The 53296-nt window shown below is 36.3% G+C and overlaps 3 protein-coding genes and 1 pseudogene across 3 annotated transcripts in view; 1 reads left to right on the top strand and 3 right to left on the bottom strand.

Annotated features, from left to right (window-relative positions):
- Nucleotides 1–20765: 20765 nt before the first annotated feature.
- Nucleotides 20766–22882, bottom strand: LOC146912944 (glucan endo-1,3-beta-D-glucosidase-like; annotated as a pseudogene).
- A 5236-nt stretch (nucleotides 22883–28118) lies between these two features.
- LOC146912943 (two-component response regulator ARR11-like) lies at nucleotides 28119–29198 on the bottom strand. The gene is made up of 3 exons (XM_085720811.1): nucleotides 29084–29198; nucleotides 28855–29004; nucleotides 28119–28363 (listed from the first exon to the last, which is right to left on the bottom strand). Exons 1-3 carry the CDS (start codon nucleotides 29196–29198, stop codon nucleotides 28119–28121), a joined length of 510 nt encoding a protein of 169 aa, XP_085576937.1.
- Nucleotides 29199–37341: 8143 nt separating this feature from the next.
- On the top strand, nucleotides 37342–38164 carry LOC146912942 (glucan endo-1,3-beta-D-glucosidase-like). Its single transcript, XM_085720810.1, has 3 exons — nucleotides 37342–37574; nucleotides 37646–37715; nucleotides 37874–38164. The coding sequence occupies exons 1-3, from the start codon at nucleotides 37342–37344 to the stop codon at nucleotides 38162–38164; spliced, it is 594 nt and encodes a 197-aa protein (XP_085576936.1).
- A 13472-nt stretch (nucleotides 38165–51636) lies between these two features.
- The window catches only part of LOC146912941 (uncharacterized), a 3655-nt gene continuing 1995 nt past the window's right edge, over nucleotides 51637–53296 (bottom strand). Inside the window, exons 2-3 of the mRNA XM_085716249.1 lie at nucleotides 52540–52844; nucleotides 51637–52446 (exon numbers count right to left, since the gene is read on the bottom strand). Of these exons, the coding sequence (XP_085572375.1) occupies nucleotides 52060–52446; nucleotides 52540–52839 (687 nt within the window). The 5' untranslated portion in view covers nucleotides 52840–52844 and the 3' untranslated portion in view covers nucleotides 51637–52059. The remainder of the gene's footprint in view (nucleotides 52447–52539; nucleotides 52845–53296) is intronic.

Below are 53296 nucleotides of genomic sequence, written 5' to 3'. Positions count from 1 at the left end.
TGCAAGGAATGGTCTTCCTAGGATGAGTGGCATATCTTCATCTTCAGCCATATCTAAGATCACAAAATCTGCTGGAAATACCAAGTCATTAACCTTGACTAGCACATCTTCAAGTATACCGAAAGGATAAGAGATTGACCGATCAGCTAAAGTAATGGTCATTCTTGTTGGTTTTGGTTCCCCACACTTAAGCTTCTTCATCATTGAAAGAGGCATCAGATTGATACTTGCTCCCAAGTCACATAAAGCTCTTCCAATGTCTACCGGTCCAATTGAACAAGGGATAGTAAAAGCACCAGGATCCTTCAGCTTAGGTGGCAGCTTCTTTTGAAGAATAGCACTACAATTTTCAGAAAGTGCTATGTTCTCATCATCCTTAGGCTTCCTTCGTTTAGTCAACAAGTCTTTCATGAACTTAGCATATAACGGCATTTGATCTAGAGCTTCACCGAAAGGAATATTCACCTGAAGTTGTGAGAAAAGTTGCATGAACTTCTTGAATTGGCCTTCATCCTTTTCTTTCTTCTTCGAAAGGTGAGGGTATGGAAGCTTCACATATGATGGAATAACCTGTGGTTTGTCTCCATCTTTCAAAATCTGACTCTTCGACTTCCTCAAGATTGAATCTTCATCAATTAACTTCTCACTTTTTTCTCCCTCTATTTTTTTCTTCCTTTCGTTTTCAACTACTCCATGATCATTTTCTTTTTCAACTACACCCTCATCATTTTTTTCAACTACATCATTCTCCTCCACCTCAACTACTTCATCAACCTTCTTTGGAGCTTTTGGAACTAAAGGTGTCAAAACCTTTTTGCTCCTCAATTCAATAGCATTACAAGACTCATTCTTAGGGTTATCTTTAGTGTTACCTGAGAATCCGCCTTTGTTTTGTTCAGCCAACTGCTTAGCCAATTGCCCCAGTTGAGTTTCAAGCATCTTCCTAGAAGCTTCATTGTTTTTTCTTTCAGCTTCTTGACTCTTCTTCATCTCTTCAAAGTTGCCTTGAGTCATCTTCATGAAGTTTATCATAGTTTCCTCAAGAGCTGATGGCTTCCTTTGTTGTTGTTGAGGTGGAGTGAGCATCTGAGAGTTCAAAGCATTGTTATTTGAGTAGCTTAGATTTGGATGCTTATTAATGCCTGAATTGTAGTATTGATTCTGCCTTTGATAACCTCCCATGAAGTTAGCTTCTTCACTTGATCCTTCCGGAACACATTCACCGTTGGGATGTTCTTCACCACATAAGTCACATTTGATTGCAGCCACTTGTTGTTGCTTATGAGCCAAAGTGAAGCCTTGAAACTCCTTAGTTAGAGCTTCGATTTGTTTGTTCATAGCTGCTTGGTTAGCAAGGATAGCAGTTTGTTCACTCACCCCAAACACTCCTCTTTCTTTCTTTTTAGCTTGATCACGATACTCATTGCCAGCCATGTTTTCAATTAGAGCTTGAACTTCATGATCAGTTTTACTTTTGAGACTACCTCCCGCGGAAGCATCTAAGAACATTCTAGTGTTTGGTGTTACCCCCTCGGTGAAGATTTGGAGGTATTGTTTCTCAGTGAACTCATGATTAGGGCACCTCTTAAGAAGCAAATTGAATCGCTCCCAAGCATCATACAATGATTCGCCTTCTCCTTGCTTGAAGTTAGAGATCTCCATCTTCTTTTCCCAATATTTAGACATAGGGAAGTATTTCTCCAAGAACTTCAGCTCTAACTCTTCCCATGTTTGGACAGTCCCGTTTGGAATTGTTAGCAACCAATCTTTTGCTCTTCCCGTTAAGGTGAAAGGAAATAGCCTTAGCTTCTTTTGTGCTTCAGTCACGGTTGCTGGTTGCACACAAAACTCGCAGGTTTCAGCAAAGCGGCTCAAGTGTTCATGAGGACTCATAGCTTCAGTCCCATCGAATTGCTTGTCCCTCAAACCGTTGAGGACAGTTGTCTTGATGTCGAACGCTACGGGGTTAGCTGGTTGAAAAGTGTGGGTCAGTTGACCGCGATGAGTGGCTAACCCGTAGTCTCCAAGCTTAGGTCTTGGTGGTACAACTCCTTCTCCTTCCATAGTTGCAGATTTAGGAGAAGAGATTGCTTCAGATTCACTTGAGAGTTGCTCCGGTACTTGTTCTCGAACACCCGGTGGAACGGACTGAGCTAACCTTTGCGATCGGACAGCTTTCCGAAGTGCTCTAGCAGTCCTTTCAATTTCCGGATCGTACTCTAAGTCGTCAGAGCTCTGTTTACCTCGCATAAACAGCAAAATACCTTAGTAGCACTGCACAACGCAAGGTAATCAAGTGAATATGAAAACAGAAAAATAAAAATTAAAAACAGAAAATTAAATTGCAAAAACCCTAAATTATAACGTAATTGCCTTGTTGAAATAATTCAACAGTCCCCGGCAACGGCGCCAAAAACTTGATAGACGTTTAGCAAGTGCACCAAATACTATCGAAGTAGTAAAAATATCGTTCCCACGAGGACTGTTTTTAACTTCAATAATTCAATTTGCGTTATATAATTAGGATGTATAAAAGTTATTTTTGGTTTGCCACTAGGCAGTAGATTTGGTTTGATTTTAAGAAATCAAATAAAAAGTAAAGATTTGATTAAGAAAATAGGAGAGAAAGATGAGATCAGATCCGTCGAATCCTCTAAGTTCCCCTGATTGGTCTACTGCACCTATTTGTTATGAATCCTTTTCTAATTTACGATGATTAACAAAATAGCCCTAATCAATCCCTTGAGTTAGGACCCTCTTCTTAAACTACAGCCCCTAATTCCTTAGGTGGTCTAATAATTCTTGAAGGTTTTACCGAACGTTAACCTATTATCACTAACAAACGATTATCTATTCCTAGACTAACCCTGTTTATTAGAACAATTCAATTAGGTCTAAGTTGAAAGCCATGGTCAGTGGTCATTCATTCTCACGAAATCAAGTTATATGTGATCAAGATATAAAAAGCATTAAGAACAATTGAATTGAATAAACTAGAATTGAATTCATAAACAAAATAGAGTTTCACAGCAACATGTGTCAATTAGGGTTACAAAGATTCATCTCGGATCCAATCTCTAAGAGATTTAGCTACTCATAATTGAGTTTACAAATAGCATAATCAATGAAAGAATTAAAACATACATAAACTGGGTTAGAGATGATGAAATCCTCTCCGCTGCAGCCTTCTGGGTGTTAAAATCGCACTTTCGTTCTCCAAAATCGTAACCCTTGTTCTTCAGATTGAGTGCAGTATTTATAGAAGTCATGGGCCTGACCCATCAAAATCGCGCCGCGCCTTGTTAATTGGCGTGCCGCGATTTCCCTCAAACAGGGAGGATGTAATTTTGCTTCAAAAATCGCAGCACGGCTTGAAATTGGCGTGGCGCGATTTCCTTCGAACAGACTTCAATATTTTAAGCTTTTTGCACTCCAGAACAGTATAAATTGCATGAGAACTCTATCAAAATGTCACAATAAGTCCCTAATATTACGTAATGACAGAATGTCATCAAAGTCGTTAGCATAAATAGGACTAAGGTGCCTCCAAATATTCATTGCCATAGGACAATCACGAAGAGTATGCATATCACTTTCAACAGATGCACCACATCTATGACAAGAAGTATCAGAGGTAAGATGCCTCGAACCACGAAAGGCATGAAGGTGAGAAAAACACAAGAAGGAGGGTTGAATTGTGTTTTAGAAAAATTCTTCGTTTCTCCTAAAAACTGAACACACTGATCAGAAGCTAAGCGAGACAGCTTCTGAAGTGATAATCAGAATCTAAATGCAGCGGAATAAAACAGAGAGAGAGAAGAAGAACGACACAAAGCAATTATACTGGTTCCTTCCACAATCCGGAAGTAGACCAGTCCCCCTTGCACTTCCAAGGAGATTTCACTAAGAGTAATATCTGATTGCAATTGCTCAAGCACACAAGCAAGAGACTTCCTTTGCTCAAGCACACAAGCAAGAGACTTCCTTTGCTCAAGAACACAATCAAGAGACTTCCTGCTCAAGCACAATTGCAAGAGACTTCCTAACTAAACAAAATTACACAGAAAATTGTTTAAGGTTGAACACTTGATATACAATCAGAGGTGCTCACAATACAAATCAGATACAGACTCAATGGACTTAAGAATTTCTAAGATATGACTTTAAGACACAGAAATTCTAAGTGAATGCAGAACAATTTCAGCAGAGGTTTGGCACTTGTAAAATGTTGTGAGTCTTTCGTTCAGCGTTCTTGCATTACCAAATCTCTAGGTCTTCACTCCTTTATGTAGAGGTGTGAAAGAGACGTTGTGAAATTGCCAGCACACCAAAGAGTCGTTGTTGAAGCTTGATCTTTCACCAATGATCTTTTGCCTGATTTGGTTGTTGTCCTATGAAGAACCAATTTGAAATCCATTCCTTATCCAAAGGAACATCTATGCAGGCGAAGCGGTATTCTGGAGCTGTTTTCTTGTCTTGTAGCGTGGACACAAAACAGAGTAGTGGAGAAGGTGGTTGTACAGTTCGTACAATAGTACAATGTCAACGCTTTCGTCCAAATTGTAAGCACATGCCTTCAAACGCCTTTGAAATGACCGTTGCAATGTTCCACTAATTTTCTGCTATGTTTTCGAATCCAATAGACAGCTTTTGCAATGTAGATTCTTCAATCTTTGAATCTTTTGCAAATCCAGTTGATCTTCAGCTTCTGGTGAAATGACTTCTGATGAGGCAGCTTCTGATGATGCAGCTTCTGATGAAGCAACTACTGCAGCTTCTGATGGTGCAGCTTCTTCAGCTTCTGATGATGTAGCTTCTGATAATGTGGCTTCTGGACCTCTTGTCTTCAGGAACACTATTCTTCAGAAGCGCTATTTCTTCAGGATCAGCTTGACTTCAGGAGCGAATTGCCTTCAGAATCACCTAAGCTTCATTTTCTTTTGCTCTTTATTTGCTCATTCAGAACCAATTAATGATGTAACTTTTTAACTGTGGTCCTGTACACTCGAACAAATATTAGCTAGTCCAATTTACAATTTTTAATACCTTGTTATCATCAAAACTCTTTAAGGTTCATTGTTAAACATATTTTGTTCCAACAATCTCCCCCTTTTTGATGATGACAAACAATAGTATTTAAAAATTGATCAATTGTTGTTAATCTAATTAACAAGTTGACCTTGGGGTTCTGAGGTTTGTAAGCTCAGAGTCTGAGGTTTGTAAGCTCTAACTCCCCCTGAGTCTGATAGTCTTTAAGGTGAGGTTTGTAAGCTCCCCCTAAGTTCTATCCAGGTTAATTAAATTCATTTTTCGCACAATAATATCAGAGCTTAAAAAAATAATTGAAAGAATTGACTTATAGATAAGAAGAATGGTTCAATTAATTGTTATTTGAAATTTGATACTCCCCCTTTTTGATACACCGATAAAAAGAGATAGAAGTTTTCAAAATTTTCAACTATTAATTAATGGGGCTCAGAGCCTTTAAATACTATCACATATACTCCCCCTTTTGTCATTAGCAAAAGGACATAAACAAAAAGAAGAGATGAGAAAAACATAAGATTAAAGGTTCAGAGCATTTTAAATCATTTTAAAGCATATCAACCATCTTCAAAGATTAACTGAACAAGCATAGCAAGCATTATTATCAAGGCAAATAATAACACACAAGGTATAAACAGTTAATGATAATCAGAAGCAGGAAGAACGGAAATATCAGAAGCTTATAATATCAGAAGCAAAAAGAATTAAATCAGAAGCAGAATTGAACAAAAAATGTTAAAAACCGAAAAAGACAGAAAAATAAGCTAAAAGGGTGCAACTAAGGGTTTGGCTTATTTCTCTAAAATCTTTTTCAGAAGCTCTTGAACATCAGCATACTTCTTGTCCATATCTCTTCTGTAGTTGTCTTCTCTGATCTTGGCTTCTTGCATGTCAGCTTCCAACTTTGATATCTTCAGCTTCTGCTCTAATAGCTCTGTTTCCAGCCTCTTTTTTTCTTCTTTCAGCACTTTGTTCTCCTGAGCTAGAGCCAGGTTAGGTGCATTAGTTTTCTCTAGGATCTCAGAAGGAATACTCAGATGCAGTTCATTAGGCAGGAATTCATCAGGTGCTTTGCCTCTGATACTGAGTGGAGTCTTCACCCAAGTACCAAGAACTTCAACATCTCCAGTATTCTCTTCTATGCCATTCAACCAATCTTCCAGCTTCTGCTTGCCTTGCTCTTGAGCCTCAATACAGGAGTCATGCAGCGCTGAAATTAGGTTGACGACCCTTTCCTTGATCCTTCTCCATTGCTTCTGATAGCTTATTGTATGACCCATATCATTTCTGCTTGCTATCAGTCTGAGAACTTCAGAAGCAATATCTTCCCACACATCCTTTAGAACTTGAGAATCCAGGTATATGGTGGGAGGTGAAGGTTGTTTAGAGGGTTTTGGAGGGGCTAGATGAATAATTGGTAGGTTTAGTGATGATTGGTCATTTGTAGTTACGGATTGGCTGGTTGATGGTTGGTCAGGAGTGGGGTCAACTACCATATCAGAGGCATGATCATTTTGATCATCCTCAGAGGTTAGCTCAGGAACAATGTGTTCAGGAGCGGCAGTTTCAGGTTCAGGTTCAGGAGTGGGTTTAGTAACTGGTTGTTCAGGAACAGAATGTTCAGGAACGGTCTTTTGAGGAGTGACTTGTTCAGGAACAGATAGTTCAGGAACAATTGGTTGTTGTTGTGGGGTTGATGAAGTTGTAGGGGGTGAGGATTGAGGGGGTGAAAAGGCTTTTACTGGTGAAGGTTTTTGTTGAGGGGGGTTTTCTGAAACAACGTTATCAGAAGCAGCTGCTTCTGGAGTTGTCTCAGAGGCTTTCTCTGAGGTTGTGTTAAAGCCAGATTGGGGTAGTTCACCTAGATAATGACTTTCTAGGTGATCTAGAAGTGAAGTATCTTCAGAAGGAATAGAGGATGTGTGAGAATCTTGAGGTACCTTAGATATCAAGGCTGAGTTACCTACTGCTTCTGAAGTTCCATCTTCTGGAGCATCTTCAAAAATGATCATCATATCTTCTTCCTCGTTGTCTTCATCAGTCTTACCAGCAATTTTTCTTACTTCGACCAATTTCTCTTTGTAGAACCTATCACAATCTTCCATACCTAAAGCCTTGAGCTTGTCATCCCTTTGTTGAATGTATTGTGCTTTTTGTTCCTTTTTGCTTGATAAAATATCAGAAGCACGTTCATCTGCCATCCTTTTCATTCTTGGAGTCATCTCAACCATAGGACTCACAAGTTGAAGGGGAGCCTTCTTCTTCTTTAGCTTGGGATCAGCCTCTTCTTTCTCTATTTCTTTAAGAGCTTCCTCCAGCTGCTCTTCGGTGATTACCAAATCTGCCTTACCTTTTCTTCTTTTCTGAGGAATAGAAGCAGCACCAACCTTCTGCATCTTTCCTTTATCCTTGATAGAAACAGGTTTAGCTTCAGACTTAGCAACTTTTTGCTTTTCAGTTTTAGCAATAGCAGCTTCTGACTCAGTACTAGTTCTGGCCCTCTTTCCTTTAGTAGGAGCAACATCAGATTCTGAACTAGTTCTGGTTCTCTTCCCTTTAGGTGCATCAGAAACAGCAGCTTCTGACACAGCAACTGCCTTGGCCTTCTTGCCTTTCCCTTTAGCAAGAGCAGCTTCCTTCTGAGAACTCGCATCTTCCTCCAAGACATACTCAGCTACTAATCTAGCTAAGTGTTCAGGATTACTTTCCTTAACTATGGAAGGAAAGTCCCTGATAATCTCAGATTCTTCTGTGGTCATCTCCAACCACTTCTCATCTTTAGGAGCTGTCTTGAATATGTGCATAGAATGCAATGTCTTGCTACTGATAGTCTTCTCTGCAGTAGAAACTTCGAAGCATTTATCAGAAGCATCCCTTGTTCTTCTCAATAAATCCAGCACTTTCCCTTGATAAAAGATCTCAGAGAGCAATCTTCCATAGGGCACTTGTTTCCTTCCTTTGACTGTGCCTTCATTAATAGCCCAGCAGAGATGATCCAATACATATCTTGGGAAGTTTATCTTTTCCAGATTGGTCATGAAATAAATTGCTAGCTTCTGTTGGTTGTTGGGTTGATCAGACCCACCTGCTCTTTGAAAGAAGCAATCGTTACTGAATTTCACCAACATTCTGTTGTGAATCTCCATTTCAGAAGGCTTAGCATCTTTGTTACCACCCAGAAGAGTGTTGTAGTAGTTTTGCAGCAGGACATCATCCTTCTTAACTATTTCTTGAAACCTTCCTTCTGCATTCATTCTACAAGCTTTAGCAATTATCTCCTCTGTGATGATTACGGGAATACCCATCACTTCAGACCTTATCTCAAGGCTACTGAAGGAAGTGGGATTCAACTCAATCTCCTTCTTTCCTTTCTTTGACCCAGCTTGTTTACCTGCTACCTTCACAGGCTTTCCATTGACGATTTCAGCCCTTAACCAGAAATCTTTGACCAAGTTCGCATATGTTGGCCCATTTAGCATCTTGAAGTATCCGGACAGTTTCTGAGTTTCTACATAACCTTCCATGTCCACTTCGTACTTCTTGAGTGAAGTGAAGTCCACTGGCGATTCTATTTGGACGATTAAGGATTTCCATGGAATATCTATAGTCTTTTCTTTGTAGACTAACCCAGATTCTGTTGCGCCTTGCTTGCTTGAAGTAGATTCTGAAACTTTAGAGCTTGATGATGCCATTTGATGATGATTGAAGAAGATTTAGAGAATTTAGGGTTCTAAGGTTTTTGCGCTTACTTCGCAAGAGGTTTGAGAGCAAAATGTGTTTGTTGTGAGTGAGTAGTGTGTGAATTGACAAAGTGTTAAAAGAAAAACGATTGCAATTCAAAAGAGACAAACAAACACAACATTAATGACAAAATTGGGGGCGCGTGAAAAGTACTTTCAAAGCTATTAAATCATCATTGCCCTTTTAGTTATACACCAACACATACAGGCCACGTAAGAAGTTCACAGAGTAACTACCAAGTTAGTGGGCCAGAAGTTACTTTTAAAAAGTAACTCCCAACGTTTCCACTAATTCAACTATTTGAAAGCAATAAATCCAGCTTCTGGGCTTCAGATTCTGACGTCATCATCAGAAGCGAGTTTTCCTCAGAACCTCAATAAAGAGCTTCTGATGGACTACTGCTTCTGAACTAACTTCAGAACCTAAAATCCTATTCAGGAGCAAGCAAACATCTAATCAGACACGTAGTGCATGTTCAAATTTTTCTTTATAAAATCAAATCTTTCAACAGTTAAAGGCTTAGTAAATATATCAGCCCATTGATTTTCAGTATCAATGAATTGTATATCTAAAATTCCTTTTTGAACATAATCTCTGATAAAATGGTGTTTGATTTCAATGTGCTTAGCTCTTGAATGCAAAATTGGATTTTTAGACAAACAAATAGCAGCAGTATTATCACAATAAATGGGAATACTGTTAGCAGTTATCTGATAATCTTCCAACTGATGTTTCATCCAAAGAAGTTGTGTACAACAACTTGCAGCTGAAATGTATTCTGCTTCTGCTGTAGACATAGCAATAGTTGTTTGTCTTTTGCTAGCCCAGGATATAAGATTATCACCCAGAAATTGACAATTGCCACTGGTTGACTTTCTTTCAATCCTATCACCAGCATAATCAGCATCACAGAATCCAATTAGCTTATAATCTAAGGATTTCCTATAAAGGAGTCCAAGATTAGTTGTTCCTTTCAAATACCTGAAGATTCTCTTGACAGCAGTCATATGAGATTCTCTAGGATCTGATTGGAATCTTGCACACAAGCATACACTGAATAAAATATCTGGCCTAGATGCAGTGAGGTATAACAAAGAACCAATCATACCTCTATACAGCTTCTGATCTACTTTAGCTCCTTCATCTTCTTTGCTTAAGGTGCATGTAGGGTGCATTGGAGTGTTCATCACTTTACAATCTTCAAGTTTGAACTTCTTCAGAAGCTCCTTTGTGTACTTTGATTGATGAACATAGACTCCATCTTTGCATTGATTGATTTGAATGCCAAGGAAGAACTTCAGCTCTCCCATCATGCTCATTTCAAATTCATCCTGCATTAACTCAGAAAATTCCTTGCAAAGAGATGATTTAGTAGAACCAAATATTATATCATCAACATATATTTGCACAACAAGAATATCTTTCCCAAGAGTCCTTCTGAAGAGTGTTGTGTCAACCTGTCCTCTCTTAAAATCGTTCTTGATTAAGAAATTACTTAGTCTATCATACCAAGCTCTGGGAGCTTGTTTCAAGCCATACAGTGATTTCTTCAGTTTAAAAACATGGTCAGGATATTTAATATCCTCAAATCCAGGAGGTTGCTTGACATACACTTCTTCTTCTATGACACCATTGAGAAATGCACTCTTGACATCCATCTGATATAATATTATGACATGATTAACTGCATAGGAAAGAAGTAACCTGATTGCTTCCAACCTTGCAACTGGAGCAAACGTTTCAGTGTAATCAATGCCTTCTTGTTGACTATACCCTTGTGCAACAAGCCTGGCTTTGTTTCTTGTTACTTCACCTTGCTCATTCAGCTTGTTTCTGAATACCCATTTTGTTCCAATAATGTTCTTGTGCTGAGGTTTGGGTACCAGATCCCACACATCATTTCTTTGAAATTGATTCAATTCTTCTTGCATAGCTAGGATCCATCCATCATCTGACAGTGCTTCATCAACTGTTGTAGGTTCAATCATTGAGATTAGTCCAATCATTGACTCTTCTTGTCTGAAATGTGATCTTGTTCTTCTTGGACTATCTTTGTTTCCAATGATTAGCTCCTCAGGATGTGAAGACTTGTGTTTGAATGTGTTTCTGGGAGGATCTTCTTGATGTGAGCCATCTTGTGCTTCATCAGAAGCAGCTTCATCTTGCGCTTCTGATGTGGGTTCAGCTTCTGGACTCTCTTCAGACTCAGCTATCTGATCAGGTTCTGGAGTAGCTTCAGGAACCTGTATCTCTGCAAAACTTTCACCTTGCTTTGAAGTTTTATCTTCAAGCTCCTTGTCATCAAATTTAACGTGCATAGATTCTTCAACACAGAGTGTTTCTGAATTATACACTCTGTATGCCTTTGACCTTTCAGAGTAACCTAAAAAGATTCCTCGTTGGGCCTTGGCATCAAATTTCTTTAGGTAGAGCTTGTTGTTCAGAATGTAACATGTACATCCAAATTGATGAAAGTAAGAGATATTGGATTTTCTTCCTTTAAAGAGTTCATATGCTGTTTTCTCCAAAATAGGTCTAATATAGATCCTGTTTTGAACATAGCATGCTGTATTCACTGCTTCTGCCCAAAAATGTTTTGGTAAATTGTTTCCATGAATCATGGTCCTGGCCATTTCTTGTAAAGTTCTATTCTTTCTCTCTACAACCCCATTTTGTTGTGGTGTTCTAGGAGAAGAGAATTCATGGAAAATTCCATGTTTTTCACAAAAGGCTTCAAATGGCTCATTTTCAAATTCTCCACCATGATCACTTCTGACTTTCAAAATATTTGATTCTTTTTCAGATTGAATTTGAGTGCAGAAGCTACTGAATACATCACACGCAACATCTTTACTCTTTATGAATTTCACCCAAGTCCATCTGCTGTAATCATCAACAATGACTAATCCATATTTACTTCCATATAAGGATGCAGTACTCACTGGTCCAAATAAATCAATATGGAGTAATTCTAAAGGTCTTGAGGTTGAAACAATGTCTTTGGTTTTAAAAGATGATTTCACAATTTTCCCTCTCTGACATGCACCACAGAGTGCATCTGAATGATAGTCAATGTCTGGTAGCCCTTTCACAAGTTGTAACTTACTAAGCTTAGAGATTAACCTCCAGTTAGCATGTCCCAACCTTCTGTGCCACATCCATTTCTTATCATTCACTGATAGTAGGCAAATCACCTTCTGATCAGCCAGTTCAGAAAAATTGATTTTATAGACATTGTCAACTCTCTTTCCTTTGAACACAATGGATTTGTCTTCCTTGTTGATTACTGTACAGTTGGGCTTTTCAAAAAGCACATCATAACCATTATCACAAAATTGACTAATGCTCAAAAGGTTATGTTCAAGACCATCTACCAACCATACATTATTAATTGAGGTAGAGGAATTACCAATAGTTCTTGTACCTATGATCTTGCCTGACTGGTTGCCTCCAAATTTCACATTTCCTCCCTCTTTCATTGTTAGGCTGAGGAACATGGACTTGTCTCCTGTCATGTGTCTTGAGCAACCGCTGTCTAGGTACCATGATCTTTGCTTTGGCACTGCTCTTAGACATACCTCGTTTTCATCTTCTGAGTCTGAATCTGATCCAGCTTCTAAAGTTGCTGTTGCTACCAACCCAACAACTACCTTTGCATCTTCATCAGCTTCCTCTTTATCAGATCCAGATTCACTACCCAAATCATCCCAGGTTGCCATTAAACTCTGCTTAATCTGCTTCTTGAATTTGCTTGGTTTGAATGTAGACCTCTTTGACTTGTCCTTTGACTTTTCTCTTTGAAGATCAGGGCATTCAGCAATGAAGTGTCCCGGCTTCTTACAGTTGAAGCATCCCTTCTGATCTTCTTTCCTGGAGCTTCTGGAGTTACCCCTTTTGGCGAGAAACTTTCTGTTCTTCTTGGCCAGATATTGAAGTCTGTTTGAGAGCATGGCCATTTCAGCAGCATCTGGTTCAGAATCTGAACTTGACTGTTTTTCCTCTTCAGATTCAACCACTTTGAGAGCTTTTGATGACTTGCCTTTGGATGGAAGAGCTATTGATTTACTCTTCTTAGTAGACTCATGTTCATTAAGACTTAACTCATGAACTTTGAGAGAACTAACAAGATCTTCGACACTTAAAGTGTTTAAATCTTTAGCTTCCTCAATGGCAGTCACCTTCGGTCTCCATCTGGCAGGTAAGCTTCTGAGAATCTTGCTTACATGATCAGAAGCAACATAGCTCTTCTTTAGAATCTGTAGCCCAGAAACTAAGGTTTGAAACCTTGAGTACATCTCCTCAATAGTTTCATCATCCTTCATCTTGAATAACTCATACTGATGTACAAGCAGAAGAGCCTTTGCTTCTTTGACCTTCTTGCTCCCTTCATAATTTGAACAGAGAGAAGCAAACATAGCTTTAGCAGTGGATTTGTCACTCATCTTCATGTACTCTGCTTTGGGTATGGCAGTGACAAGAGCTCCTCTGATAATATGATGCTTCTTGTAGAGTTTCCTCAGTTCTGGAGTATGTTTCTTTCTATCCACAGCAGCTCCTTCTTCATCAAGGACTAAATCACCAACACCATCTTCCAGAATATCCCATAATTCTTCATCTAGGCTCATGATGTAACTGTAAAAATTGGTCTTCCACCAAGAGAACTCTTCAGCATCTCCATTGAACTTTGGAACTTTTCCAACACTGGTTTTCTTACTATCACTATAATCATGTGAGACATTTTTATAGCTAGTATCACCAGAACCATTAGGAGGAGGAGTAGACATGTTTTTCTCAGATCTTTGACTGTTGCACGGTTAAGTGTTACACAACAGACCAAGGCTCTAGATACCAATTGAAGGTGAGAAAAACACAAGAAGGAGGGTTGAATTGTGTTTTAGAAAAATTCTTCGTTTCTCCTAAAAACTGAACACACTGATCAGAAGCTAAGCGAGACAGCTTCTGAAGTGATAATCAGAATCTAAATGCAGCGGAATAAAACAGAGAGAGAGAAGAAGAACGACACAAAGCAATTATACTGGTTCCTTCCACAATCCGGAAGTAGTCCAGTCCCCCTTGCACTTCCAAGGAGATTTCACTAAGAGTAATATCTGATTACAATTGCTCAAGCACACAAGCAAGAGACTTCCTTTGCTCAAGCACACAAGCAAGAGACTTCCTTTGCTCAAGAACACAATCAAGAGACTTCCTGCTCAAGCACAATTGCAAGAGACTTCCTAACTAAACAAAATTACACAGAAAATTGTTTAAGGTTGAACACTTGATATACAATCAGAGGTGCTCACAATACAAATCAGATACAGACTCAATGGACTTAAGAATTTCTAAGATATGACTTTAAGACACAGAAATTCTAAGTGAATGCAGAACAATTTCAGCAGAGGTTTGGCACTTGTAAAATGTTGTGAGTCTTTCGTTCAGCGTTCTTGCATTACCAAATCTCTAGGTCTTCACTCCTTTATATAGAGGTGTGAAAGAGACGTTGTGAAATTGCCAGCACACCAAAGAGTCGTTGTTGAAGCTTGATCTTTCACCAATGATCTTTTGCCTGATTTGGTTGTTGTCCTATGAAGAACCAATTTGAAATCCATTCCTTATCCAAAGGAACATCTATGCAGGCAAAGCTGTATTCTGGAGCTGTTTTCTTGTCTTGTAGCGTGGACACAAAATAGAGTAGTGGAGAAGGTGGTTGTACAGTTCGTACAATAGTACAATGTCAACGCTTTCGTCCAAATTGTAAGCACATGCCTTCAAACGCCTTTGAAATGACCGTTGCAATGTTCCACTAATTTTCTGCTATGTTTTCGAATCCAATAGACAGCTTTTGCAATGTAGATTCTTCAATCTTTGAATCTTTTGCAAATCCAGTTGATCTTCAGCTTCTGGTGAAATGACTTCTGATGAGGCAGCTTCTGATGATGCAGCTTCTGATGAAGCAACTACTGCAGCTTCTGATGGTGCAGCTTCTTCAGCTTCTGATGATGTAGCTTCTGATAATGTGGCTTCTGGACCTCTTGTCTTCAGGAGCACTATTCTTCAGAAGCGCTATTTCTTCAGGATCAGCTTGACTTCAGGAGCGAATTGCCTTCAGAATCACCTAAGCTTCATTTTCTTTTGCTCTTTATTTGCTCATTCAGAACCAATTAATGATGTAACTTTTTAACTGTGGTCCTGTACACTCGAACAAATATTAGCTAGTCCAATTTACAATTTTTAATACCTTGTTATCATCAAAACTCTTTAAGGTTCATTGTTAAACATATTTTGTTCCAACAAGGCATTGGTAGGGAGGCTAGCATGCATCACTAGCCAGCAAAAATGTCTTAGATTTTAAGAAACTGGAAGCCTCCAGATCCAACTCCAACAAATAACTGGCTCTACTTGTTGAGTTAGGTTACGATCTAACCACCTATATCCATAGCTAGCTGAGTATTGACCATTTCGAGAAGCACTCCAAATGAGTCTATCCTCGGTGTCATTATCAATGGTAATGCTACGAATGCAATCTTGGTAAAAAATGAGACCTGATGTTTATGTAACTCATAAACTTTTCTATTCATTTCTTAACCTTCAACTAAAATGAGTAACCAATTCTATTTTCAACTACCAAGTACCGATGGTTTTTTTGCCTTGTAATATCCAAATCCATTTTGTTGAATATTGATGCCTTCTTGAATGACAAAGAAGAAGATACTTTAAAAGTGAAATATTGAAATTCTGACGCACCAAAAGATCTCTATATGAATTTGAAAGGAAATATTACTAAAAACGATTCTTCTCAAATTCACAAAGATATTACAATGCTTTAGGTCAGTCATGATTTTAGGGGATTTTGATTCACCAACAATGATAACTTCATCGTTATTCACTTCAATACTCAATAAAATGGAGTTGGGCATTACAACACGAAAAAACCATAAGCAAACAAAAGTTGGAAATAGTTGGCTCCTAATTTCAATTAAAAGTAAAAACATGAATAGAAAATAAAAACTACATAAATCTACACGTATAGGACCCCAATTAATTGTGTTTCATACAAAGTGTCATACTATTTAGTTTTTTTTTTTTTTACTCTTAAATATAGAGGAGACAAATAAATACAAAATTTTAAACGTATAGTCAAACTATCCATAAACTTTCTATGAAAAATATGTTAACGAAATATAATCAAATGAGAAATAGAACAATAATCAAAATTAGAGTAACACCATGCAAATAAGTAATAACACAAATGTTTTATATAAAAAAAAACAGAGAATTGCTTTTCCGACATTCAGAAGTTCTGTATAACACAAGTAAATTACTAAAATACCCCCAGCTCAAACTATCCATAAACTTTCTATGAAAAATATGTTAACGAAATATAATCAAATGAGAAATAGAACAATAATCAAAATTAGAGTAACACCATGCAAATAAGTAATAACACAAATGTTTTATATAAAAAAAACAGAGAATTGCTTTTCCGACATTCAGAAGTTCTGTATAACACAAGTAAATTACTAAAATACCCCCAGCAGTAGTTAACTACCGTTGGGTTATAACTAGAAAACCAGCGACAGTTAACTGCCGCTGGGTTTTTTGATCATTTACTTGTGTTCCTAGGACATTTTGAATGTCAAAAAAGCAACTGTCAAAAAAAAAAAATATAGGTAACCGAAAAGATGAAAAGTGAGTACCCCGAATGGGAACAACTTGGTCTCTACTCTCGTGTGGTGAGGCAAAAGACAAAAATTAAGGACCCAAACAATATGACAAGAATTATTGAGAAAATGCAAACCATCAAAGGATTTGAAAGTCAAGATAAATAGCAACCTTCAAATATTTAAATTTTTAACAAAAACAAAAAATGGGTAGATAAGATTGAAAAGTGTTTGAAAAAAGAATGGATGGTTTTTGATATTTAACAAAGTGTGGTGGTGAAAAGAAAAAGAGATGAGGTGCTAACTATGAAAGCTTCTAACTCATTTTCCAAGTCCACAAACTATTCAATGAACTTGTTATTGTTGTTGTTCTATCACTCAAAGCAATGTTTTTATAAATAGGGCACAAATAAACACTAAAAAATATTTTTTTCTTTTTCTTTTCACATTGTGCAAAAGGAGAGAAGCAAGAAAAGGAGGGTAGTAGCTAGCTTAGAAAACAAAAAAGGAAAGAAGAGTGAATCTCTCTATGTTTGTATGTTTGAACTTAATTTGTAGGCGAAATTAATATGACTGTTATATTGTGATGTTAAACCAAATGGTACAAGCATGTGATGATCGGCCAAAATGTGTAAAACTTAAAAGTCACTCAAAAGTAAATTTGACTTGTATCAAAAAAATGGTAAAGTGGAATATATAAAATTAACAATTGTTATCTTATTTATTTTCTCGTATGTAGAGGTCTTGTGTATGAGAGAAAGGACAAGGAATTGAAGTTGGAGACCATGTGAGAAGTTTGTTAACAAAGGTACAATGCAAATTAACTGTGTAGAACTTATGATCACAACCTGCTTAAAAACATTGAACTTTATGCATTATTAGACAGGGCTTTGGTTAGCAGCATTATGGGATCACCATGAACTAATGAGTTTTTAGCTGTAGATATATAATTAAAAATTTAATAATTAAGGTTTAAAACAGAAAACTTGTTGGAGTTTAAGTGTGAATAGTCGGTCTCACATTTACCTAGAAATGGAGGAAATGTCTATAAGTGATTTATATATCTAATGTCTAAAGATTTTGAGTAAATATGTTTGTAAAAGTCTTTTAGAGTCGGGGTATTGAACATTCAACCAATGACTACTCGCGGCTCTCTCCAAACTCTCCAACACAACTTTTTGATTATAAAATTAAAAGGTGTTATACATTTAATTAAATATTTTTGTTATCATGTTATTGGTATGAAGTGTTCACAGTTGTTTAGCAGTGACTAATTTCTATTGAAGAATCTTTGAGATCGAACCTCTAACCTCTTGCTTAAGGGGTCCTAGTCCCATACCACTTGAATCAACATAGTAGCTGCAAGAACATGTTGCCCTGGGAGAACGGTTCTCCAACCTGTCGGCCAAGTCATTCTCCTCCAATGGCCTAGAACAAAATTCTATGTTCTTGTGTTTTAAGAACAATATGAAGAACCAGTGTTGTTGATGCTCTTACGGATCAAAATCCTTTCCATTTACGGATCAAAATCACTTATGCTTTGTTGCATTCCATACAAATTAACCTACCAACATTTTCAATCATAGGAAAGGAAGTGAAGAATTTAAGGTCTGTTTGGTAAGCGAGAAATAGGGACGAGAGAGAAACTGAAGAGAGAAGTATGAGAGAAAGTAGCAATTTCTTTCGTTTGGAGGAGCAGAGAAACAGGCGAGAGAGACAAAATTTTGATGGGGCCCACGCTCTTGTGGTTCTCCTCAGATTTGCGAAGAAAGAAGAGAGAAAGCATCAACATTTCTTTTTTTTTCTTCCTATTATGCCCTTCTCTCATAATCCCATCACGTTGAGAAAGGGATAATGTGATATCCCCCGTACAATATCATTGTGATCGTGTGAGTGCTGAAACTTTTTTTTTTTTTATAAAGAACTTAAGCTTATCTATAACTTTTATTATGTTGGTTTTGAATGAGTACTTGGAAATATTACTAGTTCAATAAAATAGTAAATTATAATTAAATTTATTATATTATAATATCAAAATTAATAATTAATTAGTTGATCTAATTAATATAACTAATTGAAAATTAAAGTATATAATAAAATTCATTGATTTCCCTTAAAACAAAATAGAATTAATTAATTTAATTTTGCTAGAATGTGTTTTTAATTCAAGGGTATTTTTGTACTTTCAAAAATAATCAATACTTTTTTCTCTTCTATTTCTTTCTTCTTTCTCTTGTACCTAACAACCCATCAAATATTTCTTTCTTCTTTCTCTTGTACCAAACAACTCATCAAATCTACTCTATTTTTCACATCTTTCTCTCTTCTCTCATTCTCTCTCACCTCTTTCTCTCTTCTCAATTTCTTCTCACAACCAAACATAGCGTTACTAAAAACGCGACTTAAGTCCCAAAATCCTGGTTTTTGCGACTTTGCATAGCTTCAACGACTCAAATCCATAGCAAAGTCCCAAAAACAGGCAAAATCTTATCAAAATCGCACAAAATAGTGAAATCCATTCAAAATCGCAGGATTTTGATGGATTTTGTTCATTTTTTGATAAGGGTCAATTTTCTGACCCGGTTCGTAAATTAACCCGATTTGAATCTATGACCCGTTCTATAAATACCCAAGAGCCCAAAAATTTTCATTCTTTCACTTCCCCCACATTTATGTATATCTATTTTGTGGACTTTGAACTTTAGTCATTTATGACTGTATACAATTTATAACATATATTTAACATTATTTTTGTTTTGGTAGAATCCTCGATTTTGATTGCGATTTTACGAGTCCCGACTTTGTTATCCTGCAACGATTCTACAAAAGTCCTTGAGTAAAATTCTTCGATTTTGATTGCGATTTTACGAGTCCCGATTTTGCTACTTCCTTTCGACTTGAAGTAAAGTTCTGATTTTGATAACCTTGAGCGTTAGAGTAAAAAGGCTTTATGCAGTCATAATAAAATGGGTAAATTACACTCACCTCCCCTGAGGTCTTCTTAAATTACACTAACCACCCCTCTAGTTTTCAACCAAACACTAACCTCCCCTCCATGTAACACCGTTAGCTCTCAGTTAAATAACCCTTTCAAAAACCTCACCCTCACTTACTCAACAATATTATCATGTTTTTGTCATCTTTACATTTCTTTAAAAGCATCACCTTGTAAATTTTCTACCGCTGTTTCGTCTTCACCGCTGACAAAACCGTCATTGAAATCATAATGTTAGTGCTATTTAACAATACCTCAAGGGAGGTGAATGTAATTTACCCTAATAAAATTATCACAATTCAAAATATTAACATCATTGATATGTTGATCTTGGTCAGCCTTATTAAGAGCAATAAACATATTTTGTAGTATGAATGTGATTTTTTTCCCCCTTAATTTATTTTCTATACAGGTGGAGATCCATGTATCATTTGGTTCTAATTTGTAGGATAGGGGACACACTAGATTTGGTACCTGTTGGTGCATAGGATGGTTCTGGAAAAACTACAGGTGATCGTGAAACATATTCTTCAATATGGTGATTGACAGTGACTTCTAATGTTGGGCCCTTGGAGGTTGAGATCCTCTTCGGTGACTGGAAAATTTCGGTAACCGGAGAGGATCCCAACTCGGCCCTTGAAGTATTTTCTGTTAATTGCCATTATAAACCTAAAGTTCAACCAAATTCAATGATGCTTATGGCAGAGTTTTTTTACATTAGCTATATGTTTTTTTTTGTTTTTTTGAAAGAAGCTATATGTTTTGTTATCATACAGGTGCGGGAGGTGAAAGCTTCTGTCCTGAGCTTTAGTTCTGAATACCAACCTGCTATAGGCTTAGTATATTCGGATAAGGTATAAGAAACAATGAATATGCTTTACTCGCTTATTCTCAGGACTCTGAAATGTATAAAGCACATGAACAAAAACAAGAATCACACTAACAATGATTTCTCAGTTGATATCTGATTCTAATGCTCCTATGGACCTTACTCAGAAGATAAGATTAAATATTAGACTCTTGGTGAAGAAAAAGGGACCGGCTTCGAGGATTATTGTGAAGAAGACAGTTAGGTATGATGTGTTAGAAAATGGTCATCTGCCATGGGTTCGAACTAATTTTCATTTTTATTTTTCTATGATTCATTTGCATTTGTTAATATAATAAATATATGTAGTAATTGAAATGAAACCTATATTAACAGGCACATATTTGAATCAAAAGGCATAATATTACCATAAATGAGTGCAAGAACTACTAGTGAACTAATAACACAGAAATGTAATTCACATTGCATGAAATCATCAGATAGCAAACAAAAATCCTGCTACACAAAAACACTAGTAGTTAAATACAAAGCTCATCGAACCATTGTTCTCGATCACTTTCAAAACATCATAAACCTTTCAATGTCTCAACACTTCAACCTCTACTATAAATCCACCACAGAAGATTAGTCATTGAATTTCCATCTTCAAACCCCTTTAGGCTTTTTATATTCTTCAATGCACCTTTATTGTCATAAATTCCCTGCAACGCAAACACAAATCCCTTCATTTCCTGACCAATACCTTCACTTTTCAAAGCAGGCAATGTCCATTCCACAAGTTCTTTCACATACTTAACATCTGAAAACAAAACTTCAGAAATAGGCGACAAGGGTAACACTTGAGCACCAAGCCTAGCTTCTCTCCATTCTGCTGGTGCAAACCATAATCCACTGTCTCTCTTGTTAGACCACAAAACTCCCATGATCCTATTCTCTTTTGTAAAATCTTTCATAGAGTTTCCCGTCCTTTTTAACATGCCACCACATTTTAGCAGCACAAATTTCCAATGATGCAAGTGTTGATCCAATGGACACAATTTGAGCATCCCCATATGCCATTCCCATCAACGCTGCAGCATAGTATGCATTTACAGCCTCACTACTTGCCATTTGATTACTTCCATCTGCAAACTCGGTTAGCCCTCCGGCCCATGAGTGCAACTTGAAAAGATCAAAACACCTCAAACGCACATAATTGGAGTTCAAACTCGTGCTCAAGTTCATAAAATCTTCCAATAGTGCATATGCTTGAGCTTTATACTTCTTGCCCCATGTTGGATCAATCTTGGCAAGCACAGCAATTGCATAAACAAAATATCCCAAAGTAATATGATGATTATTATAAATTCCAAAACCATACTCAGCATTTGAATCAGTAGAGCCTTGTTTTGTAATAATCCCTCCCCATTTTTTATCAAACACAAATCCATTACCTTTGAAAGTTCCATCAAGCCAAGGCTCAATAGTTTCCTTCAAAAACTGTTTAACCTTAACCTTCGGTATTGCATCATAGAAAAAAACCTCTTCAGCTATCAAAGCAAGCCTTGCAGCTCTTGCAATCAATTTTCCAAAAGCATGACATGAAGTGGTTTTTATTGACGAAGAATTCAAGCCTTCAACATCCTTAAAAAGTGATGAAACAATTTCTTCATGGTGTTTTTCATTCACACCCTTTGTAGAATACCAAGTAATAGAAACATGATCAGTTTTCAAAATCCATGAATCAGCAACAACGCCAACAAGATCACCATCAATACTTTTATACTTGAAATTATTCAAAACAGTAACATTCTTAGATAAAAGCTGAAGATGAAGAGGGTGTGCTAACATCAACAAATCACCCCACCCTTTCTTCTCCCATTTATACTCAACACAAAATGGTTCTCTAAGTATAGCATCACCTGACACAGGATAACATAAACAATACCTGTCAAGAACAGCCTCATGTTTTGAATCGGAATCCAGCAAAAAAGCTATCCGAACTGTGCCAGAAAAGGCCTCCGAAGTTAACTCGCAACGGCCTTGAGTCAACTTTATTTTTATTGAAGAATACAGTATCCATGCTTGATTGTTGTTCAACCGAATAGTAAACTTTGTAGAGGAATCATTTGAGTGGAAGTAAATGATATCGTCGAAGGTTGAAATGGAAAGAGGAGTTGGTTTTGTTACAGAGAGAGTCAAATAAGGACTTCCTCTAACAAGAAAGAAACTCATGTTGGTAGAAGGAATGTCTAACGTGACACTGAGATCACTATAGGAAGATATTACATGTTTTCCGTTAGAACCTTTTTCTTTTTTTGAGGAAGTGATAGTAAGATCAGGTTTGAATACTTGGTGTATGGCTTTAGAATTGGAAGAACGATTTGGATAACAAATAGAAAGTGATGAGTTTGAAGATTTGATAAGGTAAGGGTGAATGTATTCAGGTTGGTCACCATTGTTTAGGACAAAGTTTTGGAAGAAAGAGTTTGTAGGGAGGGGTTTGGATAGCAGATTTGGAGAGAAGAATTTAGAGGGGTCAGGGAGGACAGTGGAGTTAGCTTGTGAGAATAGAATAGGTGTGTTCTTATTGTTGCTTGCCATTGCAACTTGCAACTGATAAGAGTGATAGTTTGGTTTCTGTGATAATGATTTTGAATAGCTAAAATGTTATGTTTAAGGTGGTAATGGTAATGGTTATGGTGATAGAGTGTTTTTTATAATGTTTGGAGGGTTTTTATCCGTTATGGTTTGGAATTTGCAGGGTTTGGCTTTTGTGTGATTTATTGGTTGGATGTTTATATTTGATGATGATTGGTGGGAGAGTAATTGAATTGATTTGAGTGGAAGATAGAAAGGTTGGCAGTAAAGTGTATTGGTTCAATGATAAACATGGTCTGCGTATCTGTCCCTGTGGACTACTAGTATGCTTCAAGAGTAATTTACTTAGGATTGAGTTGGTCTATTTAAAATATTATTCCCTCCGGTTCTATTTACAAGAGACAATTTACTTTTTTGATACATTAAATAATTTATGTATTTGGTTTAGGTTCTTGACTAGATACATACATTATTCAATGTATCTAAAAAGTCAACGTTCTCTTGTAAATAGGATCGGAGGGAGTACATTCATGCTTCATATATTTCAATTCACAAGTCTTTTACTCCCTCCGTTTCAAAATGAGTGTCGCTTTAGCCAGAAAAATTTGTTTTAAAATGAATGTCACTTTCAGTTTCCAATGCAATAATAACTTTTTCTTTTCAATTGTACCCTTCAATTAATACTCTGCACACTACTTCCAAAGTATTACTTTTAAAACTAACCAATAGTTAATAAGGATAATTTGGTAAAATAACCATTATCTTTCTTTTAATCATTGCATTTCTTAATATGTGTGTAAACACCTAAAACGACACTCATTTTGAAACGGAGGGAGTAATAGCTAAGAACTTACTATTCCTTTAGACTTTTACTCAAATGAAATGAAACCGATGTGAACTATATATGTGATTTTAGTAAAATTTGTTTGTCCAGTACTAGAAAAATTTGTTTATAATATCAATTATTCATTAATATTTATGGAAAACCATGATGAAGACTTTGAGCAGCACTATCCAAGTCTATATTAGAGCAATAAGACAGAGAGAAAGAAGCATAAACAGGTGAATAAAGTGAAGCTTTCTAACTTTAACTCAGTTAGAATGAGGACCCGTGCCCAAAAGGGTTCCTTCAAAGCTGTCTTGACAAATATAAAATAGCTGGTTCAAAGGCAAAAGTATAATTTCGTATATCAACACTTTTGTCCCAATTTTCATAGAGTGTAGTTTTTGCAGCAGTTGTTAGTTTTTATGTACAATGGTGGTCTTTGACACCTCTCTCCTTAAGACTTTTACTTTTTTGGGAAAGATCTGGTTTTTCTTTTTATACGTTTTACACATTGTGACTCTGCATATTAGATCAGACCTCTTTTGTCTTTTATATTTTAGTGCTTTGTTCAAAATAATTATGCCGTTTCTTTTAATTTATCTTTTTCATATCATTAATGAATGATATTTTGGTAGTAATTCATAATTACTAATCTCTCCGTACCAAATTTTATTTTGTCCTAAATTATAAGTCGTTTTACAATATTACTGAAACATTAATGTCACTTTTCATATTATGCATTAACTATTTATTACAATATCTTCTATAAATTCTTGATTTATCTTTCTCATACTACCATTTATCTAGGACAATTCTTTAAAACAACTCATAATTTCTCCTTCGCATACAAAATCAACTACATTTCCTAATAAGCGTTAAATGACCAAAACGATTTATAATTTGGGATAGAGAGAGTATTTTCTATACAACTTTAATTAATTTATTAATTTATTTGCTAGTGATATATAATTTTGGATGGAGAGTACCTTTTTTAACTTTTACTCAAATGAAACCGAAATGAATTACCATCGTTCACATTTTATCCCTTCAGCAATTGCAATTTTTCTTTAAAAAACTGTCGAAAATTAAAGTGAAAAATGACAAAACTTATAAAATAAAATAAATGATTTTTTTAAAGAAAAAAATTTAAAATACCTTTAAAAAATTCTAAAAATCAAATAAAGTTAATGCAAAGTTTTTGTGGATTTTTCTCAAAATATGAAAAAAAAATAAAAAAAATTGGGTCTAAACAATAAAATTTTGGATATCGGAGGGGCGGAGTCATGTAAGAAAAATGATTTTTATTTTTTTTTTTTCAACTCAAAATGTACACTTTCAAGATCTGAAACACACTAGAGTAGTGAGTTAGGATGATTATTATGATTCTTAAATTGATTATCACCGTCATAAACATGTTTAGTCTTTGTGATGATACAATTTAAATTATATAATCCGAACTTATTTTTTCCACAATTTTTTGGTACTAGGAGGGTGTATAGGGGTGTTCAGGTTATAAAATTCAAAATGTTTATTTTTTTTTTCGGATTTTAGAATTCAAATTGGTGAAAAAAATATTTTTCCACAAAAATGTAGGAAAAAAATTCGTAAATGATTAAAAAATCCGAAGATAAACTTCATGTTGAGTTAGTTCGAAGCAATGGGTTGAACGGGTCGCTAAGACCTGACACAACCTTTGATTCATTGTGGTCAATAAATTAACGTAGTTACACATTTATTCAATCATAACCGTCAATCAAGTTCGGTTGGTCAACACTTTAAGCTCACTATTTTTAATTGTAAAATAAAAAGTAAACTTGCCTCTTCTATAACCATCTAAACAAGATCGGACCATCACTGATATTCCAACTGCGTCACCTCGAAAATCGGTGACCACATTAAATCACATTTCCATAAACACCCCTACTCAGTCCTATAATAAGAGATGGAGGGAGTAAATTAATTATTATTTTTACAACTACTTTCAACTGTGTAAAAACCTTAGCGCACAAGTTTTATGTGAAAATGGCGAAACCTTCAAATCCGTTGGGTCACTGGTTCGTATTATCATTGCATTGCTTTATTCCTCTCGTCTTCTTCAAATCCGTTGGGTCACTGGTTCGTATTATCATTGCGTTGCTTCTCTAAGCTACACCTGTTGCTCTTCACCCATAGAGGATATTCTTCATTGTTTACGTGATTGCCCGCACTCTAGAGAGTTTTGGCTTCGCTTGAATATGGGGCGTTATAATAATTTTTTCTCTAAATTTGATGTCAAGGTTTGGCTTCATGAGATGACAAAGGGTACTTCTTCTATTTTGTTTGTTACAGGAGTATGGTATGCTTGGTGTTGGAGAAACAATACTATTTTTGAGGATCAACATTGGCGTATCCAAGATGTGGTGCAAAAAACCTTTTTGTTACATGATGAATGCATTTCTTACTATCCCAATCTTGGTTTGGACCCACACTCATCACGACTCTTAGCTCATTGGATACCCCCTCCGGAAGGTACACTCAAACTCAATATTGATAGTAGCTTTCAAGAAGATTTTGGTTGTTTAGGTGCTGGTGGTGTTGTTCGCAACCACGACAAAGATTGGATAGCTGGTTTTTCTCACTATGAAGCTGGAGGCAATGCGTTATTAGCTGAGTTACGTGCTATCCAGATAGGTCTTGATTTTTGTAGTAAAAAAGGTTATGTCAACATTATTTGTGAGAGTGATTGTTTGGAAGCAGTTGACCTAATTATTGCTGGTAGTGATCATACTTTGCACAAGTATGCTACTGACATCCTTCATATTAAAGATGCTCTACATGGAAATGGAAATACAACATTGATGCATGTTCTTAGGCAACAAAATATGTGTGCAGATTTTATGGCTAAGGAAGCATCACATGCAAGGTGCTCTGCTCACTGAAACTGCCCTCCGCCTGACATGGAATCTCTCATACTGAGAGATAAGCTTGGAATCTCTCACTGGATTTGAAGTAATTTGTCTTTACTTCAGGTTATCTTCTTTCCCTGTCCTTGTCCTTCTCATTCAATCATTTGTCAATCATATTCTTTTCTTGATCACAAATTTCAACAAACCAATTAACAAAATTGAACTCTGATAACAACCCTTTTTCTTCTTCTTAGTGATTTACGTGTTTGTTAATATATAGTTTATTTTAGTCACAAAACTTTAACCCTATAAACACTATCACCTGCGATCTTTGTTAAACCCTAAACCCTAAAACCTTAAAAATCAACTTGAGTCCGACACCTTTGATCAAAGACGTGTCCGGTGTTGGACAGTGTATATGTCGGGCAGATCTAGACATTTGATACATGTGGGGCTAAAATAGTCCATCAATGTATCAAAATTTTAAATTGTCTTTGATTATACACTTCGTTGGTCAAAATAGTCCTAACATTAAAATACTTCATTAATATTGTCATATTACAGCTGACAGCTGACCCATGAGAAAGCTCTGAAAGCGAACAGCCTTTAGGAATTCCCTATTTATGAAAAGCTAGACTGCGTGCGCTCCTGCTTTAAGAAAAACAGCCATTGAGAAAGCAGTGGTAGTACAGATGCCGAAGACAGCCAATAGAAGGAAGAATGGTAGCTACTCTTGCTTCTCGTCCGAACAAAGGGATTAGGAGGCTCAACCGTGGGCTTAATTCAATCTACAATATGTTGCTTTCCTATCTAGCCATGAGGATGGGATTCTACCTTATGTGAAGGCACATATCCCTCTTGGTCATAGCTAACCTACTTGGTAAATAGCGAATAGTGGTTCGATCGCAGATGTGCTAGAATCCTACATAGAGCTCTCGTGCTCCACAAAACTAAGAAAAATAGGATGAAAGAAGCAACCCAGCGAGTTTACATTCTCTACTAGCTAGAGCGCCAATCCCCTTCCTGCTAGCCCATAATAGAGTCTGATAGCTACTCTTCCTACCTGGAAAAGAACTTGCTTACTATGTGATGAGTGCATTGCTTGAAGGAGATGGAAACACTTCTATAGAAAATAAAGATGCTACAGGTTAGAAACTTCGGCCATAACTGATTGATAGTCAGCTGCTAGCTCTGAAATTCCGTTCTTAACTGGAAAAGAGGCCGAAGAAAAAACATTTGCTATTTGGCTGCAACTCGATCCAAGACAGAAGCACTTAGAGTGCGAAGAGATTCTATCTAAAATTAGGATCAGAGACTGATGGAAAGGTGGTAGCCAGACACACTGAAGAAAGAGCGAAAGAAAAGACTTCCAATGGCTAAGCTCGCATGCCTCATCCAACAGGAGAACTCTCAACAAGAAGTACCCTTCAATATATTTACTTATTCTCACTTTATGCTAACAAAGTACAAAATCAGGGACTATTTTAGAATTTTAATACATTGAGAGAATGATTATAATAATGTTACTCTTTTTTTCTTTGTCAGAAAAAAAATGTTACTCTTTTTCTTCGTCACCTTTTTCCGATGTTGCATCGTTTAAGCGTAAATTTGAATCATCTCTTGCCCTTATTTGGCTACCTTCAACCCCCAATTGCTCATTGATTTTTGGTTTTTTATTTCCTTTCATCATTTTCCTAACAGCATGATGCCACATATACTTCACTTGATTTTCAGTGAATGGCTTGACAAAACAGTCACAAGCTCCATTTTCAATGGCCTTCATTATTCCATTTGTTGCTCCTTCAGAACACATCGTCACCGCACATAAATAAATTATGGGAAATGCTAACCATTGCCCTTGGGGCATTGGTTAAAGTACTAAAATAAGTAAGTTTGCATCGAAAAGTGGTGTAATCATTGCTAAGAAAAAAGTAAAAACTTGTATTTCCAAGACAAAGTTTCCATTAATGGAATCCTTAACCATTGCCCTTAGGGCACTCGTTAGCAAGATCCATAAATTATAATGTCTCTTCTCATGCAAGTATAAATTAATCATGTGATATGATATGATAATATAATTAAGGGAAATGTTAACTTGTGCCATTGAGGCATAAGTTAAGAAACTAAATTTAGAAGTTTTTGCTTGGAAATTGTGCATTCAATGTCTCAAAAGTCTCAAAAGTTATATTTTAAATATTAAACTTATTTTTTATTTCCATTTTAAGCTCCTTAACTTGTGCCCTTAGGGCACAAGTTAACATGACCCATTAATTAATTATATCTTTACTTACTCATGACAGGAATATTGATTTGTTGTGTCAATTGTTGCAAGAAATCAAATGAATCCATGTCCGGCATTTGAGTTTCAAGAAGTACCAAATCAAAATGCACCTTTTGTGCTATCAAATTCAAGGCTGAAGAAACTGTCGAGCATGTTGTAACTGAAACAAAGAAACAATAATTGTAACAAAAAGATTGAGACTTTCATAGGTTAATATAATTCAATTAAGGATTACAAACCTTGGTAATTGAATTGAGACCATGTTTTCTCAATAGCATTGAGAAGATCAATATCATGATCAATCACAAGAACTTTAACATTGGCTCGAAACTCATTTCCAAAGGAAAAAGCCATTGCAAAAGAAAAGAATAGTTGTTTGTGAAGTAAAGAGTGAACAAGAAACCAAACACTATTACTCCAGTTGATGATTCAAGTAAGGTGGTTTTAGGGCATATATATAGTTGAAATCCAAAGACTGTAGCTGGATCCAATCGACTAGGCCAGCTGTATAGAGCCTGTATATTGTAAATTTGTAACACCCATACCAGACATATCTAGAAAGTCTAGCACGTGCGTTAAATTTAGTACTGGATACATTAAAAATTTACAACATAAAAACTTCGAATGAATTTATATACAACAAAACGCGTTCGTACAATATCAATATATCATATCTTATCTTATTTAAACATAAATACATCCTTGAGATCCATATTCTTCATGCTTACGAACGAGCTCTTGCTGAAAAATCCATCCGGCTACTACCTTGACGTCCAACCTGATATCTGAAACAAATAAGGATTGGGATGAGACATAATGTCTCAGTGAGTTCCCCTAAATACTAAGCTATAGGTAACCTCAGGGGAAACCTACGGTCACCACGTGTCTACATTACAACCTACCGGTTGATTATACGTGTGTGGGGACTTGCATAACTTGCACTTGTCTTAGCATCTAATGCTCTTGCTCTTAACTTGGTCATACATATAATCATTCTTGCATAAACATAACATAATCATAATCATATCATGCATAAACGTATCTAAGTTCATTCATTAGGTTAGTGTTGAACAAACAATTATTATCTTGATTCATTTTACGGATAGTCCCGGGTGGAGTAACCCCGAGAACAATCCCATACATGACCGATGTACGTACATCGGACTCCCTCGGTGTCCTGCGGGTCCCTTGCGGCTTGAACCGTTCCCCTTAGGTCGAGAACCTCCCGTATCCCCCTGACGTGGATAACAAGAGACACGAACACCTACGTCTTGTTTACTCAGTGACATGCGGGTCCCTTACCGCTTGAATCGTTCTCATCATGAGAACCCCTTGTATCCCTCTGATGTGGATAGCAAGAGACATGCCACCTACACTTATTAATCATGGTCTTGTCGTGCATATATGTTAAACTTAATCATACTTACATGTTTACCTCGGAACCTTGATCGATCCGATTAGCGGTAAATATCATTCTAGGTCATGCTTGCACTATCTTAATCATGGTGGAGAGATTAACTATCCTATCCATAACTTAACATACTTGTTCTATCATTCTTGATCATGTGCGAATATAATATACTTCGCGTCTTCAAATCCTAGGAATTCTTGCTAAACTACTATATCGAGGCTCTAGTTTTTCCCCTTTCTTAGTGCTTACTACCCGAATAAGTCGGCTTAAACTCTCTTGTGCCTATCTTGATGTACATGTTAAGATTACCATGATTCTTGATTCGATAATTGCTTGATGTTATGTGCATTGATTAGATGTTGTTTTGGGGTTACAAAGTTATAAAACATTGAAAGAAAAGCTTCGGAAGGCACCACGGACCCTAGAATGGACCAACAGGCCAAAAGCATGTTGGCCAAACCAGAGAGCTGCGCTAATAGCGCCCCTGGAGCGTGGTTCTTCGGGTCTGTGGTACAAATTTTGCAATTTTTGACCCAAAACTCATCCTAATGGTTCCTGCAATGCACCAAAACATCCAGCAACATATATATACATTATAAAACATCTTTCATAGCAATATTAACATGTACAAGACAAGATCAAGGCAAGGGTATAAAATTCTCATTCTTCCTAATCTTAACATAATTCATATATTGCTTGCAAATTAAACACATAATCCCAATGGTGGGTTCTATCTAAGAACTCACCTAACATAATTCTTGTGATTCCTCAAGTTCCAAGCTTTTCCAAGTTCAAACCCTAAGCCAAGAATCCAACTAACACCATTCTCTTTGTTGTTTCTTGTCCAAGAAGCTTCTACAATCCATACTTGATCACCAAATACATGTTTTTGTGAAGCTTTGATGCTCTAGAAGGAGGAAGGATGGGGCGGCCTAGAGAGAAGGAGGAGAGAAAATCTTCTCACAAACCTAGAGAGAGAAAGAGAAGTGGAAAATGAATAATTTTGGCCCCAAAAACACTTATATACTCCCTTGCGTGCAAATACCCAAAATACCCTTCGCCTTAGTCGCGTTTACCTGACACTGATACATAAGTCCATGCTTGACTGATATCACATAATATTAGCTTCCCTCATACTTAACATTTTCGTCATACTCGCTTTCCATGAATCTTAGTCCTCTGATACATTTAACAGATAAAATTTCCATTAGCTGACGAGCGGGATATTACATTCTACCCCCCTTAAAAAAAATTTCGTCCTCGAAATTTAGAGATCGACTGCCAATCATCATGACAAAATCTTAACATCTATGGTCTAATCCATACATATTCCATTCAAACATTTCCAAGAAGTTCATCATTGCTTGTGATCCGTCTTGTTCCTTGATTCATATACGTAAGCATATAGCTTTCTTGATCTTAATATCACTTAAACTTTGAAGTTATCTTAGTACATCATGATTTGGGACATTCCATGCTAACATAGACTCATTGTTTTAAATTGTATCTTACCCGCTTAACATAAAACATTCTTGTAATTAACTTGTCATAAACATGTACATACTTTCAAGTGCCGCCTCTTGTTAAATGATAACAATACGTGTTCTAAAATCTTTGTTTGAAGAAATTTTTCTTAAACTCTGGTATTCAGGTTCTTGGGAACGTATAGTTTCATGATTAAAAAGATTTTATCATTTCCAGAACTGATTGTGTAATGGCACCACAGAACCACCAGACGAGTGTCGATATTTTTGGAAAAAGATTTAACAACTCGCCCTAAACTTGTCCACGACAAGTTGGTCCTGAATTTTGTATGTCTTAAGTGAGTCCACTTACGACGTATCTCATCAGTTTCAAAAATGTATAATTGCATGAGTTTAAATAAAAACATCGTTCCCAAGTTCCATAATACCAATCTTAGCTTTAGAAGTTATAAAATCATGACTTGGCATGTCTTAACAAGTATCGTTTTCACCCAACAAGTATTGCACACTTGAGTATGAATCTCTTTACACATCACTCAAAAGTTGCTTCTCTCTCTCTCTCTCTCATGATAACATGCTTAACTTCGAAGATAAATTCTTCCCTTGTTCAACCGATATACATACTTGTCATACCGCTTACATATCCATAGGAAATCCTTGGACCTCTTAACATTAACTTGTTCCTCTTCTTTGAAACACTAAATTTGAATCATCAATTAATCTGTTCAAGTATTACTTAAACATCGCTACCTTTTTGAATACCGGTAATCATACTCTATGCTTCAATCATTACTTGAATCACAAGAGGAAACCTTCTAAACCTAACATGTTTTCCAATATCATCATTCATGCCGTCTTGACCAATTCATATATAGCAACTTTTGTACTTTTTCATCTTTCTTAGGTGACGACACATACTTAAAACTTTTAGCTTTGTCAACAATGATTGAATAAGAATTCATCCTTACTTATCACATCGAAAACTCCTTGCATGTCTTATGATGCATTCTTGTTAAACTTGTATTACCAACCGAAAATTCTTTCATACTAAAATTCCATGTTTCATAATTAACAATTAGCTTCCATGGCACTACTCTGATTCCCACCTGTTGGTTTAAACAATCACTCTAATCCGTTTGAGTGATTAAGACTTCACATTTTTCTTACCTCTTGAATACTAACTTCTTGAACTGCTCTCAAGATTTTCCATGTTGCAACCACCGTCACAACCTTACACTTGTCTTCTAAATTCAAAACTCATGATAATTTATCTTATGCTCATAATACTTAACTTGGGGGTAAACCTTATGTTCTTGCTGGTTGCATTTTCCTACTGAGGTATACATATCATACTTGAACTTGTTTCCGAGGAAACTCGAATTCCTTTAACAACTCCTCTAACACTTGAACATATCTTTCTTGAACCTCTAGCCTGGTACCTTCGTATCTTCGCATACTATATTTTGCTTAATCATACCAATGCTTGCTCATTGATTTTTCTTTTAAAGAAAACTTCGTAAACTAACGCACGGGTCATTGACGTTGGTGATTTTCTACTATATACAAAAACTGAGTTTAGGCCTCGGTTGTTACTCTAAAATCATAGGACTAGTTGATAACACATACGTGTCATCAAATCTAGATTCTAATGAGTCTAGCTCGCTCTACAAGTGTCGTAGCAAACCGGTTCCTAGAAAATATCGGGAATTTTCAAAATGTCAACTTCAATCACCCAGACGCATAAATCTGTCTAAAATTATTTAAACTTTAGGATTCAACATCATATCGAGCCTTAGCAAGTTTATTAAGCAAAACATAGGTTCGAGAGATACGTCATAACTCCACATAATCCAAGAACCTTGTGATTTCTTATAACTTTGCACTGTTTCAACTTCTTACTTCATACCTCATGCATAAACTTCGGTGACTTTCCTTCTAAATTCTGGTACTTCCATACTCTTGATCTTGGCTTGTTCTTGACTCTTGACACATTAACTTTCAAAGCTACCTTAAACCGGATTGATTCCATTAATACTTGTCCATGCATTTTCTTCCTTATAAATCATAGGATGTGATGTGCATTTGATACTTGATTTTATAGAGAGTATTTGTTATATAAAAGATTGTGAAAACAACCCCCAATAGCTACTACTAACCCTAGAGACGAAATGACAGTTTTTTTTGGAAAAACTAAAAATTTCGCTCCAGGTTCGCTATTAGCGAAATCCTCTGGAGTAATTTCGCTATTAGCAAAATTTTCGCTATTGGCGTGTTTTCTTCAGCTCAGTTTTCCAAAAATCGTATTTTACATAAAAATCTTATTTCCTCAAGTATCCCAATGCATATCATTCCTTCCAAACATCTTAAACAATTCTATAACCTTTGCATGGCAAGCATTAACATCATTTGGTTCAATTCAAGGCACATTAAAGGCTAATGTCTTGTTCATCATGTCTCTTAACATAAAACTTCCACATAAACCTTAACTGCTTCCGCTAAGAACATCTTAACTTATTACGTTGCCACTTACGCAACCTTCCGAACGTACATGTCCTTAACTTCATTCACATATTGCTATTCCTGAGAGCCTTCTGACTCCGTCAACATATGTCGACTTCTCACCATCTTGTAGCCTTGTTCTGACATTCCAAAATATCCTAAACCTGTTCAAACAACAACTCTTACTGAATCTTTCGGTCATGATTAGTTATATATATCCAACTTCTTCACTTACGAGTACACAAAGTATCTCTAGCATCTTACCCGACATTGTTGGAACGTCCCTTCTTAACATACCTTACATTCCCGGAGGATTCACACTTCTACTTGATTAGTTCACCGGCCACCTTTTGGCACGATCAAACTTCTTCATCACATACTTCGCTCCTCCCGGGTCCTATTCAGCTCTCAGGCATCCATTCTAATCGTTGAATGCTAAATTGAGTTGATCGGGCTCAACTAACAACAACAACTAGAACATTTACCCGGAACCCAATGGTCCCACTACTTTCGTTGTAACTTAATGACCCAAGGCACGGTCTGAATCGACCTGCTCTGATACCAATTGTAACACCCATACCAGACGTATCTAGAAAGTCTAGCACGTGCGTTAAATTTAGTACTGGATACATTAAAAATTTACAACATAAAAACTTCGAATGAATTTATATACAACAAAACGCATTCGTACAATATCAATATATCATATCTTATCTTATTTAAACATAAATACATCCTTGAGATCCATATTCTTCATGCTTACGAACGAGCTCTTGCTGAAAAATCGATCCGGCTACTACCTTGACGTCCAACCTGATATCTAAAACAAATAAGGATTGGGATGAGACATAATGTCTCAGTGAGTTCCCCTAAATCCTAAGCTATAGGTAACCTCAGGGGAAACCTACGGTCACCACGTGTCTACATTACAACCCGCCGGTTGATTATACGTGTGTGGGGACTTGCATAACTTGCACTTGTCTTAACATCTAATGCTCTTGCTCTTAACTTGGTCATACATATAATCATTCTTGCATAAACATAACATAATCATAATCATATCATGCATAAACGTATCTAAGTTCATTCATTAGGTTAGTGTTGAACAAACAATTATTATCTTGATTCATTTTACGGATAGTACCGGGTGGAGTAACCCCGAGAACAATCCCATACATGACCGATGTACGTACATCGGACTCCCTCGGTGTCCTGCGGGTCCCTTGCGGCTTGAACCGTTCCCCTTAGGTCGAGAACCTCCCGTATCCCCCTGACGTGGATAACAAGAGACACGAACACCTACGTCTTGTTTACTCAGTGACATGCGGGTCCCTTACGGCTTGAATCGTTCTCATCATGAGAACCCCTTGTATCCCTCTGATGTGGATAGCAAGAGACATGCCACCTACACTTATTAATCATGGTCTTGTCGTGCATATATGTTAAACATAATCATACTTACATGTTTACCTCAGAACCTTGATCGATCCGATTAGCGGTAAATATCATTCTAGGTCATGCTTGCACTATCTTAATCATGGTGGAGAGATTAAGTATCCTATCCACAACTTAACATACTTGTTCTATCATTCTTGATCATGTGCGAATATAATATACTTCGCGTCTTAACATCCTAGGAATTCTTGCTAAACTTGCTAGTTCTCGACTACTATATCGAGGCTCTAGTTTTTCCCCTTTCTTAGTGCTTACTACCCGAATAAGTTGGCTTAAACTCTCTTGTGCCTATCTTGATGTACATCTTAAGATTACCATGATTCTTTATTCGATAATTGCTTGATGTTATGTGCATTGATTAGATGTTGTTTTGGGGTTACAAAGTTATAAAACGTTGAAAGAAAAGCTTCGGAAGGCACCACGGACCCTAGAATGGACCAACAGGCCAAAAGCATGTTGGCTAAACCAGAGGGCTGCGCTAATAGCGCCCCTGGAGCGTGGTTCATTCTGAAGAATTTCGCTATTAGCGTAGATTTCGCTAATAGCGTGGTTCTTCGGGTCTGTGGTACAAATTTTGCAATTTTTGACCCAAAACTCATCCTAGTGGTTCCTGCAATGCACCAAAACATCCAGCAACATATATATACATTATAAAACATCTTTCATAACAATATTAACATGTACAAGACAAGATCAAGGCAAGGGTATAAAATTCTCATTCTTCCTAATCTTAACATAATTCATGTATTGCTTGCAAATTAAACACATAATCCCAATGGTGGGTTCTATCTAAGAACTCACCTAACATAATTCTTGTGATTCGTCAAGTTCCAAGCTTTTCCAAGTTCAAACCCTAAGCCATGAATCCAACTAACACCATTCTCTTTGTTGTTTCTTGTCCAAGAAGCTTCTACAATCCATACTTGATCACCAAATCCATGTTTTTGTGAAGCTTTGATGCTCTAGAAGGAGGAAGGATGGGGCGGCCTAGAGAGAAGGAGGAGAGAAAATCTTCTCACAAACCTAGAGAGAGAAAGAGAAGTGGAAAATGAATAATTTTGGCCCCAAAAACACTTATATACTCCCTTGCGTGCAAATACCCAAAATACCCTTCGCCTTAGTCGCGTATACCTGACACTGATACATAAGTCCATGCTTGACTGATATCACATAATATTAGCTTCCCTCATACTCAACATTTTCGTCATACTCGCTTTCCATGAATCTTAGTCCTCTGATACATTTAACAGATAAAATTTTCATTAGCTGACGAGCGGGATATTACAAAATTCAACGACAAAAACTAGAATTTAGTCATAGAGTTGAATGTTAATTTTTTTTTTATGGTAGAGATTTAATGTTTAAAATCTTATAAAATTAATTATTATTGTATTTTTCTAAATAAATAACGATTATAATAAGAAATAAGAAATACCAATTTTACTTAATTGGTCAAAGCGAATTTTCACAAATGACATTCAAATAATTCATTTAATAAAGCTATTAAGGGTGTTGATGTGTCAGTGTCGTGTAAGATGTTTGTGTTAGTGCTTCATAGATTTGGATAGTTTTGTTCACAAATTCTGATTCAAGAAAAATGAGATTGTGCTTGACATGTTCTATGTTCAGTTTTTGTTTGTTCTTGAGGATGGAGAAGAGCGGTTTTGGTGGTTTGTTATTGTTAGAAGTAGCACACCCTCTTCATCTACAGCTTTTATCTGAGAATGATTATAATAATTTTACTGTTTTGAATGATTTCAAGTATAATAGCATTGATGGAGAGCTTGTTGGTGATTCATGGCCTTTGAAAACTGACCCTGTTTCTGTAACTTTGGACTCTACAAATGGTCTGAAAGAAGAAACACATTATGGAATTTTTCGGTTCTTTTGAATGATGTTAAGGGGATAAATTCATCTGTCATAACAACAATTTCATCTTATTTTTATGGTAGATTGGTTGCGAGGGCTGCGAGATTGGGTTTGATAGCTAAAGAGGTTTGTTTCCTTGATGCGATTTCAAAAGTTAGAAAGTACTAGAAAGAGATCATTGAGCCTTGGCTTGATGGAATTTTCAAAGAAAATGGATTTTAGAAATTGGGAGGAATTGTTAGCAAACACGAATCTAGGGATATTTACTTTATGGTATTGCTGTTCTTGTAAAACTTGATCTGGGATGAGAGTGCAAGCCTCAAGTTTATTCGCTCATGGAAGATTTTATGAACTTACGCACATGTTCAAACCCTAATTATACACGCTTAAGGTGTTTTGATCTATATAAGATTCACTCTTGGGCTGGAGAGTTAAAAGAATTCGAAGATGGAAGATACCAGAAGGGAACTAGTGAAGCTATTAATGCATATTATTCTGCTACCTTGATTGGTTTAGCATATGGTGATGCAAATGTTGTTGCTAATGGATCAACCTTAACAGTTTTGGAAATTAAAGCAGCTCAAATGTGTGTTGGCATGTAAGAGAAGGAAGGAATATGTATGAAGAAGACTTTTAGATCAGGGTAGTTACCTTGGTACTAGAAAAGCTTATAATTCAAGCGAGAGCTTTTTTTTTTTTGGTACCATAGGAATTCTCCCATTCGTGATAAGTTCGGGATGAACTTTGTCGTGACATATATAGCAGTCCCTAAATCATTTTACTCACACAGTCAGAGTTTCAGTCTTTCAGATGACTGATGAGATAAATTCGCAAGTGCACGGTTTACCGATGTAGTAATAAAAGACTATCGTTCCGACATGGAGTTATGAAATCAATTAACTTTCAGCAATGATTAGAAAAGAGTTTTGGGTTACAAAGTTTGGATTTTTAATTAAAAAAAATAATAAAAATAAAAGCGCTTTGGGATTATTGGTTCATCTAGATGACAAATCCTTCACAAAACAAACCTTAAACCATAACTTTTTGGACCCACTTTCTAAAGACAAGTTTCTCTTAAGCGTATCAAAGCTTCTCTTGAAGTCATTGAGTGTGCTCCTCTAGCAACCACGCCTATTCTCATGGTTGATTGCTATTAGAATCCTTGAAGAACGAAACTTTATGTGTCTCAAGGTTTGCTAGACTATTCTCATGTTTCGCAATCTTTGTCTAATTTCACTTGTTCCAATATCAAAGCTCCGTGTTTGCTTTATGAATTGATATTTGTGATGATGAATTAACAAATATTAACCCTCCGCGTTCGCTTTATGAGTTTGGTATTTGTTAATTCATTATAAAAACGGTGAAATTAGATTAGAAAGTAGGTTTATATAAAATTAGGGTTTATGGTTTGGTTTGATTAGGATTACGTCATTAGACTTATCCAACAATCCCAAAACAAGAAGAGTTTACTCACTCACGCTCATTGCGCTCGGGGCTAAAAAATACTTTGATTTTTATAATTTTTTTTTTATCCATTGCGGGGATGGGGATGTGGCGGGGATACCCAAACCCGTTGGGGATGGGGATGAGATTCGATTTCTCATCTCTGCTGGGTATGGATAGAGTAATAGGTAAGTATATGAGAGTAGGGTATGGGGACAAGGAAGGTAAAACCTGTCCCCACCCTGCCTCAATGTCATGCTTAGTTAGATATGAGCATTGGGTTGAACAGATCACTAAGCCCATTCTACATACCTTGATTCACTACAGTCAATAAACTGACGTAATCACACAATCATTCAATAAAGATCAAACAATCAACACTTAAACTCACTATTTTTAATTGTAAAATAAAAAGTAAATAATGTCTCTTTTATAGTCATCAAAGCGAGATTAAACATCATCCATATTCTTTTTTTTTTTTTTGGTCAGGTAGTCTAGTGATCCATATTCTTTTTTTTTTTGTCAGGTAGCCTAGTGGCTAGAGCTCACACAATTTAATTGTGGAGAAGTGGAGTGTTCGGGGTTCGAACCCGGCTCCTGCATATATATGCAATATCCCTACCAACTGAGTCACATAGTGCAGTTAGAATATGGATGATGTTAAGTGAATAAAGTCACGTTACTATTGGCTGAAAAAATTGGAGTAACTCTTCATTTTTCTACTTCTATTGGTTTGATACTTATCAGAAGACGAAAGGATAAAAGCAGAAATTTATCTTGGATCTCCTAACTAAAAAGTGGCATAAATGTCTAAACAAGTAAAGGTTCTACTTTTATTGGTTTGATACTTATCAGAAGACGAAAGGATACAAGCAGAAATTTATCTTGGATCTCCTAACTAAAAAGTGGCATAAATGTCTAAACAAGTAAAGGATTTAGGAATAGTAGTATTAAATAGTTTAAAAGTGGTTACGTTTTGCTTATATTTGTGAGCAAGATTTGAGGTGTTTTTTTGCTTATAAAAGTGACCGGAGGAAGAATACACTAGCAAAAAGAGTTAATGTGGTTTCAAGATCCATAACAAAAACTAGGTACTACGATATTAAGGTTGTTCCTCGACAAGGGTAGAGTAAAATCTTCATGTTGAGGGATGCAAATGGTGTGTGGGTGGAGGATAGAGAAGTGTTAAAATCAATGGTAAACAATTTCTATATAGAGTTGTTCTCAACCAAGGATTAATAATAAACATTGGTCTCATACTCATATATATAACTTATTTGAGTATAGATGCAGAGAGTGTTGATCGCATGAGGAAATGTTTGTGATTATGTAAGTCCATGTTTGGTTGTCCGGTGGGATAGCCAAAACGTGACTCTATTACTTCAAAATCAATTTTATTGTGTTTGGTTCTCTTCACTTTTTTTTGCTGCCAGCATACATTTATTGTGTTTGGTTCTCTTCACTTTTTTTTGCTGCCAGCATACATTTTACTTTTGAGAATCAATTTTGGATGAAACTCCAATTCATAGCTTCTTCAAATCAATTCTTTTACCGCGGGTTTGGCTTCAATCAATTTCACTTTTTTGCCCTTTAGTTTAATTGCCTTTCACATACGTAACTCTCTTTCACACATGTTAAAACCCATTTTGGACTTTTGCACACTTAAGAGCAATTCTAATACAAAATATCCAAACGTCATGTTTCATAAAAATCACTTATGATTTGAAGGTATCCAAACATTAATCACTTTAAATTCAACTCACTTTTATCCAAAATCAATTTCACAAAATCAATTCTATCAAAATTAATTCTTGTCATTGCATAACCAAACACCCGGTAAAACAATGCACGATGGGTTGAATACCTGGGTGCAATTCTATTTTATTTTTAAATTAAGTAAACGTAAAAATTATCAAAAGCGGAAATCAGTCTAACAGTTATTATGGATTCGTCGTTTTCGTCTCGTAACATTTATCTTTTTCCTTCTACCAAATATACTTAACAACTTTTTTTTATATAATAATAAAATAATGTGGGGTAAATACATGAACTTATCTTATTTTAGCTTGATTAATTATAGTTTTGGTCCCTATTTTCAATATTTTGTGCAGTTGATTCCCCTAGTTTAAAATCTGGCAGTTTTGGTTCAGCTTATTTTTTTTTTTTTTTATAATATATCATTGTTGACATCTTAAAATATTTGGCTATTTAATCTTTAAGTTAACAATTTAATCTTTAACTTGAAGTTATCGATAAACTAATGAAGATTAAATAGTTGTATTATTAAACGAATAATATTTTTTTTTTCAATAAACTAATAATATTTTAAGATCTCAGTAATAACAGTAAATTCATTTGGAACATGAACTTCTATTAACAAGTAGGAACTAAAATCAATAACAGAAAGTTTAGAGAGGAACTAAAATTTGAATTTATTTTAGGAACTAAAACTGAAAAATTGATATATTTAGAGAATCGAAACCCTGGTTCTTTTATTATTGAAACAATGTTATTTTTTTTTTTGGTGAAAAAAACAATGTTATTTTTTTAACTAAGATTAAGGTTATAACTAAGATTTGAAAAAGAACATGATAGAAAAACGCTAATATGGCGTTGTCTTTATACAAACAAAACACATAAATAAGATGACCTAATATGTAGGTGACTCTGTAGAAACTTTTCTCATTATTTTTTAACCTTCAACCAAAATTAATAGTCAATGGTATTTTCAACTACTAGTAGAAAAGTGATTTTGTTTTCTTTCTAATAATTCTGATTTAATAGATAAAGCGTATATAAACTTTTTCGTGTCGCAAGACATGGTCATGTGAAATGCATGACACAACAAACTTACATACTTTTTATTTTAAAATTAGAATTGAAACATGAGATAAAACCACTTGTCTACTACTCTCTATTCTCACCGCCAACACTATACCCCTCCAAATTCTACAAATGATCTTCACAAATTTGAAAGCAAATACAAAATATATAACAAATTTAATTCGACAACAACCAATCTCATAGACCTTAGGAAAATTTCATTCAAATTCATAAAGATATTACAATGCTTTAGGTATTGTCATGTATTGTTCAAGGGAGGCAGTGAAGCGAGCCTGTTGTTTGAAGCTTTCTTCCATGGCACGAAGGGCTTCAGCAATCACTTTGTTATGCATGATGACATGAGGTCGATGAAAACACTAGTTGATACGGTAAAGTAAAGTAAAACAAAGTGCACTCTTCGAGTTAGAGCTAAACTCCAAATCTCTTTCAATAAATATTTCTCAATAAATTCCCTATCATTACTCTTAGCATAACAAACGAAAATAAACTACTTTTCCTAATATTAATGGATAGTAACTATTGTGCTAATCTTTTTTAGTAGTGGATCGTAACTTACTGTTTCATTTAAGCATCGTCATGGTAAAATCGCGGGTCCATGCTGGTTTGTTACGACGTCGTGGTTCAAGCTTATCTGCTGTTTCCTCTTCTGTGGTTTCTGTTTCAGTCCAATCTTTCACCAACTGTTGAATGAGTCCGGTATCTAACGACACCTCTTCGTGACTAAAGCTATCAGATTGTTTGTCGCTCTCGGATAGAATGTGGTCGCCATTCCCCTCCCCTCTATAAGAGAGATAGAATTTTATATGAGAGTAATATTGTTTCAGGTTTGAATGAATATTATTGATAAGTGTTGACCACATATATACAACAGAATGATCCTGTACTTAAGGAAGGAATGATCAATTCCTTAATGACTATCAATAGGTATAATGGTCGTGATTCATTATACAGTTGACCACTATAGATGTTGACTGTTAGCAATGATAGCTAAGATTACATAGTTAACAGAATAATAAATACAATGAGATATACAAAAGTAATTATCCTCTAACATGCCCCCTCAAGATAAAGTTACCATCAGTAACTTTTATCTTGGATGAAATATCGTTGAATTTGGTAGCTGCAAGAGGTTTGGTGAGAATGTCAGCAAGTTGATCTTTGGTTGAAACATGAGAGACATTTAAATTATTTGCTTGTACTTGCTCACGCACAAAGTGGTAGTCCATTGATATGTGTTTCATCCGAGAGTGGAGGACAGGGTTTGCACATAGATAAGTAGCTCCAATGTTATCACAAAGAATTTTTGGTGGATTGGTCGTGGGAACCCGAAGTTCACTAAGAAGATTACGAAGCCACATGATTTCAGAGGTTGCAGTAGCAACAGCACGGTATTCAGCTTCTGTGGATGAACGAGCTACCGTACGTTGCTTTTTGGATAGCCAAGAGATGGGGTTTGAACCTAGGAATATGATATAGGCTGAAGTGGAGGTACGGTCATCAGTGTTCCCACCCCAGTCAGCATCTGAATAGGCAATGAGATTGTGTGTGGTTGTGGGATGTAGAAGAATGCCATGATTGATTGTGGTTTTGAGGTATCGAAGAATTCTTTTGAGATGTTGGAGATGAAGGGTGGTGGGTTTGTGCATGAATTGTGCAAGTTTGTTTATTGAGAATGATATGTCAGGCCTGGTGAGATTGAGATATTGAAGAGCTCCAAGAATACTTCTATATTCAGTGGCATCAGTAGATGGAGTTCCATCATGAAGCTGAAGTGTGGCTGTTGCCGAAAGTGGTGTAGGTGACGGCTTGGCACCCTCCATATCAAACCGTTGAAGGATGTCTCTAATATGTTTATGTTGAGAAAGAAGAATGCCTGAAGTGGTGGGAATGATTTCTATACCAAGAAAATAGTGGGGAGCTCCCATATTCTTCAATGAGAATTTTTGAGATAGGCTGGAGATGAATTCTTGTATGAAATGGTTGTTGTTACCTGTTAGAAGTAAGTCATCAACATACACAAGAAAATAAGAGAGAATACCTCCATTGGCATAAATAAAAAGAGATGGATCACTCTTGCTACATGAAAATCCGTATGACACTGTGAAGTTCTTCAAGGCATCATGCCATGCCCGGGGGGCTTGACGAAGGCCATAGATGGCTTTGTGCAGTTTGCATACATAATGAGGATGTTGAGAATCCTTGAGTCCAGGCGGTTGACTCATGTACACTTGTTCTCGAAGAGACCCTTGAAGGAAAGCATTGTTAACATCAAGTTGGTGCATTTGCCATTTGTGTCCTAGAGCAAGACTGAGTATGATTTTGATTGTTTGAGGCCTAACCACCGGAGCAAAGGTTTCATGAAAGTCTACTCCATGACATTGAGTAAAGCCTTTTGCAACAAGGCGAGCTTTATAGCGAGCAAGAGAGCCATCAGCATGTCTTTTGATGCGAAACAACCATTTGCATCCCACGATGTTGGTGTCTTTTGGAGGTGGGACAAGTGACCATGTTCCATTTCTTAGTAAAGCTTCAAACTCTTCGTAGATGGCTTTCCTCCAATGTTCATGTTTCATAGCTTCTTTGACATTGGAGGGTTCAACATTTTCTGCCAAGGGGTACTTAGTAACTTGAAAAAGTTTTTTTGGCTTGAAAATATTGTTTTGTGATCGAGTCACAGGCCGAGTTGGAGGTAATGGAGTTGCATGGTGATTAGTTTGCAAAGGTATTTGAACAGGAGGTGAAAAATTTTGATCATTACCTGATGACGAACTCAAAGTGGAGAGACCCTCTTCATTGAACACCGGACACGGGATAGGTTGATCGGTTATGGTTGGCGAGTGCTCAATACGAGTAGGTGTCGATGGCTATTGAGTGGATGGTGTTGACTCAGTAGAATGGGAGGTTTCATGTTGTAGAGTGTGTGTTGGGTGGGCTTGGGTTGGTATAGGAATTAACGTGTGCATAGGTTGTTGTGGAATGTTTGGTAATTTTGGTGAGGAATTATTGGGTGGTTGGTATGTGTTGTAAGGGAATATGTGGTCATAAAATTTTACGTGTCTGGAGGTGTATATTTTATTTGTGTTTGGGTCTAGACAATGGTAAGTGTATTGTGTATCCGCATAGCCGATAAAAATACAAGGGTGGGATCGTGGTTGGAGTTTGTTTGAGGTGTACGGTCTTAGCCATGGGAAGCATAGACATCCGAAGGAATGAAGGTGTAAGGGATTGGGTTCAGTTTTGTGAAGTAATTGGAATGGTGATTTCATTTGAAGGACCGGTGTAGGGAGTCTATTGATGAGGTAAACAGCTGTGCAAAATGCATGGCTCCAAAAAGAAAATGGTAGATTAGCGGTATGTAAGAGAGCCTTGCCGGTTTCGACAATGTGTCGATGTCGACGTTCAACTGTGGCATTGAGTTCAGGTGTATGAGGTGGGGTGGTGTAATGAGATATGCCATGAGTAGTAAGAAATGTCTTGAGTTTTATAAATTCACCCCCATTATCTGAGTATAAACTTACAATGGGTAAATTAAAATATTTTTCAACAAGATTTTTGAAGGTTGGAAAAATAACAGACACATCAGATTTATTTTTCAACGGGTAAAACCAAATGTATTTTGTGAAGTGGTCTACAATAATCAAATAATAAACACAGCCATTTATTGATTTTGTGGGGGAAGGTCCCCATACATCTGTATACAATAGTTCAAGAGGTTTTGTGCTAGAGACACTAGATGTAGAAAACGGTAACTTATGACTCTTAACTATGTTACACGAGATGCATGGTTGTTGGTCCTTCTGTTTTATTTGCTTGAAGAAAGGAAATTGACTCAAAATACGATCTGATGGGTGACCAAGGATGTGATGCCATGGGAGGTTGGTGGAGGTTGCGTGTAGTGCTGTAGGAGCGGTTGTTGGCTGTGGTAGGATGTAGAGACCTTGCTTATGGTGACCTTTGATTAGAGGGACCCTTGTCTTCAAATCCTTCACCAGAAAATAATCAGAAAAAAATTCCACAGAAATAGGGTTAGTTTGACATAGAGATGAAATAGATAAAAGATTTTTGGAGATTTTGGGAACATGTAAAACATGTGGTAGTTGAAGTGAATGAGATGAAGTATTGATAGATGTTTTACCAGTATGTGTGATGGGTAAGCCTGTTCCATCGCCAACTAGCAACTCATCTCTGCCATGATAAGGATGGTTCAAGTGAAAATTATCCAAAGCATTTGTGATGTGGTGGGTTGCACCTGAATCCATGATCCAATCTTGAGAATCCACATGAGGTGTTGTACGAGCATGATGAGCCATGGGACCATTGGTGCGCTTCGGGTAACCATGTAATTTGTAGCAGACCTTTGCTGTGTGATTTGGTTTGTCACAATATTGACAGATCACTCGGCGTGATTGACCAGAGGACGGGGATCCACCATTGTTGGCAAATGAAGCACTGTGAGTGTTGCCACGTTTCAGCTGAGATGGTTTTCCTTTGAAAGCAGCATTGGCAGTGGCAATTGATGAGAGTGATGCATTGTCTCCAGAGACTTCATCCCTTTTGAGGTTAGTTTCAAAATCTGTGAGCAGATCATGAAGATTTTCAAAGCTGATTGGATTTTCTCGAGCTCGAATCGCGGTTGTTATTTCGCGATATTCAGTTCCAAGACCATTTAATGTGTGAATGACAAGATCGATATCATCAAGAGGGGAATTGATAATAGCCAACTCATCTGCAATTGCTTTGACATTGGTGAGGTATTCGGTGATAGGGCTGGCTCCTTTGTTAAATCTGGTGAGTCTTTCTTTGAGGTGCATGATACGTGCACGAGTTTTGCTAGCAAACATTTTTTGGAGGACATCCCATGCTTGCTGGGATGTTTTGACATTGCCTAAGGCAGTGATAATGCTAGGATCAACTGAAGTGATAATAGCATGCAAGATAAGTTGATCTTGCCTGTTCCAATAGCTGAAATTTGGATCTGTTTTGACGGGACACGCTACTGTGCCATCAATGAAGCCGGTAAGGTCATATCCAATGAACAAAGCGTTCATCTGAACACGCCAGGCTGGGTAATTGGTGCTCGTGAGTTTGAGCGAGTGGTGTGTGTTGAGGACAACCACCGTATTGGTGCCAACAGCAAAGGTGTTGTTGCTGGTGTTGCTGGAAGCAGTTGATGTGCTCATGATGATGAGAAGGGAAGAAAAAAAAAAGGTATATAGGCTGCTGGATCGTGATTGCTGTTAAGCTCAGAAGCTTGATACCATATAAGAGAGATAGAATTTTATATGAGAGTAATATTGTTTCAGGTTTGAATGAACTAAACCTTGCACCCGTGCTGCCGCACGGGTCATATTGACGACAAATACATCATTCAAATAAATAAATAAAAAAGGTGCTTTAGTACCAATACAATGTGACTAATAAAATACAATTAAAATTGAGTTCATGTTGGTACATTGCGGAAAATTTCTCTGTAAACAACATTTGAAGTGTACAGCCACAAATAACACATTTTAGACAAAAACAATCAACATACATATAATAATAAATTAGCAAGAATCGACAAAATGCGTCCAACCATACCCGAAACTGATTCACAAACATAAGGTTCCTTCATTTCATCGTTGCACATACGTCTATATGGATTCTCGTTAGCATATGGGGTTGCATACTCGTCCAATGTAGGATGGCCTATACGACTTGTTATAACAAATTTTCCATGAGCAACTGGGGAAATCCTAGTTAGATGAGATTTTGGAGCAACGTTCTTGCGATGAATTGAGTTATCAACTGCATATTCATGCACATACTAAGTTACAAATAGCCTAAAAACTGCAATGGTTTTAGAGTCGCCGCTTTTTAAGATAATAGCTTCACTTTACGCATAGCTAACCTGGTTTCACAAATGTTTTTTTTTTTTATACAATGACATGAATTATAAGGTAGACAAAAATGAAAAATCCAATGCTTTCTGAATTTATCTTGCACAAAAAAACTGCATCAGTTGTTAAGTCGCCGCTATTTAGGATATTAGCTGCACTTTACGCATAGCTACCATGATATCAGTCATGATTTTATATACAATGACATGATAACATTCTTGAGATAATGGATGCATTGGAAATTACCATAATGAATGTTTGTATGTAAAACGCTTGTTTCGTAGAGTTCTGCTATGGTTTAGTCATATGACTCATATAATATAAAACGCTTGTTTCACAGAGTTTAGGTATATAATTTGAACTATATGGTAATTTTGACTATAATATATATGAATAAGTATTGGTTAAAAAAAAGAAGAGATTCAACATTTTACATGCTTTTCTAGTGCTTTCTACGAAGCACATACTTCTCATATTTGGTGTGTCGTGTCCAATATCAACACAACATCAACACGTAAAATCATAATGAATTTTACCATTTTCATAAATTATTATCGGTGTCAACGTATCTAAATTATACAGTGTTTCTGATTATATATATGTCTTATTTACCGGCATGTGTAGGCCTTATTTTTCATTATTTCTTAATTAGCTTTAAATGTCAAAAACTCTTTTTTTAACAGCCAATATATAAAATTAATAACCCCTTGAGAAAAGGAGATTGTTGTTGAAAGAAACAGATACAAACCCTCAGCTGCTAAGGCATAAAGAGGCATTCCCAAATATAATAACTACAAAACAAACCACCCCAAAGGACACTCAAAGCGCAGGCCAATACAGGAACATGAAAAAACAGCTGCCAGCAAAAACAGAACAGCAAGGCATCACATGCGCAGCTGAAAAAATGCGACAACCAAAAACATCCAACCCACAGGCCACACACTCAAGCATCCACACCAACTACTACTTGAATTTATAATTTCAACGCTTCTTTATTTCACTATATCGCACGTGGACTTCAAATCGGAGAAGAAATAAATCAAAAGTAACTAAAAGATCCCACTGATATCCAAAAATCAATATGCATTCCTCAACATAATTATAGCAGCGATTACACTTTTCAAGTTCAAATAATAAAGATGTATAAGATGGCATGAAATTATTTAGTTGATACAGATGAAAGTTAAAACAAAAATATTTAGACAATGAAGGGGGTCTAAAATTCATTTTCCAATCCTTGACATATTAAAATTACTACCATTGATTCTAAATTACAATTGGTTCTCTTCATTGCAATCATATAAACTTAATCAAAATTTTGCAAGTGCAAATAAAATCGACATTATATAATTGGTGACTAATTGATTCCATTAACAACAATACGCCCCCAATAGCAGCAGGCTGCACAAAAACTAAAAAAACCCACCATGAACATCACCTACTCCCCCAACATCAGCAGGCTACGCAAACACAGACCTGGGCTGTCCACAGCAGACTCTGCAGGAACAAACAGAAGCTGCTAACAGCACCCACCAACCTATACAACACAGGTCATACCTCAACTCATCGTACATCAATCTATTGCGAGCTCGGTGGATCAAAGACACGTCAGATTGAGGCATCATGGGATAATCTTCTTCCATATTTTTGCCATGGCTCTGCAACAATAATTCAGTTTCTGCAAACGCATAAATTCGCAACTGATGGTCATCCAACACCAAATCTGCATGTTTGCAGGGAACAATAAGGAATAAGACATTAAAAAAATCACCATATAAAAATCACATGAACAAAGCTTCATAATATAAATCAGATCAGTTTCATATTGAGTGGCAGCACGGCCTGCTATCATCCTATAAGAACAGCAATAATCACGTTGATTATAATCTGAACCATACCGCTAGTTATTTTTCACATACCACAGCCTACATCTCATAACTGGAGCTTTCTGGTATAGGACATATTATTATTAAGACTGTTATTAAACTGTGCTCCACATAAAAAAAATAATATTAGATACGTGTATATATAACAATAATAACATGGTTCAACAATTATAATCTTTAGTTGGCAATTAATACCACATCATCAAATTCATGTGCGCGCAAAAAATCAGATAGGCATGGTCGTATATTTTGTACTGCTTCGCCAACTAAATCATTTACTGTCATTTTATAAATATCAATTTCTTGCACATGAAACCTCAATAATAAAGAAAGGCATTTTTTAAGATATAGTCCACATATAGTTTAGAAGGTTATAATATGTACCTTCGACACGTAGAATACGTGTTTGTCGATTTAAAACATCATCACTCAAATGCTCCCAAGTCTTGTACCAAACAACCTCCAGTCGAGAGAACTGACTTGAAATTAAGAGAGCCACGAACAATTTACGAAGATAACCAGCGGTGCCCCATTGAGCTGCTTGGTTAATCGCGTCTATGAACTCCTTATCATCATCCAATAGACCCAAAGCAAAGCACACATCTTTAAAGCTGTCGTACTTGAAATTTTCCAGAGTCTTAATTTCATCATACAACGTTGGACCCTCAACGTAATTCAGTAAAGTCACTACATTGAGACACATATTGACCTCTGCACTGTATGTTACACTTTTTAGTAGTAATATCCTTTGTGATTTACATATTTCTTTTAAAAACCTCCATAGGTTGTGTTCACCATCCTTCTAGATGATTTGTCAAGTGTTTCTAGAATAAATTTACTTAAGATAAAAAAATATGATCACAGAGACAACACAATCGAAGATAACACAAACCTAAAGGATAGAAAATCATAGAGACAACAAAGTCGAAGAAGACATATTACCTTCAAAGTATGAAAGTCCATTGACAATTTTCTGTGTGAAAACACCTTATTTATGCCACCAGCCCCAGATCAAAATTCTCATAAACTATAACTCCATTAGCTTATATGACTAAGATCAAATCAAGAAGTGATAGTTGATATCAAATCCCAGAAAAATGCAACCCAAATGCAATGAATTTAAGACCAATCTAGCTGCATCAGTTATATAAAGTAACAAAGAATTAGTAACAGAGACTAAAAATACCAATGATAGATACACACAATATACAATTCCAATGATAGTTAAACAAATAAACAATAAACAGTTTACAATTATAATAACCTATCGATTGTTGAAGTTTGAAGTAACAATAACAAAAAATTCAATTAAACCCCGAAGTTCACAACAAATAAAAGTGGAAGGTGGACAAAAATGAAAATTGAAATAAATAGAATATCTAAAGGGAAAGATGGCTTACACGACTGGGGATTAGAGGTATGTGGCTAACCGAAACAAACAAACAAAAAAGCAGCGGAGGCTCAATCGATAAAGCAACACATCTAAATACAAAAGTAGGTTAATCCCAAAGGGACCAATTGAGGTTTCAATGTTTCATTCCAGTGTTCTTGAAGAACAAAGATGAATTGAATAAGAGAGAATTCAAAAGATAAATCAAACAGTTAACATAACAGCGAAAGAGACAAAGAGAGAGGGAGAGAGAGAGCTAACAGAGTCTTGTAGATGGAGGAAATCGTGAGGAAGGATTTGGTGGAGAAAGAGAGAAGAAGTAGCCATGAAAATAGGTATTGGAATGCCCTATAATGGTCTCCAACGATGGTGAGGTGGAAGGGGATTTGGGGTTTGAAATCAATTGCAGAGAGGGGGATGGAATCAGGTGTTGAATGAAATGGATGTGTCACGGGTGGTGGTGGTAATACGGCGGAGTTCCGCTATGGTTCTAGCGGAGGAGTGGACGGTGGCATTGGGAGAACGGGGTGAGAGAAAAGAGGGAGAGATGAAGAATCGTAGATAGAGAGAGAGAAGGGTTAGTCAGACTAATGGTTCCTAATGACGTAATTAGATAGATATGCAATATCCAATATTGAAAATAGATGACATTAATTATTTGTCATTTACAATGAGATACAGTTGACTTTGGGTGGGAGATTTGAATTTCAAAATCTGCAATAAATGAAGCACAATTCCCGCCCATTTCTTTAGGGTTTGCAAATTTGGGTATGCATTATGTACCTTTGGATTATATATTAAGATATTATTGATAAGTGTTGACCACATATATACAACAGAATGATCCTGTACTTAAGGAAGGAATGATCAATTCCTTAATGACTATCAATAGGTATAATGGTCGTGATTCATTATACAGTTGACCACTATAGATGTTGACTGTTAGCAATGATAGCTAAGATTACATAGTTAACAGAATAATAAATACAATGAGATATACAAAAGTAATTATCCTCTAACACCCTCTTCGTTTCGTTCTACTCAATTTGCTATGACTAAAAAAAAATTGTCGCCGTTGCACATGTTTGATGATGTGAATAAGGACAATTCCTATAGTTGATTGCATATGTAGGATCAAAACACAAATGAATCTCAGCTAACGAATTACCAACACAAGTAAGATTCGGGTCAACACCAATATTGTTAACTATAACATCAATAATACGTTGTTTATCGTAATAGCCTCCAGGTGTGATGCCGTCTTCTTCGAGAATAGATGTGAGATTGTTCTTAGACCATAGATAAATTGCGTGTTTAAAGTAGTCAAATTGATTGAATAAGGAGCAGCTTCCATGTTTGTCCCACTGAGTCTTCCAGAACCTTTTGTTAATGCCATTTAGATTAGGCCAAGCAATTGAAAGTAGTGGCACCAAACTTTGAATCTGTTGAAGAGTAAACCAAAACAAAAAAAATCACTCAACGACACATACAACAATAAACATACATAGAATGAATGAGGATTGACATGAACTCACTCTGTTAAAATCAAATGATGATGGTATGATGCAATTTCTCGGGTGAAGTGGCACTGCGTTTGATGGCCATAGCCCATGTATAGTGAAGGTACTCGGAATTTGATTTGTGCATCTCTTGTGTGAGTTGATGCAAACACTCGGTGGCCATTGTTGGGCGAATGTGTAATGGTTGAATGATGGTTGTGCCGATGTGGGCATATTTTGGTTATTATGTATATTTATCAGCACATTTATGTTAAATATATTTATTAGAATCACCTTGATACTTACCATAATCAGCATACTCAACAACGTGCTCATTTTCACTGTAAACAAGAGAGATAATGTATCAATGATTAGCATATCATATTAGTTAGCAAAAAGTAAAAATAAAAAATTGGGTTAATAGGCTTTTACCCCCTGCCATTTGGGGGACTTTTGGTATACCCCTGTCCAAAAAAAACTTGGAGATTCCCCCCTGCAAAATGAAGATTCCTTGGTTCACCCCCCCTAAAGCCAACTGTCAGCATCTGACTGTGTAAATTAGCTTACGTGGCATGCTGATTGTACACTAATTAACTGACACGTCACAATTTTTTTTTAAAAGTATGTTAAAAATGTGAAATACCTAAAATGCCCCTAAGGATAAATTAAAAAAATCAATTCTTTTTCTTTCTTTTCTTCTCCAGCGATCCATCCTCTTCTCTCTTCTTCCCCCACTGTTCTCCTTCTCTTCTCCATATCTCATCCTTATTTATTCTTCCTTCCAACTTTTTTT

The sequence above is a fragment of the Medicago sativa genome, chromosome 6 (assembly GCF_051527215.1).
Source record: "Medicago sativa cultivar Bolivia chromosome 6, Bolivia_mono, whole genome shotgun sequence".
Lineage (NCBI taxonomy): Eukaryota > Viridiplantae > Streptophyta > Magnoliopsida > Fabales > Fabaceae > Medicago > Medicago sativa.
Note: the sequence above shows the minus strand (reverse complement) of the source record. Positions and strands in the feature narration are given on the sequence as shown.

Excerpts from the sequence above, each read along its gene's own strand:
- LOC146912942 (XM_085720810.1), top strand. The coding sequence starts at position 37,342 with ATGGAGAAGAGCGGTTTTGGTGGTTTGTTATTGTTAGAAGTAGCACAC. Across the intron at positions 37,575-37,645 it reads ACACATTATGGAATTTTTCG|ATTGGTTGCGAGGGCTGCGA; the intron begins GTTCTTTTGAAT and ends TTTTTATGGTAG. Across the intron at positions 37,716-37,873 it reads TCCTTGATGCGATTTCAAAA|TGCAAGCCTCAAGTTTATTC; the intron begins GTTAGAAAGTAC and ends CTGGGATGAGAG.
- LOC146912943 (XM_085720811.1), bottom strand. The coding sequence starts at position 29,198 with ATGGCTTTTTCCTTTGGAAATGAGTTTCGAGCCAATGTTAAAGTTCTT. Across the intron at positions 29,005-29,083 it reads GTCTCAATTCAATTACCAAG|TTACAACATGCTCGACAGTT; the intron begins GTTTGTAATCCT and ends TCTTTGTTTCAG. Across the intron at positions 28,364-28,854 it reads AATCAATATTCCTGTCATGA|GAGCAACAAATGGAATAATG; the intron begins GTAAGTAAAGAT and ends TGTGTTCTGAAG.